Here is a 59,260-nt window from a genome sequence, read left to right on the forward strand (position 1 = left end):
CAGTTCCTCCTCAGAGGCAATACCTTATGGAGAAGGGTTTACCTCTTCTATCTTTGTGACTTTCTGCCAAGGTTATCTTGCCTTAGATCACAAGTTAATCTATGTAATAAGGAGGTTCACAGGCCCTCGGGGGTTAGTTATAAATACAAATTGCTCTCATGGAGTTCCAAATAGGTTTAGTGAACTGAACATTCATTTATCTCAACATGGCCAAAGGCACTTCCTGCCTTTTTCAAGACATATAAAGCCCTCCATGCCACCATTTGTTTCCTATTACATGAAAACTTTGGTCTTCCACTCCAAATGGAAGAAGTACCAGCAGCACCAAATGAGGGGATTAGCCTCTCTGCTCTTAGAAGCCAGTTCTCTGTGAATGGGGAAGAAGGACCCAAGTATGGCTTTGATGGCAGCAGATATCACTACGGCGATGGGACCAGCGTGGCTTCTCAGAACTCCTCACAGATCCTCACAGGTTACGACACTCTGGATGTTGGCCCAAATTATGACTTCTATGCGAACACAAATGCACTAGGGAGGGTGCGTCGATCAAGACCATCCCTCTTTCAGCTTCACTCCAACATTGAAGTAAGTTTGACACATTTGGCCTCTGGGCAACACACCTGCAATATGTCAGGCCTTCTATAGTGTTTTTTATACTGCAAATTGTACAGACTGATAGACAGTATGGTTACATCCCTATTTCCCCACCACCACCCCTAAGGAGGATTCCTGTCCCCCTCCTCTGTATGAGGAGACCAACACAGACAGAGCACCTGGGGACAGCTCAGAAGATGATGTTGAGGAGCCTCAGTCAGAACCCACCAGGTTTGGATGGGTGAAGGGAGTCATGGTAAGACACAACAGACACAAAACAACTGAGATTCCATACAACACTATACATACTACATTATACTGGTAGTCATGACAACATGCTAAGGAGAAGTGAATTCCCCCTAGATCCGCTGCATGCTCAACATCTGGGGGGTGATCCTGTACCTGCGGCTGCCCTGGATCACTGCGCAAGCAGGGATTGGTGGGTCAAGTGATAGGTGTCAACGCTTTTATTTCATTAAAGTGTCCATTTTTGCATTGATGGTGATTGTGTATTTCTGGGACTGTATTTGTATGGTTTACTGGATTGTATGTGATATTCCTCCTCTAAGGTTTGACCTGGGTCATCATTCTGCTGTCCTCCTGCATCACTGGCATCACGGGCCTGTCCACCTCCGCCATCGCCACCAACGGAAGGGTCAAAGGAGGTGCATTATCCCTGAAATAATACAATAATAACACAGGTTCAAGCTGGCCCTGGCCTTTTGGGGGGCCCTAAGTGATTTGGTTGGTGGGCCTCCCACCTCATGGCAAAACATTTTAGTTGCCCCCCTCTTGATGGCGGAGAGAAACTTCCTAAGTAATTCTACCGATTTTGCCATGAGGCGGAGAGAAATGTTTGGCATTTTAAAGCTATTTTCCAGTAATTCTTCACATATTGCCATGTTATTAAACCTCTTAAGGATTGGAGATTTTTTTTAACTGAGTGAGAATGACTAACAAACCACCCCTGGAGGTCAGGGCCCCTGGGCACGTGCCCTGCATGCCCGGTTGGTATTCAGCCATGATTACTATGTTTAGATAACTGGCTAGATTAACTACCAATCTAAAAAATTGTTAGCTGACATGGCTAATTGAGTGACTGTCAGTGACTGACATAACAAGAGAAAAGTTCCTAAACTGCTTATGTTGCTTATGCTTGGGGCCGGCTCTGTACAGGCTTCTTATATTCAAATATTTACAACACTGATCCTCTTTTGTCCCTCTTGCAGGTGGAACCTACTTCCTAATCTCTCGTAGCCTGGGGCCAGAGCTGGGAGGATCCATTGGACTCATCTTTGCCTTTGCAAATGCTGTGGCGGTTGCCATGCACACTGTGGGCTTCGCTGAGACTGTGCAAGCATTGATGCAAGTCAGTGTGTTATCTCATAGGCCTATACCCACATCACTTATAGCCAACCTCTGAGTTGGCATTCCCTTTTTAACTGTACCCTTGTTTTAATTTGTCTCCCAAACCTCCCACCTCAGGAGAGTGGTGCTAGCATAGTGGACCCCATTAATGATATTCGCATCATTGGAGTGATCACTGTCACATGTCTGCTGGCCATCTCATTGGCTGGGATGGAATGGGAGGCCAAGGTCTGTTCAAATTGCCACTAGGAGGCACTATTTCTAAATAACTACAGTACATGCCTTGTCACAATAGACCAGGTCTGATGTTAGAACTCAATACAGTTGTTTGATCCTGGCCATTTTTTATGAATTTGTAAAATACATGTTTTACTATAAGATGTATTTAATTTGTTTGGGAATGATTGTTTATTGTAAGCCTCTGCCTATGGTGTCTCTGGATAGATGGCATGTTATCATGTGGTGCATTGTGTTCTTTGCCAACTATACAGGCCCAGGTTCTCTTTTTCATCGTCATCTTGGTGTCCTTTGCTAATTACATAGTGGGGACCATTATTCCCGCTACACCTCAGAAGCAAGCAAAGGGATTTTTCAGTTACCAAGGTCAGAGCTCCATGGCATTTCGACAGTGTTGTGAATTTCATATCTCATATTAGATTCCAGTTATTTTTGTTTTCCTCTATCATTAAAATAGACACACTAACTATTCTTTCCCCTCAGCGGATATATTTGCTGAAAACTTTGTACCCAGCTGGCGTGGGCCTGAAGGCAACTTCTTTGGCATGTTCTCCATCTTCTTCCCCTCAGCCACAGGGATCCTGGCAGGAGCCAACATCTCTGGGGACCTAAAGGCAGGTTCCTTACTCTGATTTCTCTATAAATGTCTACTCTATATTCTCCTCACTCTAGGAGAGAAGGGCTCTTTGGATGAAAGGGAGATGTTTAATTCAGATGCTTATTATAGCAAATGTTTGACTGTTGACTAGTCATTATATATTTCCCCCACTTATTTCTACACAATACAGGACCCTACAGTAGCTATTCCAAGAGGAACATTGATGGCTATATTCTGGACCACTTTATCTTATCTCATCATAGCAGCAACTATTGGTGAGTTGTACACATGCACAAAGTATCTCCTCATGATTTCATTGCTGCTTCCTTTCTGTCAATATGTGCTGTGTATGGGTCTCTCTCTATCCTGGTTTAGGAGCCTGTCTGGTACGAGATGCATCTGGAATTATGAATGACACCTTGGCCATGTCTAGTGCTGATAGCTGCCAGGGTCTGGCCTGTCAATACGGCTGGGACTTCACTGACTGTATTACTAACAAAACCTGCACTTATGGCCTCAGCAACCAGTACCAGGTGACCAAATACAAATGATTGATTACCATGTTTCAATGTTCAATGCACAAGTATGGCCTTGGTGCATTGTATCTGTTTCACTTCCCCTTCTTTCTGTGGTCAGAGTATGAGTTTGGTGTCAGGGTTCGCCCCTCTGATCACTGCTGGGATATTTGGGGCCACTCTCTCCTCAGCCCTGGCCTGCCTAGTCTCTGCACCCAAAGTCTTCCAGGTAGGTTATCTTAGGGAAACGTTTACTACAAATAAAGAGGCATTAGTGTGTTATTCTATTAGCATTATCTTGTTCTATTCTCACTTACAGTGCCTCTGCAAAGACAACCTGTATCCAGTCATTGGTTTCTTTGGGAAGGGTAATGGAAAGAACGACGAACCAATCAGAGGCTACGTCCTGGCGTATATCATTGCTGTCTGCTTCGTTCTCATTGGTAAAGACATGTCAAGATAGATGCAGAGTGAAAAGGAGATGTTGTTACAGTAACACAGCCCTGCACTGTCTTCTCACCCTTCAGCTGAGCTCAACACCATCGCTCCCATCATCTCTAACTTCTTCCTGTGCTCCTACGCTCTCATCAACTTCAGCTGCTTCCATGCCTCCATCACCAACTCCCCAGGTCAGGAGCTCAACCAGGACATGGTGTCATGACCAGGACATGGTATTTCAACCAGGACATGGTATCATAACCAGGACATGGTATCTCAACCAGGACATGGTGTCATATGACCAGGACATGGTATCATGACCAGGACATGGTGTTATGACCAGGACATGGTGTCATGACCAGGACATGGTGTTATGACCAGGACATGGTGTCATGACCAGGACATGGTGTTATGACCAGGACATGGTGTTATGACCAGGACATGGTGTTATGACCAGGACATGGTGTCATGACCAGGACATGGTGTTATGACCAGGACATGGTGTTATGACCAGGACATGGTATCATAACCAGGACATGGTATCTCAACCAGGACATGGTGTCATATGACCAGGACATGGTGTTATGACCAGGACATGGTGTCATGACCAGGACATGGTGTCATGACCAGGACATGGTGTCATGACCAGGACATGGTGTCATGACCAGGACATGGTGTTATGACCAGGACATGGTATCATAACCAGGACATGGTATCTCAACCAGGACATGGTGTCATGACCAGGACATGGTGTCATATGACCAGGACATGGTATCATGACCAGGACATGGTGTTATGACCAGGACATGGTGTCATGACCAGGACATGGTGTTATGACCAGGACATGGTGTCATGACCAGGACATGGTGTCATGACCAGGACATGGTATCTCAACCAGGACATGGTATCTCAACCAGGACATGGTATCATGACCAGGACATGGTATCTCAACCCGGACATGGTATCATGACCAGGACATAGTATCTCAACCAGGACATGGTATCATGACCAGGACATGGTATCATGACCAGGACATGGTATCATGACCAGGACATGGTATCTCAACCAGGACATGGTATCATGACCAGGTCATGGTATCTCAACCAGGACATGGTATCATGACCAGGACATGGTATCATGACCAGGACATGGTATCATGATCATTAAAAGTCCTGCTCTGATGTTCTAACCTAACACCTGTTGCAAAGTAAACAAATTCAGTGTCTTATTGCCTAATTATATTTGCGTCATATTCAATGTGTGTGATTGACTGTGTTGCAGGCTGGCGTCCCTCCTTCAGGTTCTACAGTAAGTGGATGTCCCTGCTGGGTGCCGTGGTGTCTGTGATCATCATGTTCCTGCTCACCTGGTGGGCGGCGCTCATCGCTATTGGAATCGTCATCTTTCTGTTGGGATATGTGCTCTACAAGAGACCCTGTGAGAAAACACACACATACAAAGTTTCAAATTCATTCCCCCCATAAAATATGTAGCAGTTTTTTGACAAGCATTGTTTTTCATTGAATATTCAGCAACTCAATTGGTTATTGATTTATTTTTAGCTGTAAACTGGGGATCATCAGTACAAGCTGGGTCATACAACATGGCATTGTCCTACTGTGTGAGCCTGAACCAGGTGGACGATCATATCAAGAATTACAGGTCAGACCTGAACTCTCTCTGAGGACCTAATGAGAACAATGTCAGCCTTTTGTTGCTGTTCCAACTGAATAACCATTTCTCACTTTGTATTTGATTTTCTTATTCCCTTTATTCTTACCTTTCTCAGACCTCAGTGTCTGGTCCTCACTGGTCCGCCCAGTTGTCGTCCTGCATTGGTCGACTTTGTCGGAACCTTCACCAAAAATCTAAGCCTGATGATATGTGGGAATGTTGTCACTGTGAGTTATCATCTTGAATCACTGTACAGGGCTCATTAAGGGTTGCCTTATTACCCAGGGAAAGTGACCTGAGCAGTCATGCAAGTTGAACCTGCTCTGAGGTTGCCCCAGTAGTCAAGTATTTTTTTTACTGATAACAACCAAAATGCTAAGAATTTCAGTAGTCTGGTCTTTCTGGTTCCTCCATTGTGTGTGGGTGAAAATAGCTACTTTACATTTTCAGGCAAGTGATCACAATCTTCTGGCAACCAAAAAATACTCCTGACTCGACCTTCATGAATATGTTAATAATATATCAGATGCTTTTATCCAAGTTATTTACAGTCATGCGTGGATACATTTTTAAGTAAGGGTGGCCGCAGCAGGAATCAAACTCACGACTGTTGGCGTTGCCACCACCATGCTCTACCAACAGAACCACACAGAACACAATGTCAATTGTTGATTTTACATGGCCTATTTTTATATTCTATGTCATTAACCTCTAACTCCCTCTGTCACCCTGCTGCTGTGTCAACAGGGAGGTCCTTCTCCCGCAACCTTGGACACTGCCAGTAGCAACAGTCATGTTACCTGGCTGAACAAACGGCAGATCAAATCCTTCTATCACGGTGTGGTGGCTAATGACCTGCGCACTGGGGTTAAGATGCTGCTCCAGGTGGGCCGACTGCCAAGCCTTATCTATCAGGTCCATTTCATCGTGTGGTTCCGTAGGATTTACTGAATGTGTTATACTGTGTCTAACTCCAGGGTGCAGGTTTGGGTCGGATCAGGCCGAATGTCCTCTTGACGGGCTTCAAAAGGGACTGGCGTAAGGACAAACCATCCTGCATTGACAACTACATTGGAATTCTACAGTGAGTGAATCACTCAGTCAAATCAGCAAGATGAGTTCATAATGGATGTGACAGAGTAAGGATGCAGTTTAATATGTCTTTGTGCATTTGTTTCAGTGATGCGTTTGACCTGCAGTATGGAGTGTGTGTGCTGCGGATGAGGGAGGGTCTGGATGTGTTTCGGCAGGCACAAACACATGGTGAGGAACCCAACAACCAGGAAGATTTCATGTTCTTTTACAATATACCTTTATTTATCATTGCTTCCTTTTATTGCAGTTAACCCTGGGTTTGAGGCAAGCCCAGAGAGGGGTGTCAACACCTGTGTCCCCCCTGCACCCCCTGCAAATTTTTCATGTATGTATGATCATATTTAGAGTATACAGTTTGTAGTCTATGACATTCCTATTTTTCTACAGTATTGACAGAGATATTTTGTATTGGTTATAGTGGACCCTGATGCCATGGTGACTGAGCCTCAGCCTCAGCCTTCTACTGTGTTCCAGTCCCAGCAGGGGAAAAATACCATTGATGTGTACTGGCTGTTCGATGATGGAGGTGAGATTGTTGTTCTGGATTTCATTGTGCCCTTCCACAAATCAAATAGGTTTTATAACATAGTCAGATTGATAATGTGGGGTCATAAATCATACAATGTTGTTACATGTCAAGTACCCCAGGTCAGAGAGATAACATAGGATAGAATTGTGTCATGGTCACATCAGGCAGAGGGGTCTATGTTATGTGTGAAAGGTAAATGTTAAGTCTGTTGTGCTCTTAAAGGTCTGACGTTGCTACTTCCCTACCTGCTCACACGGAAGAAGCGCTGGGCAAGGTGCAAGGTACGCGTCTTTGTGGGCGGAGACATCCAGCGAAAGGAGGAGCAAAGAAAAGAGTGAGTGTAGTATGTTTAAGGCCATAGTGTGTGGTAGAGACATGATGTTCCTCTTGGCCTTTCATCCTCCTTTGAGTATAAGAATTTCGCTGCACCTGCAATAACATCAGCAAATCTGTGTACGCGACCAATAAACTTTGATTTTGATTTGAATAGTTCTAGTGACCATGTCCTTGTGTCCAATTTTAGAGTCATGGACCTCATCAGCAAGTTTCGCCTTGGTTTCCATGATGTTGAGGTTCTCCCTGATATCAATGCGAGACCACAACCTGAACAGTATGGTTCCCTGTCACTCACTATATACTGTATAATTGTGTACTATTCAGAATTGTACTTTCTTATCCCTGCGTACGAGTTCAGTTGCACAGTGATTCAACACTCACAATTATTAATTTAATCTACGTCCATTCACAATGTGTGCAGGGCAATGCTCTGTTGAGACCCTTTCCTCTACCTCTTTCTCTGACAGTGTGAGGAGGTTTGAGGATCTGATAGGGCCCTACAGGATTAACACAGCCCAGAAGGATGGACATGTAACAGCTGAGCAGCTGAATCAGGACTGTCCCTGGATGGTGTCTGATGAGGAGATAGAGACAAATAAACCCAAGGTGACCATTATCTGGGTTTCATTGTTCAGGACCACTCTATTGCCAAACATTTAAATGTAGCATAGCTAGATGTGGAACATTTGGTTATGACAGTTTTACTGTTCTCAGACAGACTGGTTACATTCCCTTCTAAATGTGTGTTTGTGCACCAGACCCTTCGACAGATTCGTCTGAATGAAGTTCTTCAAGATTACTCAAGGGACGCCGCCATTATATTTGTGTACGTACTCTGTTTTTGCAAACCAGATTTTTTTATTACATTCATTGACTTGAACCCACCCCATCCAATGACAAAGCTAACACAGGTGAGAGTGATAACGGATCTATGTTCTCTCATTGACAGGACCATGCCTGTGGGAAGGAGAGGGCAATGTCCCAGTGCTCTGTACATGGCATGGCTGGAGACTTTGTCTCGTGACCTGCGCCCACCAGTCTTACTGGTGCGGGGAAACCAAGAGAATGTGCTCACCTTCTATTGTCAGTGATATCTGTTTTAACCAGGTTCAATGAAATCACCCAATGGTCAAGGAAAATAACATTGTTATTGTTATAAATGATAATGCATTAGATGTGCTCTGGTAGAAGTCCTCTGGTTATGGCATTTCACGTGTTTCATTATCATCACTACTAGACACTTTAGCCATCTGTGAAAAATGTGATTAGATTTAACGTCATCATCATTATCATCAGTACCAGAAGCATTGTTGTTATTATCATCATTAAGCAGTAGTAAAAAAACACATTCTTGACTGTTAAACGTGTGCTTGATGATAGAAGTTTTGAAGTGTAACACCAGTGTGTATTTTTAATTGTCTATACATTTTTATTGTGCCTATTTAATTTGGAACGTAAGCAACAAAGGTAAATGGGATAACTAGGCTTCTTGTATTGTGTACCCCCTTGAAAACATCCCAATGTCACAATCATCATTCCAGATCATTCCAGTTTGAAATTTAAATGTCCATTTGAGTGCCCTGAGAAAAACAGTAATCTTATCAAACAAAGTACAAACTGTTTTTTTCTTCAAATGGGTATAGAATACACAGAGGTGCAAAGTACTTAAGTAAAAATACTTTAAAGTACTACTTAAGTAGTTTTTTGGGTTATCTGCACTTTACTTTACTATTTATATTTTTGACAACTTTGACTTTTACTCTGCTATATTCCTAAAGAAAATAATGCACTTTTTACTCCATACATTTTCCCTGACACCCAAAAGCACTCGTTACATTTTTAAAGCTTAACAGGACAGGAAAATCATCAAATTCACATACTTATCAAGAGAACATCCCTGGTCATCCCTACTGCATCTGATCTGGCAGACTAACTGAACACAAATACTTTGTAAATTATGTCTGAGTGTTGGAGTGTGCCACTGGCTATCAGTAAATAAAAAATAAAACAATAATTGTGAAGTCTGGTTTGCTTAATTTAAGGAATTTTAAATGATTTATACTTTTACTTTTGATACTTACGTATATTTTAGCAATCACATTTACTTTTGATATTTAAGTATATTTAAAACCAAATACTTTTTGACTTTTCCTCAAGCAATATTTTACTGGGTGACTTTTACTTTTACTTGTATCATTTTCTATTAAGGTATCCTTACTTTTACTCAAGTATGACAATTGGGTACTTTTTCCACCACTTTTTTTCACAACTAAGGGCATTTTAGGGTAATATAATGCGCTTTAACGTCATGTGTTGGGTCAGCCTGCGAGACCTAAAACTGAGAGAATGTGAACACACGGCGTTAACCAGGGAATATACTTATTTTCAAGTGGGGTCCTCTTTATTTTCTACTGTCAATTTGGGGTCGTGTGCAGAAAAAGTTTGCGAATAGCTTCTGAACTGCAACTTCATAGCCAGTATGATAATCTTTGCAAAGCGCGTGCAATACAGACTGCTCCCGGAGCAGGAGCCTCCACGTCTGATCACGAGCCTTGGTTATCCAATCACAGCAAGCCACCGGGTGTTTCCAAACAACATCCCCTTTCCCAGAACTACAGGCTGTGTAGCTAGCTACTTACTTCCTCATCATCTCAACTAAAAAGTTGTCGACTGAATAAATTAATTCCTACTTTGTTTATCTGACATTTTAGCTAGATGATTAGATGCTGTAGTTACTTACTACATTTATATCACAACTAAGAGGTCGCGTTGGAGAGGTCACAAGAAAACAAAAATGGACAACAGTGGTTTTCCTAACGTTAGACAAAAGACAATCACTCTTGTGATAAAAACACCGAATCAAGCCCACGGAGATCAGACGATTGAAGGAGTTGACACGGACTGGACAGTGAAAGAGTTGAAGACTCATTTATCGAGGGTGTACCCAAACAACCCGGTGAGTGATTGTGATAGCTAGCTAGCTAACTTGGCTAGCTATCTACCCAGCTACCCCATAACTAGCAAGCTAGCCAGTCTTTGCCAAGTTAGACTGGTCCAGTAAGTTAGCCAGCTATAATGTAATACTAGTAACGTTAGCTACTGTCAATAACAATTATGCAATCCAAACATCTAGCTAGGCTATAAATAGTTGTGTATGTATAAATCGTGGTTGCTGTTAGTGTCTGTTGTGTTGACATCTGTCCCCCTTTCCCCCCACAGACTGAAAGTGATCAGAGACTTATTTACTCTGGCAAGCTGCTCCCAGACCAACTGCATGTCAGAGATATTTTCAGAAAGGTATGTGTGTGTGCCTATTCACCTAAATATTAACTAGACATATTCTCAGAACTCTAGCAAATACTGAATTATGTGCCATCTGGTCAGATTGCTGATATCATCAGTAAAAAAAGTAATTGATTCAACATTATGTGCCTAGGGATTCAGTCTACCTACAGGGATACACAAATATCTGAAATTAGGCAGAGAATAGCTAAACCTAGGTCCTAGTTATTTTTAGTATTACTGGGTTACCTATACTACTGTGCTGAACAGTGTGTATATTATGTCAATGAATTACAATGCTAGAAGCTCAGATTAATGCAGAGAGCCAAACCGTAAACTGAACTGGGCTGGGCTTTGACATCCCTGGAGTTCAAGCCCATAGAAGCCCCTCAGAACTATTGTTCTGTGTCAGGACTGTTATGAATGCAGTCCCCTTTTCTGAACTACAGACCAGTCCCCTTTTCTGAACTACAGACCAGTCCCCTTTTCTGAACTACAGACCAGTCCCCTTTTCTGAACTACAGACCAGTCCCCTTTTCTGAACTACAGACCAGTCCCCTTTTCTGAACTACAGACCAGTCCCCTTTTCTGAACTACAGACCTGTCAGATTTTCTGAACTACAGATCAGGCCCCTTTTCTGAACTACAGATCAGGCCCCTTTTCTGAACTACAGATCAGGCCCCTTTTCTGAACTACAGATCAGGCCCATTTTCTGAACTACAGGTCAGTCAGATTTTGATCACTCAGTTCATGTTTAATGTTGCATTCACTACCTTTCTCAAGATTTTTCAATAGCCATTCTTTGTTATACATTTTTTTACTTCAAAAGGTTGAATGAGTGTCCCTCTATGAATGTGATGTTACTGTGTCTTATGCCGCATGTGTAACGGATGTAAAACGGCTAGCTTAGTTAGCGGTGTGCGCTAAATAGCGTTTCAATCGGTTACGTCACTTGCTCTGAGACCTTGAAGTAGTAGTTCCCCTTGCTCTGCAAGGGCCGCGGCTTTTGTGGAGCGATGGGTAACGATGCTTCGAGGGTGACTGTTGTCGTTGTGTGCAGAAGGTCCCTGGTTCGCGCCCGGGTATGGGCGAGGGGACGGTTTAAAATTATACTGTTACACATGGGATATTGCATCATGTATATCTTCACAGACGGACCTAACACCCACTGTGCACCTGGTGTGTGCAGTCAGAACTCAGCCCAGAGGTCCACTAGGAGCAAGACCAAAGGTAATGTACCCCATATGGAACCCCATCTCAAACTGTGACATGTACTCTATGTGAAGGTTATGATGTAGACCTATGTGAAGCTATTTTAAATATACTCATTAAATAGCATCAGTCAACAATTCTTCAGTTGTTGCTCCCCTAGATTTTGTGCCAAACCAGGAAACTTTTTTGTTTTTAGTTCTGCCGTGCCTGTGATTCCCTTGTGTTCTCCTTTAGAAACCCTACACACCTCATGAATATTATCTAGTAGCTATAATTGGGAACTCCTGGAGCTGACAACGGACAGTCAAAGCCAGACATTCAGATTAGGAAAAAGACACCTCACACGGTTGATAAGGGATAATTCGATAAGCCAAAACGCCCTATCAGCTAAATCGTCTAAATTATTCTCCTAGTCAGTGGTTGAGGAGGTGTCAGAGCTGAGGCTGTTCTGTCCTCTGGAGAGAGGAGTCCCAGCTCAGTGGATAGCAGGAGACAGGTGTACAACTACTCTCATTAGGAATCTCTGGAGATCATAATGCTTCTCTGAAAATTCACTGCAGCCACTTTGTACAGTATGTATGTCCGCACATGTGATGTTAACACCATGTCTCACGTTTTATTCAGGTCAGAGAGCCAGAACCACAACCGTCTGCCATGCCAACCAGACAGAACCCAGAGGGTCCCACCCCAGCTCCATCTGTGCCCACTGAACCAGAGCTGAGACAACGCAGGTACACTTCCACCTCTCCCGCCCCACCCGCATGGCCTGGCACTACAACGTGAGTTAACAAGACAAGTGAATTCTTTGCATAATGCTGGTGATATTAGTACCATATAAATTATAAACTAATAAACAACAACACTTCGGCTTATATGTAATATATACATTTTACGGACAATCTATTTTACAATACTTTTGTTTGTTTTTAGTCCTGGCCTTTTTAGTCCTGGCCTTCCATCTATTTCTGATGGCCATCCAGTTTGATTTCTATTTGCCATATATTTTTAACTGTGCTGTTTCTCAAAAGTTCTGGACCTATATACATTTTACAGACACAGTATATTTTACATTTGTTATCTTGTTGTCATTAGTCCCACCCTTCAGCTCCATTCAACCCCTCCCATCTATAGTTGAAGTCTGAGGTTTACATACACCTTAGCCAAATGCATTTAAACTCAAGTTTTTCACAATTCCTGACATTTAATCCTAGTGAACATTCCCTGTCTTAGGTCAGTTAGGATCACCACTATTTTAAGAATGTGAAATGTCAGAATAATAGTAGAGATAATTATTTATTTCAGCTTTTATTTCTTTCGTCATATTCCCAGCGGGTCAGAAATGTATATACACTCAATTAGTATTTGGTAGCATTGCCTTTAAATTGTTTAACTTGGGTCAAACGTTTCGGGTAGTCTTCCACAAGCTTCCCACAATAAATTGGGTGAATGTTGGCCCATTCCTCCTCACAGAGCTGGTGTAACTGAGTCAGGTTTGTAGGCCTCCTTCTCGCACATGCTTTTTCAGTTCTGCCCACACATTTTCTATCGGATTGAGGTCAGGGCTTTGTGATGGCCACTCCAATACCTTGACTTTGTTGTCCTTAAGCCATTTTGCCACAACTTTGGAAGTACGCTTGGGGTCATTGTCCATTTGGAAGACCCATTTGCGACCAAGCTTTAACTTCCTGACTGATGTCTTGCGATGTTGCTTCAATATATCCATATAATTTTTGTCCCTCATGATGCCATCTAAGTTCACCAGTTCCTCCTGCAGCAAAGCACCTCCACAACATGATGCTGCCACCCCAGTGCTTCACAGTTGGGATGGTGTTCTTCGGCTTGCAAGCCTCCACCTTTTTCCTCCAAACATAACGATGGTCATTAAGGCCAAACAGTTCTATTTTTGTTTCATCAGACCAGGGGACATTTCTCCAAAAAGTACAATCTTTGTCCCCATGTGTAGTTGCAAACCTTAGTCTGGCTTTTTTATGGTGATTTCAGAGCAGTGGCTTCTTCCTTGCTGAGCAGCCTTTCAGGTTATGTCGATATAGGACTCGTTTTACTGTGGATATAGATACTTTTGCACCTGTTTCCTCCAGCATCTTCACAAGGTCCTTTGCTGTTGTTCTGGGATTGTTTTGCACTCTTCGCACCAAAGTACGTTCATCTCTAGAAGACAGAACGCGTCTCCTTCCTGAGTGGTATGACGGCTGCGTGGTCCAATGGTGTTTATACTTGCGTACTATTGTTTGTATAGATGAATGTGGCACCTTCAGGCGTTAGGAAATCGCACCCAAGGATAGGATGAACCAGACCTGTGGAGGTCTACAATTTTGTTTCTGAAGTCTTGGCTGATTTCTTTTGATTTTCCCATGATGTCAAGCAAAGTGGCACTGAGTTTGAAGGTAGGTCTTGAAATACATCCACAAGTACACCTCCAATTGACTCAAATTATGTCAATTAGCCTAGAAGCTTCTAAAGCCATGACATCATTTTCTGGTATTTTCCAAGCACTTTAAAGGCACAGTCAACTTAGTGTATGTAAACTTCTGACCCATTGGAATTGTGATACAGTGAATTATAAGTGAAATAATCCATCTTTAAACATTTGTTGGAAAAATTACTTGTGTCATGCACAAAGTAGATGTCTTAACTGACTTGCCAAAACTATAGTTTGTTAACAAGACATTTGTGGAGTGGTTGAGTTTTAATGACTCCAACCTAAGTGTATGTAAACTTCCGACTTCAACTGCATCTCTTAACACCATCCAAATTGGATTTCTGTTTGCCATATATTTTTCAACTGAGCTGTGATGCTTCACCAAAGTTCTAAACTTTCTATTCTTATAGTTTCTACAGATTGTAAATTAAAGATACATTTTTTTGCTTAAAGTATTATTATATTATTGATCGATTTGACTATGACTTTTCAAATCACCCAGTAGTGCTATCTGCAGGGTTAGCTCCAGGTAATTGTTGCAATTCTTCAGCCATTCCTGGACCTGTGACCAAAAACAAGCTACATATGGACAGTACCAAGATAAATGATCTAATGACTCTGCCTCCTCGCAGCAAAATCTGCAGAGATGGGAAGGTTGTATCCCCCAATAACTTTCTATTGGTTGCAAGAATTTTGTATACATATAAATTGAAAAATTCTATGTTTTGAATCCGGCGTCATTTTGCGTGTCAATTCATAAACCATGTGCCATGGAATTGGTACATCAATAAATCGATTTTGCAATCTATATGGCACAGCTGTCAATTTTTTTGGTACTTAAATGAAACTGGTATATATTTTTATTTATCACAATTTTCTTTAACCAATTTTGGTCTTTAATGCAGAGCCGACAGACAAGTTCCTTACTTTTCTCCCCTCCATTTACATTACATTTACATTTAAGTCATTTAGCAGACGCTCTTATCCAGAGCGACTTACAAATTGGTGCATTCACCTTATGACATCCAGTGGAACAGTCACTTTACAATAGTGCATCTAAATCTTAAAGGGGGGGGGGTGAGAGGGATTACTTATCCTATCCTAGGTATTCCTTAAAGAGGTGGGGTTTCAGGTGTCTCCGGAAGGTGGTGATTGACTCCGCTGTCCTGGCGTCGTGAGGGAGTTTGTTCCACCATTGGGGGGGCCAGAGCAGCGAACAGTTTTGACTGGGCTGAGCGGGAGCTGTACTTCCTCAGTGGTAGGGATGCGAGCAGGCCAGAGGTGGATGAACGCAGTGCCCTTGTTTGGGTGTAGGGCCTGATCAGAGCCTGGAGGTACTGAGGTGCCGTTCCCCTCACAGCTCCGTAGGCAAGCACCATGGTCTTGTAGCGGATGCGAGCTTCAACTGGAAGCCAGTGGAGAGAGCGGAGGAGCGGGGTGACGTGAGAGAACTTGGGAAGGTTGAACACCAGACGGGCTGCGGCGTTCTGGATGAGTTGTAGGGGTTTAATGGCACAGGCAGGGAGCCCAGCCAACAGCGAGTTGCAGTAATCCAGACGGGGATGACAAGTGCCTGGATTAGGACCTGCGCCACTTCCTGTGTGAGGCAGGGTAGAGCATGAACCTACAGGAACGGGCCACCGCCTTGATGTTAGTTGAGAACGACAGGGTGTTGTCCAGGATCACGCCAAGGTTCTTAGCGCTCTGGGAGGAGGACACAATAGAGTCGTCAACCGTGATGGCGAGATCATGGAACGGGCAGTCCTTCCCTGGGAGGAAGAGCAGCTCCGTCTTGCCGAGGTTCAGCTTGAGGTGGTGATCCGTCATCCACACTGATATGTCTGCCAGACATGCAGAGATGCGATTCGCCACCTGGTCATCAGAAGGGGGAAAGGAGAAGATTAATTGTGTGTCGTCTGCATAGCAATGATAGGAGAGACCATGTGAGGTTATGACAGAGCCAAGTGACTTGGTGTATAGCGAGAATAGGAGAGGGCCTAGAACAGAGCCCTGGGGGACACCAGTGGTGAGAGCGCGTGGTGAGGAGACAGATTCTCGCCACGCCACCTGGTAGGAGCGACCTGTCAGGTAGGACGCAATCCAAGCGTGGGCCGCGCCGGAGATGCCCAACTCGGAGAGGGTGGAGAGGAGGATCTGATGGTTCACAGTATCGAAGGCAGCCGATAGGTCTAGAAGGATGAGAGCAGAGGAGAGAGAGTTAGCTTTAGCAGTGCGGAGCGTCTCCGTGATACAGAGGAGAGCAGTCTCAGTTGAATGACTAGTCTTGAAACCTGACTGATTTGGGTCAAGAAGGTCATTCAGAGAGAGATAGCGGGAGAGCTGGCCAAGGACGGCACGTTCAAGAGTTTTGGAGAGAAAAGAAAGAAGGGATACTGGTCTGTAGTTGTTGACATCGGAGGGATCGAGTGTAGGTTTTTTCAGAAGGGGTGCAACTCTCGCTCTCTTGAAGACGGAAGGGACGTAGCCAGCGGTCAGGAATGAGTTGATGAGCGAGGTGAGGTAAGGGAGAAGGTCTCCGGAAATGGTCTGGAGAAGAGAGGAGGGGATAGGGTCAAGCGGGCAGGTTGTTGGGCGGCCGGCCGTCACAAGACGCGAGATTTCATCTGGAGAGAGAGGGGAGAAAGAGGTCAGAGCACAGGGTAGGGCAGTGTGAGCAGAACCAGCGGTGTCGTTTGACTTAGCAAACGAGGATCGGATGTCGTCGACCTTCTTTTCAAAATGGTTGACAAAGTCATCTGCGGAGAGGGAGGAGGGGGGGGGGATTCAGGAGGGAGGAGAAGGTGGCGAAGAGCTTCCTAGGGTTAGAGGCAGATGCTTGGAATTTAGAGTGGTAGAAAGTGGCTTTAGCAGCAGAGACAGAGGAGGAAAATGTAGAGAGGAGGGAGTGAAAGGATGCCAGGTCCGCAGGGAGGCGAGTTTTCCTCCATTTCCGCTCGGCTGCCCGGAGCCCTGTTCTGTGAGCTCGCAATGAGTCATCGAGCCACGGAGCGGGAGGGGAGGACCGAGCCGGCCTGGAGGATAGGGGACATAGAGAGTCAAAGGATGCAGAGAGGGAGGAGAGGAGGGTTGAGGAGGCAGAATCAGGAGATAGGTTGGAGAAGGTTTGAGCAGAAGGAAGAGATGATAGGATGGAAGAGGAGAGAGTAGCGGGGAGAGAGAGCGAAGGTTGGGACGGCGCGATACCATCCGAGTAGGGGCAGTGTGGGAGGTGTTGGATGAGAGCGAGAGGGAAAAGGATACAAGGTAGTGGTCGGAGACTTGGAGGGGAGTTGCAATGAGGTTAGTGGAAGAACAGCATCTAGTAAAGATGAGGTCGAGCGTATTGCCTGCCTTGTGAGTAGGGGGGGAAGGTGAGAGGGTGAGGTCAAAAGAGGAGAGGAGTGGAAAGAAGGAGGCAGAGAGGAATGAGTCAAAGGTAGACGTGGGGAGGTTAAAGTCGCCCAGAACTGTGAGAGGTGAGCCGTCCTCAGGAAAGGAGCTTATCAAGGCATCAAGCTCATTGATGAACTCTCCGAGGGAACCTGGAGGGCGATAAATGATAAGGATGTTAAGCTTGAAAGGGCTGGTAACTGTGACAGCATGGAATTCAAAGGAGGCAATAGACAGATGCGTAAGGGGAGAAAGAGAGAATGACCACTTGGGAGAGATGAGGATCCCGGTGCCACCACCCCGCTGACCAGAAGCTCTCGGGGTGTGCGAGAACACGTGGGCGGACGAAGAGAGAGCAGTAGGAGTAGCAGTGTTGTCTGTGGTGATCCATGTTTCCGTCAGTGCCAAGAAGTCGAGGGACTGGAGGGAGGCATAGACTGAGATGAACTCTGCCTTGTTGGCCGCAGATCGGCAGTTCCAGAGGCTACCGGAGACCTGGTACTCCACGTGGGTCGTGCGCGCTGGGACCACCAGATTAGGGTGGCCGCGGCCACGCGGTGTGGAGCGTTTGTATGGTCTGTGCAGAGAGGAGAGAACAGGGATAGACAGACACATAGTTGACAGGCTACAGAAGAGGCTACGCTAATGCAAAGGAGATTGGAATGACAAGTGGACTACACGTCTCGAATGTTCAGAAAGTTAAGCTTACGTAGCAAGAATCTTATTGACTAAAATTATTAAAATGATACAGTACTGCTGAAGTAGGCTAGCAGGCAGTGGCTGCGTTGTTGACACTACACTAATCAAGTCAGTGCTGCTATTCGGGGGCTAGCTGGCTAGCTAGCAGTGTTGATTACGTTACGTTGCGTTAAAAGAACGACAATAGCTGGCTAGCTAACCTAGAAAATCGCTCTAGACTACACAATTATCTTTGATACAAAGACGGCTATGTAGCTAGCTATGTAGCTACGATCAAACAAATCAAACCGTTGTACTGTAATGAAATGAAATGAAAATGTGATACTACCTGTGAATGCGACCGGGTTGTTGAGTTTCTATTCAGAAGACGTTGGCTAGCTGTTGGGTAGCTAGCAGAGTCTCCTACGTAAGGTCGACAAATAGCTGGCTAGCTAACCTCGGTAAATTAAGATAATCACTCTAAGACTACACACTCTAAACTACACAATTATCTTGGATACGAAGACAGCAAAGACGGCTATGTAGCTAGCTAACACTACACTAATCAAGTCGTTCAGTTGAGTGTAATAGTTTCTACAGTGCAGCTAATCGGTGGACGTTAGCTAGCTGGCTAGCTGCTGGGCAGAGCAGTGAAGACTACGTTAGGACGGCGAAATACGATAATTACGCAATTATCTTTGATACAAAGACGGCTATGTAGCTAGCTAAGAAGAAATTGCTAAGATTAGACAAATCAAACAGTTGTGCTATAATGAAATGTAATGAAAAAGTTATACTACCCTCCCCTTTGCCTCTTCCATTTTTGCGGTAGTGCTGCAATTAGTTGGTTGTAATTTTGGATAGAGCAGCTATTTCCATATATTTGTGTTAGCTGCATGTGTGACATACATTTTATCGAAAAAAATGATCATTTAAAAAAAAAATCTATTAGTATATTTGAGTTTAACCACAATATGTGTTGTATTATTTGTTATGTCGTTTCTGGTGGAGTAAACTGAAATTGCAACCAACTTTCTATGGCTTGTTTAAAAAATAACTATATTTTGGAGATTGTTTTCAAATAACCAAAAGTGAGCGTTTGTAATCTGAATAAAGGGGAAAAGGCCATTCTTGTACATGGGGTGAGACATTCTTACTAATCTGCTAGAGAGCCAGTTTGGATCTAAGTATAGCTCTATTACTTGTGTTGCTTTATGAAAAGTTATATTGCTGGGAGAGATGTAATACATTGGTCTATCCTTCAATCTGACATGACATGCAATTCACACTGCTATTATCCTGTGTGTCTCTAGGCCAGGGACAGCAGAGATAACCAACCCAACCTTCCCCACCTACTCCCTCTACAGCCCTCAACAGCTGCTCTGGCTGCAGCACATGTATGCTCGCCAATATTACATGCAGTAGTAAGTATTCAATGCCAAGCATTTTATCACATTTAGTTATGACTTCCTACTGTCTTGCCATAGCATAATATTAAGCAGGGAAAATACTTTATAAAGTATGTTTGGCTTAGACCAGGGGTGTAAGCCCGCAGGGCCAGATGCTATAGGGAGAGATATATATCTCAATTAACATTGAAATGACTAAAACCAACTGTGGAGAAATGATAATGGACCTACATTTAGCAGTCCCTCTACGATCGCAATTTTTAAAAATTAACAATTCCCTGCATATTATGCAGTTGTTGTGAATTTGAACAATTACTGCACTATTTGCTCATTAAACAGTCAAATCGTAGCAATATTATTGCATAAAACTGAACCATAACTGCAGTACAAAAAGAGGGCTCGCAATTTCAACCAATCACTGCACATTTACTGCATAATATGGTTCAATCAAGCCACACATCGAGCAAATTTTTTTCCTCGTCAGGACAATTTTGCGACAAATCGGGCAAAATCACTGCATATTGCCAAGCAAAATGTTAGATTTACAGCTGCAAGATCAAGCATTTTTGCCCACAAATTTTAAAAAATCCTAGCGAAATCCTGGATCAAATCATTCATAGTCTCTTCACTCTGTCCAACTTGCTAAGTGATCAAAAACAAATGCGGTGCAAAATTAGTTTGACACTCCTGGCTTACTGTGGGTGTTTCTCAAAATACTTAGTACAGGGCTCCGAGCATGCAAATTGGAGCACGGGAGGCTCGGAGTATGAGTTCAAATCAAAGTATTCGAATCGGAGAACGGAGGGCACTTCTTGAATGCGTATTCCATTTATACATATTTTGAAGCATGCATCGATGCAAGCTTCTATGGAAAGTAAGGAAAGAAATATGATGTAACCACGTAAAAGATTATGCTTAAAAAAATAAAAGTCAATGCCGGACATTTTTTGAGCTGAAGCGAGATAAAATACTAATGCTGCCTATTAACATGTAATATGTTGCCCGAGTACAATATTTTATCATGATACGTTAATAAATACATGCTGTGTTAATTTTGGAATGTTTACATGCCGAAGTACCGTAGATCGCACGCCCATGATAAGTAAATTGGGCTAACTGGCTAGCTACGACTGTTAGCTAGTTAGCCAGATAACCACAAATAATTTTTGTTTGCTACCCCGAAGAATTGACCTTGTATAATATTCGTTTTAGGTCATTTTTGCTTGTTAAACTATCTGGTTAGCTACATTATTACGATTCACACAGCTAGCAGATAGTTATGATGTAAAAAGTGTGCTTTGTGTATATCTTGTTTAGTCTCTATTGCCATTGTCCTGGCAGGAAACGGTTCACTAAATGTGTAGCTAACTGGCTAGCTAGCCATGAATAATTGGTAGCTACCCACTAAAAATGCACATCTACCCTGCATAACATTAGTTTTAAGTAATTCTTGCCTGTTTAACTAGCAGGCTAGCTAGATTATTATGATTCACATATCTAACGTTAGCTGATAATTATGAAGTAAAACATTTGCTTTGTGTTTATCTTGTTTAGTCTATTGTTGTCATTGACCTGGCTGGAAGAAGGTTCAGTGAATTAAAACCTTTTTAAAATTTAATATGACCTTAACTAGGCAAGTCAGTTAAGAACTAATTCTTATTTTCAATGACAGCCTAGGAACAGTGGGTTAACTGCCTGTTCAGGGGCAGAACGACAGATTTGTACCTTGTCAGCTCGGGGATTTGAACTTGCAACCTTTCGGTTACTAGTCCAACTCTCTAACCACTAGGCTACCCTGCGTAGTGTGAGGTCATACAGTAGGGGGGAGTGTGAGTGCTTCTCTAATGTTTTATGCATTCACCACACTCTCGTCCTCACAAGAACGTACTCAGGGAGAATGTAGTCTGAGAATGAGAGTGTGGAGCACGGTAGTATGCATATTGAGAAACCCTGTCTGTCTTTTGTCCCATAGCCATGCAGCCTATGCAGCAGCAGCTTCTGCCCCCTTTGCCCCAGCCGCAGGCCCATCCCTGCCTGCTGCTCCCCACCAAGCCGCTGTCCCAGCACCCCTGCCCAATCAGGCCCCCATTGACAACCTGCCAGCCAATCAGAATGCGCAGGACGGCGCCTTTATCAACCCGGGAGCAGCCAATCAGAACCTGCGGATGAATGCCCAAGGCGGGCCTGTGATGGAGGATGAGGAGGAAATGGATCGTGATTGGCTAGACTGGGTGTACACAGCTGCCCGTCTGGGAGTGTTTCTCAGTATTGTCTACTTCTACTCCAGCCTGAGCCGTTTCGCCCTTGTCATGAGCAGCCTGCTCCTTATGTACCTGTGAGTTGACTGTGTTTGTTTGTTGTAAAACAGGGTATGTTGCTGTGTACTATGTCCACCATTAATAGAGGATATTATTAACACTTAAAAAAAGGTCTGTGTTTTGTGTTGGCTTACGATGGCGTGACATTTTTATAACCATGTAAATATCTCTTGGACAGACCATCCTGGCTTTGTCTTTTTTTTAAATGATAGCCATATTAGCAGCTAATTAGCGTGAATTTTTTTGTGTGTAAATACAGCCAAATATATTGATAAAAGTCACCTTGTCCTACAGAGATTTACATGGTTATCAAAACGTCACACCAGGGTAAGCCTAGACAAAAAATAACACTTATTTGAAGTGTTTCTAAAATGCCCAATGGAAAATTAATGGTGGAAAAACAATTGGAACCATTTCCCAGTTTGACCTCTAGGTTTTATGGGTATTTTGTAGCCAGAGCCATGTATTTAGAGAGTTTGGCCAACTTTTAGAAATTTGAATATTGTTCATATTCTCCATGTTATGTTAATCGGCACTAACATGGCTGACAATAATGTTTTCAAGTGTCGTAATGCTCATTCTAGACATTATTCCCAATGTAATGTTAATGGGGAGCTAACATGGCTGCCATAGTATGCTATAGAGTCATCTAAATGCATCATAATGCAGAAACCTCAATGGCCCAACTCTCTGAATACATGGCTCTGTGTATAGCCTGTCTGCTAATGGTGAGGCTGGCATTAGCCGTGGGTGATGGGCAGATGAAGGCACCCGTGCAGTAGTCCTGAGAGAATGAGGGCCATATGTTGTGCTTATCAGCAAAGAAGAGATGTCTTTAGCTCAATGTGTTGCAGTCACACACTCTGTCCATTGTGCAACTCCCTCAGGCTCTGGAATCAGCTCTCTCATCCAAACCACACATTCCAAAAGTATGAGTGGAGACAAAGCTGTGTGTGTTTGAGAGTGGTTGAGAGATGTTGAGGGAGAGTGAGAAAGGCATGGCCTCGACATACACGAACACAGTCGGTGAAGTCGTTGTGACCGCAGTGTCCTGAATGTCCTCCCATATTCCAGTCGAATGTGAGGATATGTAGTGCTGGTTGAGTGTTTCTCTATGTGCTGCTGAGAGCTGCCTGGTACAGCAGGCCTCATCTCTGCTACAGTTACTATACAGTGCCTTGCGAAAGTATTCGGCCCCCTTGAACTTTGCGTCCTTTTGCCACATTTCAGGCTTCAAACATAGAGATATAAAACTGTATTTTTTTGTGAAGAATCAACAACAAGTGGGACACAGTCATGAAGTGGAACGACATTTATTGGATATTTCAAACTTTTTTAACAAATAAAAAACTGAAAAATTGGGCGTGCAAAATTATTCAGCCCCTTTACTTTCAGTGCAGCAAATTCTCTCCAGAAGTTCAGTGAGGATCTCTGAATGATCCAATGTTGACCTAAATGACTAATGATGACAAATACAATCCACCTGTGTGTAATCAAGTCTCCGTATAAATGCACCTGCACTGTGATAGACTCAGAGGTCCGTTAAAAGGGCAGAGAGCATCATGAAGAACAAGGAACACACCAGGCAGGTCCGAGATACTGTTGTGAAGAAGTTTAATGCCAGATTTGGATACAAAAAGATTTCCCAAGCTTTAAACATCCCAAGGAGCACTGTGCAAGCGATAATATTGAAATGGAAGGAGTATCAGACCACTGCAAATCTACCATGACCTGGCCGTCCCTCTAAACTTTCAGCTCATACAAGGAGAAGACTGATCAGAGATGAAGCCAAGAGGCCCATGATCACTCTGGATGAACTGCAGAGATCTACAGCTGAGGTGGGAGACTCTGTCCATAGGACAACAATCAGTCGTATATTGCACAAATCTGGCTTTTATGGAAGAGTGGCAAGAAGAAAGCCATTTCTTAAAGATATCCATAAAAAGTGTAGTTTAAAGTTTGCCACAAGCCACCTGGGAGACACACCAAACATGTGGAAGAAGGTGCTCTGGTCAGATGAAACCAAAATTGAACTTTTTGGCAACAATGCAAAACGTTATGTTTGGCGTAAAAGCAACACAGCTCATCACCCTGAACACACCATCCCCACTGTCAAACATGGTGGTGGCAGCATCATGGTTTGGGCCTGCTTTTCTTCAGCAGGGACAGGGAAGATGGTTAAAATTGATGGGAAGATGGATGGAGCCAAATACAGGACCATTCTGGAAGAAAACCTGATGGAATCTGTAAAAGACCTGAGACTGGGATGGAGATTTGTCTTCCAACAAGACAATGATCCAAAACATAAAGCAAAATCTACAATGGAATGGTTCAAAAATAAACATATCCAGGTGTTAGAATGGCCAAGTCAAAGTCCAGGCCTGAATCCAATCGAGAATCTGTGGAAAGAACTGAAAACTGCTGTTCACAAATGCTCTCCATCCAACCTCACTGAGCTCGAGCTGTTTTGCAAGGAGGAATGGGAAAACATTTCAGTCTCTCGATGTGCAAAACTGATAGAGACATACCCCAAGCGACTTACAGCTGTAATCGCAGCAAAAGGTGGCGCTACAAAGTATTAACTTAAGGGGGCTGAATAATTTTGCACGCCCAATTTTTCAGTTTTTGATTTGTTAAAAAAGTTTGAAATATCCAATAAATGTCGTTCCACTTCATGATTGTGTCCCACTTGTTGTTGATTCTTCACAAAAAAATAGTTTTATATCTTTATGTTTGAAGCCTGAAATGTGTCAAAAGGTCGCAAAGTTCAAGGGGGCCGAATACTTTCGCAAGGCACTGTAGATATGGGCGTCGGATCAAGGGCACTACTCCCTCCCTGATCAACTAATCTGGACAGACATGGCAGAATGGGACCTAAGCCTTATCTTTACGTGTAACAAGGTTTAGCCGCTATTACTCCACCGCCTACGCTAATGATTGGACTAGTCTCAGTGTGTTGGAAGGGGAGTTGGCCTGGTTGTAGGATTGTAAATAGAGTGACCATTATTAACATGTCAGTCAGTCTGTACTTCCTCTTTGTTTGCACCACCTGGTCTTAACTGGAAATGCAAATTAATCTACTTTATTAATCCCAGTTTGTCTTCCTCTCAGGCACACAGCAGGCTGGTTCCCCTTCAGACAAAGGCCCCTGGTCAGAGGTCCAAACAACCAGGTCCCTGAGGTCATCCAGAACCAGGACAGGAACCCAGTGCCACCGGTAAGACACATTTCCTCAGGGGCTGGATCTCTAGGGGTGGAAAACAGATATGACTTCATTACAAGGCATGTACTGCCTTATGTAGTAACATTCATCATACTGCATGTAGACAGGGCTGTCAAACTAATTTTGTCCCAGGGGTCGTATTCGTTCTTCAACGTGGTCCAGAGGGGTGCACTGAAAATTGGTTATACTTCCTAGCTGTCAGAATTAGCAAAAGATAGTCCTATATCCGTTGTTTTTTTAATTTTCAAAACTCCCTGACTGTCTAGCTTTAATCTTGTGGATTATTAGCAAGCTGGACACAGTCAAGAACTGTATAAATGTTGGTCCATTGTAATTTGTACACAGTTTAGATTTGGTTTTAGTCATTTTGAAGTATATTTAGTTTGTGTCCCAGGAAACAATCGGATTTAACTTCTTTAGAAAAACAGCCCTAATTTTGGAAACAAACATTATTATGTTGTCATCCAGTCACATTTATTGGTTTTCCAAGCTATAGCACACAATATGTTACATACAGTGCATTCGGAAAGTATTCAGACCCCTTCAATTTTTCCACATTTTGTTACATTACATCCTTATTCTAAAATGTATTTAAAAAATGTTATCGATCTACACACAATACCACATAATGACGAAGTGAAAACAGGTTTTTAAAAACAGAAATACCTTACTTACATAAGTATTCAGACCCTTTGCTATGAGACTCGAAATTAAGTTCAGGTGCATCCTGTTTCCATTGATCTTAAAAAATAAAAAAAATATTTCACCTTTATTTAACCTGGTAGGCAAGTTGAGAACAAGTTCTCAATTACAATTGCGACCTGGCCAAGATAAAGCAAAGCAGTTTGACACATACAACGACACAGAGTTACACATGGAGTAAAACAAACATACAGTCAATAATACAGTATAAACACGTCTATATACGATGTGAGCAAATGAGGTGAGATAAGGGAGGTAAAGACAAAAGGCCATGGTGGCAAAGTAAATACAATATAGCAAGTAAAACACTGGAATGGTAGATTTGCAGTGGAAGAATGTGCAAAGTAGAAATAAAAATAATGGGGTGCAAAGGAGCAAAATAAATAAATAAATACAGTAGGGAAAGAGGTAGTTGTTTGGGCTAAATTATAGGTGGGCTATGTACAGGTGCAGTAATCTGTGAGCTGCTCTGACAATTGGTGCTTAAAGCTAGTGAGGGAGATAAGTGTTTCCAGTTTCAGAGATTTTTGTAGTTAGTTCCAGTCAATGGCAGCAGAGAACTGGAAGGAGAGGCGGCCAAAGAAAGAATTGGTTTTGGGGGTGACCAGTGAGATATACCTGCTGGAGCGCGTGCTACAGATGGGTGCTGCTAAGGTGACCAGCGAGCCGAGATAAGGAGGGACTTTACCTAGCAGGGTCTTGTAGATGACATGGAGCCAGTGGGTTTGGCGACGAGTATGAAGCGAGGGCCAGCCAATGAAAGCGTACAGGTCGCAATGGTGGGTAGTATATGGGGCTTTGGTGACAAAACGGATTGCACTGTGATAGACTGCATCCAATTTGTTGAGAAAGAATCATAAAACCCGGGACGAGATGTTAAAAACTGTCCATTGTGCCAATAGATGGAATGCACTCACATGAGATTTGCCGTGATGTTGACAGAGTGGCATGGGAGGTTTATTTCTTAAACTGGGGTAAGATGTCAATTTTGGGACACATCCTCAGTAGTGTGCCTTTGAATCAGTGGGTGTTTCGGCCTTTAATCACTAAACACCCTCATCAAAGGTGGCCAGCAAAAGGGTGATCAAGCCTTAGCTTGTGTCCCATGCCCAATTAAGATGTCCCACGGGACTATGCAAGGCAGGGGCGTCCTCTTCCCTGAGCCAGCCATACTGCTGACCGCATACCTCATATGCCCTCCTCAAGTTGGAGGCTGGGCATCTGAATTAGTTAAATGTTCTCAGGTGGGCGTGGGGGGTCATGAAGTTATAGCCCAGCAAGGGTCCTTCCGTTTGATCCAGATCCACTGGCTGCCTCTTTCAGCTGCTTGAGAAACTGCTTTGACGGTCTGCCGCAGAGCCTGTCCATGGATTCCAAGTTCTTTCAGCAACCTGATGATGGAAGAAGCCACGAATCCTCTGCATCCCACTTCAACTGGCCAGACCTTTGCATTCCAGCCACGCTGAGTTGCGTCTGCTGCCAACTCTGTGTAACGCAGTTTCTTACGCTTGTAGGCCTCTTCAACAGAGTTTTCCCACGGGACTGTGAGCTCTATGATGTACACAGCCTTTCGTGAAGGGGACCAGACTCCCATGTCTGGCCTAAGGTTGGTAGAAGCAATCTCAGGTGGAAAAATGAGTTGCTTTGCAATATCGACAAGCATCTTCCAGTCCCGGGCCATGGCTAGGTGTCCAGTTTCTGGCTTTGTAGGAGGATACTTGGGCCTTTTCTGTCCCTCCCGGATGAATGTTGTTGTTTTGATGGGATTGCTTGTTTTTGGAGGTAATGAATTGGTTGCACTCCTCTTGGTCTCAAGTGCTGCAGCCAGGCTCTTGAGGACCTGATTGTGCCTCCAGGTGTAGCGGCCTTGTGAGAGGCTGGTCTTGCAACCTGTCATTATATGCCTGAGAGTCGCTGGAGCTGGGCAGAGGGGGCAGGTCGAGTCCTCGCCATACCATTGATGTAGATTTTTTGGTGTTGGAAGCACATCATAAACAGCTCTTATGATGAAGCTGATGTTGCTTGCCTCCATTTGCCAAAGCTCACTCCAGTTGATCTTTCTCCTCTCCAGGCCTTCCCACCGCGTCCATTGCCCTTGTTTAGCAAGAGAGACAGCCTTTGCACTTCTTGCAGTCTCCTCCTGTCTGCGCACCTCCTCGACCACCAGCTTCCTGCGTTCAGATGTTGTTTCCTTATGGAACGTTGGTTTGCTTGCTGCCAGGCCAAAGCCTCCTCTTCCATGCTGGATATTCCCCACAACGTCTTGGTGTCTCAGGGCTGATGTTGCTTGCTGCACAGCCTTGGATGATGTCCATTTCCATCCAGTTTGTAGGAGAGGTGCAAGCCTTGCTAATGGTCTGGTCTTTGGAGTCCTTCAATGTCATCTGAAGTCTCAAGGACCCCTTTGCCATAGAGGCCGATGTTACTCAGGCATCGTGGGACACCCAGCCATTTCTTCACGTATGAGGTAATGGTTCGCTCCATCTTCTCCACTGTTGTTATTGGGACCTCCTAGACGGTGAGTGGCTGTGATAGACTGCATCCAATTTGTTGAGTAGGGTATTGGAGGCTATTTTGTAAATGACATCGCCAAAGTCGAGGATTGGTAGGATGGTCAGTTTTACAAGGGTATGTTTGGCAGCATGAGTGAAGGATGCTTTGTAGCGAAATAGGAAGCCAATTCTAGATTTACTTTGGATTGGAGATGTTTGATATTGGTCTGGAAGGAGAGTTTACAGTTTGTAGTTGTCCACGTATTCTAAGTCAGAGCCGTCCAGAGTAGTGATGTTGGACAGGCGGGTAGGTGCAGGTAGCGATCGGTTGAAGAGCATGCATTTAGTTTTACTTGTATTTAAGAGCAATTGGAGGCCACGGAAGTAGAGTTGTATGGCATTGAAGCTTGCCTGGAGGCTTGTTAACACAGTGTCCAAAGAAGGGCCAGAAGTATACAGAATGGTGTCGTCTACGTAGAGGTGGATCAGAGACTCACCAGCAGCAAGAGCGACCTCATTGATGTATACAGAAGAAGAAGAGAGTCGGTCCAAGAATTGAACCCTGTGGCACCCCCATAGAGACTACCAGAGGTCCGGACAGCAGACCTTCCGATTTGACACACTGAACTCTATCGGAGAAGTAGTTGGTGAACCAGGCGAGGCAATCATTTGAGAAACCAAGGCTGTCGAGTCTGCCGATGAGGATGTGGTGATTGACAGAGTCGAAAGCCTTGGCCAGATCAATGAATAAGACTGCACAGTAATGTTTCTTATCAATGGCGGTTAAGACATCGTTTAGGACCTTGAGCGTGGCTGAGGTGCACCCATGACCAGCTCTGAACCCAGATTGCATACCAGAGAAGGTATGGTGAGATTCTAAATGGTCGGTAATCTGTTTGTTGACTTGGCTTTCGAAGACCTTAGAAAGGCATGGGAGGATAGATATAGGTCTGTAGCAGTTTGGGTCAAGAGTGTCCCCCCCTTTGAAGAGGGGGATGACCGCAGCTGCTTTCCAATCTTTGGGAATCTCAGACGACACGAAAGAGAGGTTGAACAGGCTAGTAATAGGGGTGGCAACAATTTCGGCAGATAATTTTAGAAAGAAAGGGTCCAGATTGTCTAGCCTGGCTGATTTGTAGGGGTCCAGATTTTGCAGCTCTTACAGAACATCAGCTGAACGGATTTGGGAGAAGGAGAAATGGGGAAGGCTTGGGCGAGTTGCTGTGGGGGCTGCAGTGCTGTTGCCCGGGGTAGGAGTAGCCAGGTGGAAAGCATGGCCAGCCGTAGAAAAATGCTTATTGAAATGGTCAATTATGGTGGACTTATCAGTGGTGACAGTGTTTCCTATCTTCAGTGCAGTGGGCAGCTGGGAGGAGGTGTTCTTATTCTCCATGGACTTCAAATTTCTGCTTGAAAAAGCTAGCCTTGGCTTTTCTAACTGCCTGTGTATAATGGTTTCTAGTTTCCCTGAACAGCTGCATATCACTGGGGCTGTTCGATGCTAATGTAGAACACCATAGGATGTTTTTGTGTTGGTGAAGGGCAGTCAGGTCTGGGGAGTACCAAGGGCTATATCGGTTCCTGGTTCTAAATTTCTTAAATGGGGCATGTTTATTTAAGATGGTTAGGAAGGCATTTAAAAAAAATATCCAGGCATCCTCTACTGACGGGATGAGATTAATATCCTTCCAGGATACCCCGGCCAGGTCAATTAGAAAGGCCTGCTCGCTGAAGTGTTTCAGGGAGCGTTTTACAGTGATGAGTGGAGGTCGTTTGACCACTGACCCATTACGGATGCAGGCAATGAGGCAGTGATCGCTGAGATCTTGGTTGAAGACAGCAGAGGTGTATTTAGAGGGCAAGTTGGTTAGGATGATATCTATGAGGGTGCCCGTGTTTAAGGCTTTGGGGAAGTACCTGGTAGGTTCATTGATAATTTGTGTGAGATTGAGGGCATCAAGTTTAGATTGTAGGATGGCTGGGGTGTTAAGCATGTTCCAGTTTAGGTCGCCTAGCAGCACGAGCTCTGGAGATAGATGGGGGCAATCAGTTCGCATATGGTGTCCAGAGCACAGCTGGGGGCAGAGGGTGGTCTATAGCAGGTGGCAACGGTGAGAGACTTGTTTTTAGAGAGGTGAATTATTAAAAGTAGAAGTTCAAATTGTTTGGGTACAGACCTGGATAGTAGGACAGAACTCTGCAGGCTATCTTTGCAGTAGATTGCAACACCGCCCCCTTTGGCAGTTCTATCTTGTCTGACTGAAAATGTTGTAGTTTGGAATTAAAATGTCAGAATTTTTGGTGGTCTTCCTAAGCCAGGATTCAGACACAGCTAGAACATCCGGGTTGGCAGAGTGTGCTAAAGCAGTGAATAGAACAAACTTAGGGAGGAGGCTTCTAATGTTAACATGCATGAAACCAAGGCTATTACGGTTACAGAAGTCGCCAAAAGAGAGCACCTGGGGAATAGGAGTGGAGCTAGGCACTGCAGGGCCTGGATTCACCTCTACATCGCCAGAGGAACAGAGGAGGAGTAGAATAAGGGTGCGGCTAAAAGCAATATGAATTTGGTCGTCTAGAATGTCTGGAACAGAGAGTAAAAGGAGGTTTCTGGCGGCGATAAAATAGCATCAAGGTATAATGTACAGACAAAGGTATGGTAGAATGTGAATACAGTGGAGGTAAACCTAGGTATTGAGTGATGAAGAGAGAGAGATTCTCTCTAGAACCAGAAGATGTCATTGCATGTGTGGGTGGTGGAACTAGTAGGTTGGATAATGTATAGTGAGCAGGACTAGAGGCTCTACAGTGAAATAAGCCAATAAACACTAACCAGAACAACAATGGACAAGGCATATTGACATTAAGGAGAGGCATGCTTAGTCGAATGATCAAAAGGGTCCGGTGAGTGGAGAGGTTGGTTGGGGGTCACGGCGATTTAGACAGCTAGCCAGGCCATCGGTAGCAAGCTAGCATAGGATGGAGGTTTATTATTAGCCACCTCTTGCGTTCCATAGCCACCTCTTGCGTTCCGTCAGTAGATCATCATCTTTGAGATGTTTCCACAACTTGATTATGAGTCCACCTGTGGTAAATTCAATTGATTGGAAACGATTTTGAAATGCACACACCTGTCTATATAAGGTCCCACAGTTGACAGTGCATGTCAGAGCAAAAACCAAGCCATGAGGTCGAAGGAATTGTCTGTAGAGCTCCGAGACGGCATAGTGTCGAGCCACAGATCTGGAGAAGGGTACCAAAAAATGTCTACAGCATTGAAGGTTTTAAGAACACAGTGGCCTCCAACATTCTGAAATGGAACAAGTTTGGAACCACCAAGACTCTTCCTAGAGCTGACTGCCTAGCCAAACTGAGCAATTGTGGGAGAAGTGCCTTGGTCAGGGAGGTGACCAAGAACCTGATGGTCACTCTGACAGAGCTCCAGAGTTCCTCTGTGGAGATGGAAGAACCTTCCAGAAGGACAACCATCTCCGTAGTACTCCACCAACCATGTATTTATGGTAGAGTGGCCAGATGGAAGCAGTAAAAGGCACTGAAAGGACTCATGAAGACAAGATTGAACTCTTTGGCCTGAATGCCAAGTGTCACATCTGGATGAAACTATCTGTACAGTGAAGCATTTTTTTTTTTTTTTACCTTTAACTCGGCAAGTCGGTTAAGAACAAATTCTTATTTTCAATGACAACCTTGGAACGGTGGGTTAACTGCCTTGTCCGGTTACTAGTCCAACGCTCTAACCACTAGGCTACCTGCCACATGGTGTTGACAGCATCATATTGTGGGGATGTTTTTTAGCGACAGGGACTGGGAGACTAATCAGGATCGAGGGAAAGATGAATGAGATCCTTGATGAAAACTTGCTCCAGAGCGGAGCAGAGAAGAATGGGGAAAAACTGCCCAAATACACGTGCCAAACTTATAGCGTCATACCCAAGAAGACTTGAGGCTGCAATCGCTGCCAAGTACCGACTAAAGGGTCTGAATACTTTATGTAAATGTGATATTTAAAAATAATTTTAAAAATTGCTTTGTCATTATGGGGTATTGTGTGTAGATTGATAAGAGGGGTGAAAACAATTTAATCCATTTTAGAATATGGTTGTAACTTAACAAAATGTGGAGGGGTCTGAATACTTCCCGACTGCACCGTATAGTAGGTTTTCAAAGGACCAAAGAGTGTGGTCTAATTTTTCATTTTCGCCATGGAAAAATAGTAGTTGTACGTATCATCCTGGCCCTCTTTGACTCCCCTGATATAGTTTAATTTAACTGTGTTGAAAAACATAGTTTAAGTGTGTTTTTTATATCTGAACTCTGGTGGTCCCGCTAACAGAGTTTTTTTCTCTTCCCTCAGGTGGAGGTCCCTGCAGGAGAAGAGGGGGCCGAGGCGGAGGTTGGACCTGATGAACCACACCCCCTGGCTGCAGTACCTGTGCCTCAACACAGGGTGTCCATCGTTTGGAGTGCCTGGATCTTCTTCAAAGCCTTCTTTGCCTCCCTCATCCCAGAGGCCCCTGGAGTGGCTAACTGAATAATCGACTTTTCCAGCAGGGGGCACACTGGAACTGAAGTTACCCTCAGTATCAGACCTGCCTCTCTGTCACGGGAAGTCCTCTCTCTGGCCTTCTGGATGGATGCCTGGACATTTTGTGAGAAATCATGAATGATTAAAAGCGTCAATGCATACAAAGCCCTGGCTGTAGTCTGTTAAGGGTGTGTTGTGTTTAGGGATATGATGATTCATTCGGCGCTTCCTGCCTTATGATAGTGACCAAATGGTTGTATATACAGTACAGTACATACACCTCTCTCTGCCAAATGGTTGTAAATGCTGTAAATGTTTATTGGAACAAAACATTTAAATATTATTGTATTGTCAGTACACAGCACTTTACAAAACTTATCTTATTATTAGGGCTGGGACAATACTAATATCGCAATATTGTTTCCATTGCAAAAATGTAAACATGAAGCAGATCAAACTCTTTGCCCCTTTAAAAACCTTATGTATGTAAAATATTGTCTGCTATATCTTGTAAAATAAATAAATGTGATACTGGATGAGTAGTAATGTACACTCAATGGCCAGTTTATTAGGGAACACCCTTCACCCACTGGGTCTGAACCCTTTTACCTCCAGAACAGCCTGAATTCTCAGGGTCATGGATTCTACAGGGTGTGGCATTCAAACATTACTCAATTGGTATCAATGGACCTGATGTGTGCTAGGGAAACCAATCCCCACACCATTACACCACCGCCACCAGCCTGTACCGTTGACACGAGGCAGAATATCAACGTAGTCAGATTCATGTTGCTAAATGCCAGATCTTGACTTTGCCATCTGCATGATTCAAAAGGAACCAAGATTTGTCGGACCAGGCAATGTTTTTCCACTCCTCAATTGTTCAATGTTGGTGATCGCGTGCCCACTGGAGCTGCTTCTTGTTTTTAGCTGATAGGAGTGGAAACCGGATGGGCTGCAAAATCCCACCCGTGACAAGGACCGATGAGTTGTGCGTTCCGAAATGCCTTTCTGTACACTACTTGTACAGTGCCATTATTTTCCAGTTTGTGGCCTGTCTCGTAGCTTGCACGATTCTTGCCATTCTCCTACGACCTCTCATCAACGAGCTGTTTTCGCCCACAGACCTGCCCCTGACTGGATGTTTCTTTTCCCGCACTGTTCTCAGTTAACCGAAGATGACTCCGACGATCCTACCATGCTTAAAGTCTCTAAGGTTACTTGTTATGCCCATTCTAACGTTCAATCGAACACTAACTGAATGCCTCGAAGCCTGTCTGCCTGATTTATATAGCAAGCCACGGCCACGCGACTCGCTGTCTGTAGGAGCAAACCATTTGTGAACGGGTTGGTGTACCTAATAAACTGGCCACTGATTGTATGTTTCCAACATACATGGGGCTGTTTTCCGAAATAGTTAAATCCACTTTGTGTTTTGTTTCCTTGCCACGATACTAACGAGTATCGTAATACTGGTATTGTGCCGGCCATACTTATTATGCAAATTTGCTTTAATCTGGGTTAAATTATGAAATGCTTATAGTGCTGTATAATAAAATAGTTTGTATTGCTCTTGCTCAGAGATGGAAGTGCTATACAGGGTTGTGCATGAGTATTGAATGTTTCTCTGGTTGTCTCAGATGTGAAATGGAAGGCAGTGTTAACATAGTGTGGCTTTAATTCATTAGACTGGTTAAAGATCTTCTGAAAGTTGAATTATGTTAAACATGGGAATATGCAGTTGTGTGGGGCTTAGGTCAGACTGTTTTTGCAATTAGAATGGAATCATGCATAGTGACCTCGCTCCCTTGTTACACAATGAGAAAAATATATATTGTGATTCCTTTTGGAATGCCTTTAACTGTACACATACACTAAGTGTAATTCCCCCCTAGTACGTTCTAATGTGATTTATCTTTTTGTTTTTATTTTGGTAAAACAGCTTTTTAATGGATGCTACTGTATCAAGAATATTTTGTGGAGACTTGCAATAAATTTACTTATTTAAAAGGATTGCCTCTTTAGATTGTAGTCTAGTAAATAACTAACTGTCACCTAACAGAACAATAATACTTTAACACTTCTAAAGTACTCACAAACACAAGCTTGTTTTAGACAACATGTTTGAGGACAATCAACAAAAATAGATTTAACATGTTCATAACATCTCTTGCAAAACAAAAAATAGTTCAAAGGGTCTACACAGTATACGCAAACGGAGCCGACAGAGGTCGGTTTGGGTCACTACGTAGTTCTACGTCTATTTGTGGGGCTGAATTTTTGGACTGCTGTGTAGATCCCTTAAGCCTCCGCTCCAACTCTACAGCTTTTGCTATCCAGAGTTCATTGACCTGTTGGAGAAACACAGCACAGCATTCTGTGTTTACAATGTGGGGTTTACTGTAGTACATTCCATGGTATTGTCCCCATCACTTCCTCTGAGCTATCCAGGCAGGCTAGGGAGTTCAGCTAGTACATTTGGTCCATAGAGACTCCCTCTAACCCAGCCCACTCTGCAACTGATCATATATGTCCTGGAACTACATATTTACTGGAAAGTACATATTTTCTTAGGAAGTTGTATTGACCAACATGGTCATGATTGATGAATATTTGCAGAAATAGTACCACAATTCCAATTTTCTTTACATAAAGCTGAAAGATTTTAGTGAAGGTTTAGCTGTATGGTTCCATCATTCTGGGTCAATATTGGCATTTCTGTGACTGTAAGGTATGGGAGTTTCAGAGAATGTGCCCTAGAAAAAGTGTCTCTATATCTGTTATTTACTGCTCTATAATAACCCTACCTCGCATGTATAGAAGTAGCCCCCTGGGCCCAGATAGATCACATAATGACACCCACGCCCAAATATCCCGCTCTGGCCTGTTTGAGGCCCAATCACAGACTACAGGGGTAGTGTTGTGAAGTTTAGTTCAGCCAAGTTTAGCCTCAGTCCGAACCACATCTCCCTAGAGGTTTCTTCTGTTCCCTCCCTCTTCCTCCCCTTGTCTCTTGTGCATGCTCAACACAGCCTGGATCAGTTAGTTCAGAGATTCTGAGGAGGCACTACACAGCTCTGGGATCCAGTTTGAAGTCAGTGTTCATTTAGCTACTGGTGAGATGGATAAGTGTGTGATGACACTCCCAGTCCTGCTGCTGTTCCTGGGCCTGGTTGTGATGTCCCGATCCTGTCTGGAGCCAGCCTCTGCATACAGGTTCACTGGGGCTGTCTGTAGGCTGACCTACCCTGCAGCGGTGGTATGTGAGTATCTATCTTATTGATTCCAGTCTCCCTACAGTGTTTTCTCAAATGTTTTTCACCAGAACTGTTACTGTCAGGGTAGTTAACTGTTTTTTAAAGTATTGTCTTTAGTCTACAGTGAGGGAAAAACTGCCCACTGACAAAGAAATGATCAGTCTATAATTTTAATGGTACGTTTATTTGAACAGTGAGCGACAGAATAACAACAACAAAATCCAGAAAAACGGGTGTCAAAAATGTTATAAATTGATTTGCATTTTAATGAGGGAAAAAAGTATTTGACCCTTCTGCAAAACATGACTTAGTACTTGGTGCCAAAACCCTTGTTGGCAATCACAGAGGTCAGACGTTTCTTGTAGTTGGCCACCGGGTTTGCACACATCTCAGGAGGGATTTTGTCCCAGTCCTCTTTGCAGATCTTCTCCAAGTCATTAAGGTTTCGAGGCTGACGTTTGGCAACTGGAACCTTCAGCTCCCTCCACAGATTTTCCATGGGATTAAGGTCTGGAGATTGCCTACGCCACTCCAGGACCTTAATGTGCTTCTTGAGCCACTCCTTTGTTGCCTTGGCCGTGTGTTTTGGGTCAATGTCATGCTGGAATACCCATCCACGACCCATTTTCAACGCCCTGGCTGAGGGAAGGAGGTTCTCACCCAAGATTTGACGGTACATGGCCCCGTCCATCGTCCCTTTGATGCGGTGAAGTTGTCCTGTCCCTTTAGCAGAAAAACACCCCAAAAGCATAATGTTTCCACCTCCATGTTTGACGGTGTGGATGGTGTTCTTGGGGGTCATAGGCAGCATTCCTCCTCCTCCAAACACAGTAATTTGAGTTGATGCCAAAGAGCTCCATTTTGGTCTCATCTGACCACAACACTTTCACCCAGTTGTCCTCTGAATCAATCAGATGTTCATTGGCAAACTTCAGATGGGCATGTAAATGTACTTTCTTGAGCAGGGGGACCTTGCGGGCGCTGCAGGATTTCAGTCCTTCACGGCGTAGTGTGTTACCAATTGTTTTCTTGGTGACTATGGTCCCAGCTGACTGTGGTCCCAGATCATTGACAAGATCCTCCCGTGCAGTTCTGGGCTGATTCCTCACAGTTCTCATGATCATTGCAAATCCACAAGGTGAGATCTTGCATGGAGCCCCAGGCCGAGGGAGATTGACAGTTCATTTGTGTTTCTTCCATTTGCAAATAATCGCACCAACTGTTGTCACCTTCTCACCAAGCTGCTTGGCGATGGTTTTGTAGCCCATTCCAGCCTTGTGTAGGTCTACAATCTTGTCCCTGACATCCTTGGAGAGCTCTTTGGTCTTGATCATGGTGGAGAGTTTGGAATCTGATTGAGTGATTGCTTCTGTGGACAGGTATTCTTTTATACAGGTAACAAACTGAGATTAGGAGCACTCCCTTTAAGAGTGTGCTCCTAATCTCAGCTCGTTACCTGTATAAAAGACACCTGGGAGCCAGAAATCTTTCTGATTGAGAGGGTCAAATACTTATTTCCCTCATTAAAATGCAAATCAATTTCTAACATTTTTGACATGTGTTTTTCTGGATTTTGTTGTTGTTATTCTGTCTCTCACTGTTCAAATAAACCTACCATTAATATTATAGATGGATCATTTATTTGTCAGTGGGCAAATGTACAAAATCAGCAGGGGATCAAATACTTTTTTCCCTCACTGTATATATAGACAAATTGTGTATTTTCTCTTCAGTAAATGAAAAGACGACCAAGGTCATCCAGGCTGCGTTCCAGCATGCCAAATATCCAAGCATTAGCAATGAGAAGTCTATTCTCTTCGTTGGAAAGGTGAAATATGGACTTGCCAAGTGAGTGGACCTGACCACATGCACGCTCTTATGCTGTTCCTTTCATCCTCCTCCATTAACTCACATGCCATCCTTTTATCCTGTATTCACTTACCATAGATGATGTATCTGACACATGATTGGATGAATGCATAAGCACTCATTTTTCAATCAATAACAGATTGAATGTCATCACGGTCGCCATTGCTTTGTTGTTTTGATCCTTTTTCTTTCTAAAATGAACAACCAATAATAATGTCCTCTCCTGACCTTTGCCCTCTCAGTCTGGAGATCCATAACCTGTCGATTGGGCGGAGTGAGTTTGAGCTCATAGCAGGTGAAGGCATTGAGATTGCCATCTCCAACGTGTCTGCTGTTTTCAAAGGAACCATCCAGTATGGATATGGAAGCTGGCTGTGAGTCCTTCCATCAGTCATTTTTTATTTATTTTAATTTTATTTCACCTTCATTTAACCAGGTAGGCAAGTTGAAAACAAGTTCTCATTTATAATTGCGACCTGGCCAAGATAAAGCAAAGCAGTTTGACACATACAACGACACAGAGTTACACATGGAGTAAAACAAACATACAGTCAATAGTACAGTATAAACAAGTCTATATACGATGTGAGCAAATGAGGTGAGATAAGGGAGGTAAAGGCAAAAAAAGGCCATGGTGGCAAAGTAAATACAATATAGCAAGTATAACACTGGAATGGTAGATTTGCAGTGGAAGAATGTGCAAAGTAGAAATAAAAATAATGGGGTGCAAAGGAGCAAAATAAATAAATAAATACAGTAGGGCAAGAGGTAGTTGTTTGGGCTAAATTATAGGTGGGCTATGTACAGGTGCAGTAATCTGTGAGCTGCTCTGACAGTTGGTGCTTAAAGCTAGTGAGGGAGATAAGTGTTTCCAGTTTCAGAGATTTTTGTAGTTCGTTCCAGTCATTGGCAGCAGAGAACTGGAAGGAGAGGTGGCCAAAGAAAGAATTGGTTTTTGGGGGTGACCAGTGAGATATACCTGCTGGAGCGCGTGCTACAGGTGGGTGCTGCTATGGTGACCAGCGAACTGAGATAAGGGGGGACTTTACCTAGCAGGGTCTTGTAGATGACCTGGAGCCAGTGGGTTTGGCGACGAGTATGAAGCGAGGGCCAGCCAACGAGAGTGTACAGGTCGCAATGGTGGGTAGTATATGGGGCTTTGGTGGCAAAACGGATTGCACTGTGATAGACTGCATCCAGTTTGTTGAGTAGGGTATTGGAGGCTATTTTGTAAATGACATTGTTGAGGATTGGTAGGATGGTCAGTTTTACAAGGGTATGTTTGGCAACATGAGTGAAGGATGCTTTGTTGCGAAATAGGAAGCCAATTCTAGATTTAACTTTGGATTGGAGATGTTTGATGTGGGTCAGGAAGGAGAGTTTACAGTCTAACCAGACACCTAGGTATTTGTAGTTGTCCACGTATTCTAAGTCAGAGCCGTCCAGAGTAGGGATGTTGGACAGGCGGGCAGGTGCAGGCAGCGATCGGTTGAAGAGCATGCATTTAGTTTTACTTGTATTTAAGAGCAATTGGAGGCCACGGAAGGAGAGTTGTATGGCATTGAAGCTTGCCTGGAGGGTTGTTAACACAGTGTCCAAAGAAGGGCCAGAAGTATACAGAATGGTGTCATCTGCGTAGAGGTGAATCAGAGACTCACCAGCAGCAAGAGCGACCTCATTGATGTATACAGAGAAGAGAGTCGGTCCAAGAATTTAACCCTGTGGTATCCCCATAGAGACTGCCAGAGGTCCAGACAGCAGACCCTCTGATTTGACACACTGAACTCTATCAGAGAAGTAGTTGGTGAACCAGGCGAGGCAATCATTTGAGAAACCAAGGCTGTCGAGTCTGCCGATGAGGATGTGGTGATTGACATAGTCGAAAGCCTTGGCCAGATCAATGAATACGGCTGCACAGTAATGTTTCTTATCGTTGCCGGTTAAGATATTGTTTAGGACCTTGAGCGTGGCTGAGGTGCACCCATGACCAGCTCTGAAACCAGATTGCATAGCAGTCTTTTCATTGTGAAAAGGGAGGATGAGAGAGATGGAAATAGTTTGTGATATGATTAGATATAACTTTCTAGATCTTACAGTTACGTATGTTGTGATTTATCCAAATGTCATGTTGGCTACTACTGAAGTTTTGTATGTTAACCTTGAATAGCTGTGTGGTCATGACACTGCCATGTGTAATCTGTTTTGCAGTGTCAATGTGGGACATTCAGTAGATTTTGAAATTGATTCGCACATTGATCTTGGCATTAACCCCAAACTCTGTAAGTACCTTTTTCTGCCCATTGTTTGTGTGGTGTTCAATGTTCACTCTTCCTTCTCATTCTTCCAAAGAGTTTACAGGAATCTTATCTTACCTTTTGTAATGTATTTCCTGCCAGTGATCATGTGCTTTCTCTGTCTCAGATTGTGGAAAGGGGAAAGTTGCTGCAGACACATCAGACTGCTACCTCACGTTCCACAAGCTGGATCTCCTGCTGCAGGGAGACAGGGAGTAAGTGGCACATTCTGGAACTCAGATAGTTTTATACACATAGTGTAAAATGGTTTATCTGTAATGTCCTCTTCCTTCAAGGGAAGTAACATGAAGGACAAACCCTGTGTTTTACATTCTGGCTTTAGGCCTGGCTGGCTCAAGAGGCTGTTCACAAACTTCATCACCTTCACTGTGAAGTTGGTTATTAAAAGCCAGGTGAGTGATGATTAGAGGGAAATGCAGGAGAATAATGTACTGTTGGACTTAGGGTAGGCCGTCCTTTTAAATAAGAATTTGTTCTTAACTGACTTGCCTAGTTAAATAAACCTACAGTGTATCAAAGTATTGGACAGAGGCCTCGCTGATGGCTCAACTCTGCCCCCTACTGTCTTGTTAATGCAACCCAGCAAAAACATTGTCACATCAGCTGCAACATAGAATTAAACAATATCCCTGTTTTCGTCATCTTAGATCTGTAAGGAGATCAATAATGTGGCAAACATATTGGCTGACTTTATACAGGAACGAGCAGGTATGGACACATTTGGGGAGCCTGGGTAGATAGCACACGAAGCCTATAGAGGTATCAAGACTTTCTCTTATTTAGAATATCTGTCAGTGACTATGTTAACATCTCCGCGTTGATTCCCACAGAGCAATTCCTTAGTGATGGTGACATCAGCATGGATATTGGAGTAACTTCTGCCCCTGTCATCACATCCAATTACATTGAATCATACCACAAGGTACTGTATATCCCTTTATTATCTAACATCCATATTCATTGTACATGATGATGCACAATACCAATTGTTATTATATGTATTACAGTATCTTTCTTCTGTCTTCCCATGATGTCCAGGGTCTGGCCAAATACAACAACATGACAGCTGTCATCAATGCCTCTGTATTCGACCCCAGCCAGCTGACAGAGGACCGCATGCTTTACTTCTGGATCTCTGATGAGGTCTTCAACCCCCTGATTACAGCTGCCCACCAAGATAGACGTTTTGTCCTCAACATCTCTGGCCTGGAGCTCACAGTAGGTGTCTACCAGACTAGTGGAAGTCATGTGGTCTAGTGTCCAAGGCAGCATTTATCAGGAAAACAGTAATCAGGACTTGTTGTTGGGGTTTGGTCCACGGTGTGTTACAATATGGTAGAGGCAGGGAAACAGTAATCAGGACTTGTTGTTGGGGTTTGGTCCACGGTGTGTTACAATATGGTAGAGGCAGGGAAACAGTAATCAGGACTTGTTGTTGGGGTTTGGTCCACGGTGTGTTACAATATGGTAGAGGCAGGGAAACAGTAATCAGGACTTGTTGTTGGGGTTTGGTCCACGGTGTGTTACAATATGGTAGAGGCAGGGAAACAGTAATCAGGACTTGTTGTTGGGGTTTGGTCCACGGTGTGTTACAATATGGTAGAGGCAGGGAAACTGTAATCAGGACTTGGGGTTTAGTCCACAGTGTTGTTACAATATGGTAGAGGCAGGAAAACAGTAATCAGGACTTGTTGTTGGGGTTTGGTCCACGGTGTGTTACAATATGGTAGAGGCAGGGAAACAGTAATCAGGACTTGTTGTTGGGGTTTGGTCCACGGTGTGTTACAATATGGTAGAGGCAGGGAAACAGTAATCAGGACTTGTTGTTGGGGTTTGGTCCACGGTGTGTTACAATATGGTAGAGGCAGGGAAACAGTAATCAGGACTTGTTGTTGGGGTTTGGTCCACGGTGTGTTACAATATGGTAGAGGCAGGGAAACAGTAATCAGGACTTGTTGTTGGGGTTTGGTCCACGGTGTGTTACAATATGGTAGAGGCAGGGAAACAGTAATCAGGACTTGTTGTTGGGGTTTGGTCCACGGTGTGTTACAATATGGTAGAGGCAGGGAAACAGTAATCAGGACTTGTTGTTGGGGTTTGGTCCACGGTGTGTTACAATATGGTAGAGGCAGGGAAACAGTAATCAGGACTTGGGGTTTGGTCCACGGTGTGTTACAATATGGTAGAGGCAGGAAAACAGTAATCAGGACTTGTTGTTGGGGTTTGGTCCACGGTGTGTTACAATATGGTAGAGGCAGGGAAACTGTAATCAGGACTTGGGGTTTGGTCCACAGTGTTGTTACAATATGGTAGAGGCAGGAAAACAGTAATCAGGACTTGTTGTTGGGGTTTGGTCCACGGTGTGTTACAATATGGTAGAGGCAGGGAAACAGTAATCAGGACTTGTTGTTGGGGTTTGGTCCACGGTGTGTTACAATATGGTAGAGGCAGGGAAACAGTAATCAGGACTTGTTGTTGGGGTTTGGTCCACGGTGTGTTACAATATGGTAGAGGCAGGGAAACAGTAATCAGGACTTGTTGTTGGGGTTTGGTCCACGGTGTGTTACAATATGGTAGAGGCAGGGAAACAGTAATCAGGACTTGGGGTTTGGTCCACGGTGTGTTACAATATGGTAGAGGCAGGAAAACAGTAATCAGGACTTGTTGTTGGGGTTTGGTCCACGGTGTGTTACAATATGGTAGAGGCAGGGAAACTGTAATCAGGACTTGGGGTTTGGTCCACAGTGTTGTTACAATATGGTAGAGGCAGGAAAACAGTAATCAGGACTTGTTGTTGGGGTTTGGTCCACGGTGTGTTACAATATGGTAGAGGCAGGGAAACAGTAATCAGGACTTGTTGTTGGGGTTTGGTCCACGGTGTGTTACAATATGGTAGAGGCAGGGAAACAGTAATCAGGACTTGTTGTTGGGGTTTGGTCCACGGTGTGTTACAATATGGTAGAGGCAGGAAAACAGTAATCAGGACTTGTTGTTGGGGTTTGGTCCACGGTGTGTTACAATATGGTAGAGGCAGGGAAACAGTAATCAGGACTTGGGGTTTGGTCCACGGTGTGTTACAATATGGTAGAGGCAGGGAAACAGTAATCAGGACTTGGGGTTTGGTCCACGGTGTGTTACAATATGGTAGAGGCAGGGAAACAGTAATCAGGACTTGTTGTTGGGGTTTGGTCCACGGTGTGTTACAATATGGTAGAGGCAGGGAAACGGTCATCAGGACTTGGGGTTTGGTCCACGGTGTGTTACAATATGGTAGAGGCAGGGAAACAGTCATCAGGACTTGGGGTTTGGTCCACGGTGTGTTACAATATGGTAGAGGCAGGGAAACAGTCATCAGGACTTGGGGTTTGGTCCACGGTGTGTTACAATATGGTAGAGGCAGGGAAACAGTAATCAGGACTTGTTGTTTGGTCCACGGTGTGTTACAATATGGTAGAGGCAGGGAAACAGTAATCAGGACTTGGGGTTTGGTCCACGGTGTGTTACAATATGGTAGAGGCAGGGAAACAGTCATCAGGACTTGGGGTTTGGTCCACGGTGTGTTACAATATGGTAGAGGCAGGGAAACAGTAATCAGGACTTGGGGTTGGGGTTTGGTCCACGGTGTGTTACAATATGGTAGAGGCAGGGAAACTGACTGTAGCACTGTGACGGGGAATGACATTCTTGTTCATTACAAGCTGAATTACTGTGTTTGTTTTAATGTATGCCAGTTATTTAACATGGTCAATTTCATTTCAGGAACTGTTTAAGACAAATTTGTCTACCCCCATTCCAGAGTTCCTTAGCCAGGTATGTGACAAACCCACTCAGGACTGTCCTCAGACAGACACAACATGCTTTTATCAAACCTCATATATTATGTACACAGGTAAGTCAGTGTGATAAATCTGTCTGTGCCTGTATGAAACCTGTCTCTCTGTATCCTTTTGGCAGTTTATGTCCTCTGAGGAGCCAGTGCTGGGGGTGTGGAGTGTGTCAGTGCCTCACCTGTGGACGACCCCAATGGGCACCTATGTCAGAGCTGTGGCTGCAGCAGAACTGACTAGCGGAGCTGAGGACATCCCAGGACTTTACTTTGAGATGGTCAGCCAAAGAAACACCTGTTTTAATATTTTAAATGATAGCCTGGCATCAGACAGTAATGTGTCCAAGAAGAGTAACTGAATGGGGTTTGTCGTTGTCTAGGAGGTGGAGGTTGTAGTGACTGCTTCCTACGCCAAGAAGAAACTGATCCTAATCGCTACAACATCACAGTGAGTCCATTTACGCACCTATACTGTAGTGAACATGTACATACACATGTATAGGAACTGCATATGTGAGTAAAGGCATTACATGAAGGCCATGCTTTTAATTGGTCTTGTGATACTGACTCCACTGTGCCTCTATAAGGGATACAGACTGTAATGGTTTAGTAAAACACTTTCTGATTGCATGACAGTTTACTAACAAGTATACGGAACAAAAATATAAACGCAACATGTAAAGTGTTAGTCCCATGTTTCCTGAGCTGAAATAAAAGATCTCAGAAATGTTCATAAAGCACAAAAAGCTTATTTCTCTCAAATTTTAGGGACAAATTTGATCACATTCCTGTTAGTGAGCATTTCTCATTTGCCAAGATAATTCATCCACCTGACAGGTGTGCCACATCAAGAAGCTGATTAAACAGCATGATCATTACACAGGTGCACCTTGTGCTGGGGATAATAAATGGCCACTCTAAAATGTCAAGTTTTGTCACAATGCCTCAAGTTTTGAGCAAGCATGCAATTGGCATGCTGACTGCAGGAATGTCCACCAGAGTTGTTGCCAGAGAATTTAATGTCCATTTCTCTGCCATAAGCCGCCTTCAATGCCGGCCTCACAAATGCTGACCACGTGTAACCACGCCAGCCCAGGACCTCCACATCTGAATTCTTCATCTGCGGAATAGTCTGAAACCAGCCACCCGAACAGCTGATGAAACTGTGGGTTTGCACAACTGAAGAATTTCTGCACCAACTGTCAGAAACCGTCTCAGGGAAGCTCATCTGTGTGCTCAAATCAAAACTCGAATAAAATGTTATTGCGGGTATAGCGAAATGCTTGTGTTCCTAGCTCCAACAGTGCAGTAATATCTAACAAATCATAACAATACACCCAAATCTAAAAGTAAAATAATGGAATTAAGAAATATAACTTTACCAGTCTAAAGTTTGGCCACACCTACTCATTCAAGGGTTTGTCTTTATTTGTACTTTTTTCTACGTAATAGAATAATAGTGATGACATCAAAACTATGAAATAATACATGGAATCATGTAATAACCAAAAATGTGATGCTTCAAAGTAGCCACCTTTGCCTTGATGACAGCTTTGCACACTCTTGGCATTCTCTCAACCGGATTCATGAGGTAGGCACCTGGAATGCATTTCAATTAACAGTTAAACAGTTCCTTCTTAATGTGTTTGAGCCAATCAGCTGTGTTGTGACAAGGTAGGGGTGGTATACAGAAGATAGCCCTATTTGGTAAAAGACCAAATCCATATTATGGCAAAAGCAGCTCAAATAAGCAAAGAGAAATGACAGTCCATCATTTAAGACAATGAGGTCAGTCAATCCGGAAAATGTATTTTATATATATTTTTTACCCCTTTTTTGTGGTGTCCAATTAGTAGTGACAGTCTTGTCCCATCGCTGCAACTCCCATACGGACTCGGGAGAGGCGAAGGTCGAGAGCCGCGTATCCTCCGAAACACGACCCCGCCAAGCCGCACTGCTTCTTGACACACTGCCCATTTAACCGAAAGCCAGCCGCAGCAATGTGCCGGAGGAAACACCATACACCTGGCAATCGTGTTAGCGTGCATGTGCCCGGCACGCCACAGGAGTCGCTAGAGCGAGATGGGACAAGGACATCCTGGCCAGCCAAACCCTCCCCTAACCAGGACGACGCTGTGCCAATTCTGTGCGCCTCATGGGTCTCCCGGTCGGCTGCGACACAGCCTGGAATCAAACCAGCATCTGTAGTGACACAGCTAGCGATGCAGTGCCTTAGACTGCCATGCTGCTCAGGAGGCCATGTGTCTGAACTTTTGACTGGTTCTGTATAAATATTAGGACGAGCAATGTCTGAGTGGCATTGGCTAAGATACAGTAGAATAGAATACAGTATATACATATGAGATGAGTAAAGCAGTATGTAAACATTATTAAAGTGACTAGTGTTCCATTATTAAAGTGACCAGTGATTCCATGTCTATGTAAAAGGGTAGCAGCATATTAGGTGCAGGGTTGAATAACCGGGTGGTAGCCATCTAGTGATGGCTATTTAAAAGTCTGATGGCCTTGAGATAGAAGCTGTGCTAGCAACACTGGCTGCAGTAACCCATGGGGAGGGGGTCACACGGACAATCAGAGAGGGGGCATGTTATTGTGGCCCTGGTGGCATAAAATAACCAAAGGTCTGACTGCACAGAGATGCTTGGGAAAATGGTCACAACAGGGGACCAGTGTGTGTGTGTGTTGGCATTGGTTAAGTCTGGCATGCTTTCTCAAACAGCTGTACCTGTATATGCATTCGTAAATCAGGTCCTTTCTTGAGTTGGGCTCTGAAATGTAACAACCATTGAGCATCTGAGCTTATGGTTGATTGTGGGGGAAAGGGGTTGAGTGTGTGTGTATATACCACATATGTTGCAAGGGGTTACGGATGTTAGGGACAATATAGGAGGAACCACAATAATTGTTTGCTAAAATAATAATTGCTTGACAAAAATGTAATGCATTGGCAATCCTGGTTATAGGTAACAATCCTGGTTATAGGTAACAATCCTGGTTACAGGTAACAATCCTGGTTACAGGTAACAATCCTGGTTACAGGTAACAATCCTGGTTACAGGTAACAATCCTGGTTATAGGTAACAATCCTGGTTACAGGTAACAATCCTGGTTACAGGTAACAATCCTGGTTACAGGTAACAATCCTGGTTATAGGTAACAATCCTGGTTATAGGTAACAATCCTGGTTATAGGTAACAATCCTGGTTACAGGTAACAATCCTTTGCATGAACTGTCAACATTATTACACATATTAATTGTTAATGGTGGAAATTAAGATACGCAAGATATTTGAGTATATAAATATTTTTAATAGCTATATATGAAGCAAATTGTGAGAGCATTGGAAATACTTTTAGCGGTTGATCTGCTTCTGTTCTGTGGGTGGCATTCTGTGCTCTTTTCAAAGGATGGGTCCTGGCCTCTCAGGGGGCCTAGGGATCCGGAGGGACTGGGGTGGCCTGTCGGTCACTGGGATGACAACCCAACTTGGGATGGGGAGGGGTTTTAGCAATTGGAGGGTTATTTAGCACAATACAAATATCATGGTACAGCTATATGGACACTCAATCACTATGGTACTTTTTAATGCTACATTTACAAACATATATTATGATAAATAGATTTGAAACGTGTATCTCATGGTAAATCCTGAAATAAGTATAGCCAATTATAATTGTAATAGCTTAGCAAATAATAAGAAAAGAAGAACAATATTTATCTGGCTCAAAGAGAAGGAATATAATATATATATATTGTTCACAGTGGTGGTGTTTAAATATACCCATTGGCAAAGTAACTCAAAAGGGGTGATGATATTAATTAACAGTAATTTTGATCCGAATGTGCAATTTGTCTAAACAGATCCGCAAGGTAGATGGATGATTTTAAATACATTATTGGACCATAAACAGATATGGCTCATTAACCTTTACGGACCAATAATGATGATTCGCGCTTCTTTGAAAATATATATAATAAATGATCAACTCTGCAAGCAATACAAGACTATTATCATGGTGGGAGATTATTATACTATTTTAAATACCTTAATGGACCGTAATCAAAATCACATTACAAACTATCACCCTCGTGCTCTTAAGGAAATCATGAATGTCATGGATATATTGGAACTGGTGGATATAAGGAGGCATAAATATCCTGACCTAGTGAGATATACAGGGGCTCCCGAGTGGTGCAGCAGTCTGAGGCACTGTTTCGCAGTGCTAGATGCGTCACTACAGACCCTGGTTCGATTCCAGGCTGTATCACAACCGGCCATGATTGAGAGTCCTATAGGGCGGCGCACAATTGGCCCAGTGCCGTTAGGGTTTGGCCGGGGTAGGCCGTCATTTTAAATAAGAATTTGTTCTTAACTGACTTGCCTAGTTAAAAAAAATATAAACATGGCGGAGGCTCAATCAAGCTAGTTGACTAGTTGACTTCTTTCTTATGTCATTCTCATTGGCACCAAAAATAAAAACGGTGTTGATAGGGGATAGAATGCTGTCGGACCATCAGATAATTGACATATACATTACTCTTACTGAATTTCCACGTGGGCGAGAATATTGGACATTTAATCATAGCCTATTGGATGATAACTTGTTTTTAACTAGGACAGAGTTATTTATAACTGAATTTGTCTGACATAACATAGGTACAGCAAATCCCCTTATTGTATGGGACACTTTAAATGTGCCTTTAGAGGCCATGCAACAAAAGCAATTTAGGTCAAAGGAGTCCAACTAATAAAGGAAAGAGAAAGTCTAACAGAAAAGATAGGTAGCAATAAAAACTGCACCATAGAGGCTCAGAATAAGTGAGAGGAAAAACAAAAAGAAACGGAACTAATTCAACAAAGATCACAAGTAATATATTATAATAATAAAGCAAAGTGGGTGGAATATGGGGAGAAATGCACCAAATTCGTTTTAAATCTTCAACATAGAAACCAAAAATAATTTACTGAATCTTGTTACAAGTGAGATTCACCAAATTATATTTTGAAAGTGGAAGCGGAGTAGGCCTACATTAAGGCTATGTTTTAGTTTCAGTCTCCTCCATCTTCTCTAACTGAAGCTAATTGTATGGATTTCAAAAAATATATATGTAAAATTAACAGCCATACAGAAAGACTCATGTGAAGGTGAAACAGAAGAACTTATTGATGCAATTAAAGCCTTTGAGTCCGGGGAAACTCCAGGGCTGGATGGGATACCAGTAGAGGTATACTAAAACTGTTTTGATATACTCAAAGGATATTTATTAGCATGTTTTAATCACTCCTATGTAAATGGTAGATTATCAGACACTCAACAAGGTCTGATTTCATTATTACTGAAACAGGATACAACATGTGGGAAATATAAAGATCCAGTCCATTGAAAACATTTAGAGGCCCCTTACAATTTAGTGTTGTGATGCAACAATTCTAGCAGAAATGTACAGCGTATAGAATTTAAAAGGTATTGTCGGACATTATTCATTCTAATCAGACAGGCTTTTTACATGGATGAAACATGGATGAGATAATATAAGGCAAGTACTGGAAACAATAGAACACTATGGAAAATCTGGGAAACCAGACCTGCTTTCATAGCGGACTTTGAAAAGGCTTTTGATAAAGTATGACTGGAGTTTATACATTAATACCTGGAACATTACAATTTTGGAGAATCTCTTATAAAATGGGTTAAAATGATGTATAGTAACCCTAGGTGTAAAATAGTAAATAATGGCTACTTCTCAGAAAGTTTTAAACTGTCAAGAGGAGTAAAACAAGGTTGTCCACTATTGGTATTATGGCCATCAAAATGTTAGCTCTTAAAATCAGATCCAACCATAATATTAAGGGACTAAAATACAGGGCTTAAAAACAAAAGGTGTCATTGTACGCTGATGATTCATGTTTTCTTTTAAATCCACAACTTGGATCCCTCCACAGCCTCATAGCGGATCTAGATAATTGTTCCAATCTCTGTGGATTACTATATTATGTATTGGATCACGCAAAAAAAACTTTTACATTACTGTGTAGTTTACCAATAAAATGGTCTGATGGTGATGTAGATAAACTTGGTATACATATCTCGAAATAAATACATGATCTCACTCCAATACATTTTTAAATAAATTTACAAAAAATAGATAATATATTGCAACCATGGAAAGGTAAATACCTTTCTATTTGTGGAAAAATCACCCTGATTAACTCTTTAGTAATATCTCAGTTTACCTATTTGCTTATAGTCTTGCTTACACATAGAGAACAGTTTTTTAAATTACAGTGCCTTGCGAAAGTATTCGGTCCCCTTGAACTTTCCGACCATTTGCCACATTTCAGGGTTCAAACATAAAGATATAAAACTGTATTTTTTTGTGAAGAATCAACAACAAGTGGGACACAATCATGAAGTGGAACGACATTTATTGGATATTTCAAACTTTTTTAACAAATCAAAAACTGAAAAATTGGGCGTGCAAAATTATTCAGCCCCCTTAAGTTAATACTTTGTAGCGCCACCTTTTGCTGCGATTACAGCTGTAAGTCGCTTGGAGTATGTCTCTATCAGTTTTGCACATCGAGAGACTGAAATTTTTTCCCATTCCTCCTTGCAAAACAGCTCGAGCTCAGTGAGGTTGGATGGAGAGCATTTGTGAACAGCAGTTTTCAGTTCTTTCCACAGATTCTCGATTGGATTCAGGTCTGGACTTTGACTTGGCCATTCTAACACCTGGATATGTTTATTTTTGAACCATTCCATTGTAGATTTTGCTTTATGTTTTGGATCATTGTCTTGTTGGAAGACAAATCTCCGTCCCAGTCTCAGATCTTTTGCAGACTCCATCAGGTTTTCTTCCAGAATGGTCCTGTATTTGGCTCCATCCATCTTCCCATCAATTTTAACCATCTTCCCTGTCCCTGCTGAAGAAAAGCAGGCCCAAACCATGATGCTGCTACCACCATGTTTGACAGTGGGGATGGTGTGTTCAGGGTGATGAGCTGTGTTGCTTTTACGCCAAACATAACGTTTTGCATTGTTGCCAAAAAGTTCAATTTTGGATTCATCTGACCAGAGCACCTTCTTCCACATGTTTGGTGTGTCTCCCAAGTGGCTTGTGGCAAACTTTAAACTACACTTTTTATGGATATCTTTAAGAAATGGCTTTCTTCTTGCCACTCTTCCATAAAGGCCAGATTTGTGCAATATATGACTGATTGTTGTCCTATGGACAGAGTCTCCCACCTCAGCTGTAGATCTCTGCAGTTCATCCAGAGTGATCATGGGCCTCTTGGCTTCATCTCTGATCAGTCTTCTCCTTGTATGAGCTGAAAGTTTAGAGGGACGGCCAGGTCTTGGTAGATTTGCAGTGGTCTGATACTCCTTCCATTTCAATATTATCGCTTGCACAGTGCTCCTTGGGATTTTTAAAGCTTGGGAAATCTTTTTGTACCCAAATCCGGCTTTAAACTTCTTCACAACAGTATCTCGGACCTGCCTGGTGTGTTCCTCGTTCTTCATGATGCTCTCTGCGCTTTTAACGGACCTCTGAGACTATCACAGTGCAGGTGCATTTATACGGAGACTTGATTACACACAGGTGGATTGTATTTATCATCATTAGTCATTTAGGTCAACATTGGACCATTCAGAGATCCTCACTGAACTTCTGGAGAGAGTTTGCTGCACTGAAAGTAAAGGGGGCTGAATAATTTTGCACGCCCAATTTTTCAGTTTTTGATTTGTAAAAAAGTTTGAAATATCCAATAAATGTCGTTCCACTTCATGATTGTGTCCCACTTGTTGTTGATTCTTCACAACAAAATACAGTTGTATATTTTAAAAAATCAAAATCCAGAAAAATGCATGTCAAAAATGTTATAAATTGATTTGCATTTTAATGAGGGAAATAAGTATTTGACCCCTCTTCAAAACATGACTTAGTACTTGGGGGCAAAACCCTTGTTGGCAATCACAGAGGTCAGACGTTTCTTGTAATTGCACACATCTCAGGAGGGATTTTGTCCCACTCTTTGCAGATCTTCTCCAAGTCATTAAGGTTTCGAGGCTGACGTTTGGCATCTCTAACCTTCAGCTTCCTCCACAGATTTTACCCTATGTTCAAGAAAGGCCTTTTTCCCCTTAATTCAAATTACAACCTCTCACTTTCAGTTATTTGAAAAGGAAATCCTCTCCCAAATATCGCTGTTTTCAAAACAAACCACAGAAAGTTTGTTGCAATTTCAATTTAATCCACCAGAAAAGACAACAAATAATACAACAAATATTATGGTTAAACTCAACTATACTAATTGATTAAAAAAACAGTATGTTTTGAATAAAATAAAAAAAGGGATAATCTTCGTAAAATATATTATAAATAGGACTGGTGGAGTTATGTCACACATGCAGCTAACAAAAACAAATGGAAATGTCTGCTCTATCCAAAATTACAACCAACTAATTGCAGCATTAACACAAAAATGGAAGAGGAAAGGGGAAAAGGAAGGAACTTGTCTGTCGGCACTGCATTGAAGACCAAAATTGGTTAAAGAAAATTGTGATAAATCAAAAAGTATATCAGTTTAATTTAAGGACCAAAAAATGTACAGCCGTGCCACATAGATTGCAAAATAGTTAGGAAGAGATTTTCGACGTACCGATTCCATGGCACATGGTTTATGAACTGATACGCAAAACGACTTCGGATTGAACCCACAAATGCTAATGCTCCAAATACTTATTTTCCACCATAATTTGCAAATAAATACATTTAAAATCATACAATGTGATTTTCTGGATTTTTGTTCCTCATTTTGTCTGTCATAGTTGAAGTGTAACTATGATGAAAATTACAGGCCTCTCTCATATTTTTAAGTGGGAGAACTTGCACAATTAGTGGCTGACTAAATACTTTTTTGCCCCACTGTATACCTCACACTGCTGCCTATGTTTGTGCAAGTAAAGAAACAACACTTATGTGACTTTGCTTCTTCCCACTAAAGAATTTCCATAATGAAGGATTCACTGTCCACAGACACACTGCAGGTGAGAATTAAATAGGCATACTGAATCCCAATTTAAGTGACCAGTAGCGGTGGTAGATTGCTTTATTTCTCATTTCCTTATGCTCTCCAGATGGTTGAAGCCCACATTGAATATTTGAAAGAGGCAGTGGAGAAAATAGGTGTCCCAAAAGTCCTATCCAGTGAGTACTGTTTCATCCTCTCATGCTTAGTGAATTGTGATATACAGTGCATATGGAAAGTATTCAGACCTACATTTTGTTACATTACAGCCTTATTCTAAAATGAATTTAATCGTTTTTTTTTCTCATCAAACTAAAGTTGAAGTTTATATACAGTTTAGCCAAATCCATTTAAGTACATTTAGTTTTTCACAATTCCTGACATTTAATCCTAGTAAAACTTCCCTGTCTTAGGTCAGTTCGGATCAGCACTTTTATTTTAAGAATGTGAAATGTCAGAATAATAGTAGAGAGAATGATTTATTTCAGCTTTTATTTCTTTCATCACATTCCCAGTGGGTCAGAATTAATATAGGATTGAGGTCAGGCTTTGTGATGGCCCCTCCAATACCTTGACTTTGTTGTCCTTAAGCCATTTTGCCACAACTTTGGAAGAATGCTTGGGGTCATTGTCCATTTGGAAGATCCATTTGCGACCAAGCTTTAACTTCCTGACTGATGTCTTGAGATGTTGCTTCAATATATCCACATAATTTTCCTCCTCCATGATGCCATCTATTTTATGAAGTGCAGTCTCTCCTGCAGCAAAGCACCGCCACAACATGATGCTGCCACCCCAGTGCTTCACGGTTGGGATGGTGTTCTTTGGCTTGCAAGCCTCCACCTTTTTCCTCAGTTCCTTCTTGGAACTGATGGTCATTATGGCCAAACAGTTCTATTTTTTTTTCATCAGACCAGAGGACATTTCTCCAAAAAGTATGATCCTCGTCCCCATGTGCAGTTGCAAACCGTAGTCTGGCTTTTTCATGACGGTTTTAGAGCAGTGGCTTCTTCCTTGCTGAGCAGACTTTCAGGTTATGTCGATATAGGACTTGTTTTACTGTGGATTTACATACTTTTGTACCCGTTTCCTCTAGCATCTTCACACGGTCCTTTGCTGTTGTTCTGGGATTGATTTGCACTTTTCGCACAAGTACGTTCATCTCTAGGAGACAGAACGTGTCTCCTTCCTGAGCGGTATGACGGCTGCGTGGTCCCATGGTGTTTATACTGGTGTACTATTGTTTGTACAGATGAATGTGTTACATTCAGGTTTTTGGAAATTGCTCCCAAGGATGAACCAGACTTGTGGTGGTCTACAATCTTGTTTCTGAGGTCCTGGCTGATTTATTTAGATTTTCCCATGATGTCAAGCACAGAGTCACTGACTTTGAAGGGAGGCCTTGAAATACATCCACAGGTACACCTCCAATTGACTCAAATTATGTCAATTAGCCTATCAGAAGCTTCTAAAGCCATGACATCATTTTCTGGAATTTTCCAAGCTGTTTAAAGACACAGTCAACTTGGTGTATGTAAACTTCTGACCCACTGGATTTGTGATACAGTGAATTATAAGTGAAATAATCTGTCTGTAAACTTTTGTTGTAAAAATGACTTTTGTCATGTACAAAGTAGATGTCCTAACTGACTTGCCAAAACTATAGTTTGTTAACAAGACATTTATGGAGTGGTTAAAAAATGAGTTTTAATGACTCCAACCTAAGTGTATGTAAACTTCTGACTTCAACTGTACATACAATACCCATAAAGACAAAGCAAAAGCAGCTTTTTTGAAATATCACATTTACATAAGTACTTAGATCCTTTACTCAGTACTTTGTAGAAGCACCTTTGGCAGTGATTACAGCCTCGAATCTTCTTGGGTATGACGCTACAAGCTTGGCACACCTGTATTTGGGGACTTTCTCCCATTCTTCTCTGCAGATCATCAAGCTCTGTCCGGTTGGATGGAGAGCGATGCTGCAAAGCTTTTTTCAGGTCTCTCCAGAGATATTCGATCGGGTTCAAGTCCGGGGTCTGGCTGGGCTACTCAAGGACATTCAGAGACTTTTCCTGATGCCACTCCTGTGTTGTCTTGGCTGTGTGCTTAGGGTCATTGTCCTGTTGGAAGGTGAGCCTTCACCCCAGTCTGAGGTCCTGAGTGCTCCGGAGCAGGTTTTCATCAAGGATCTGTCTGTACTTTGTGCCGTTCATCTTTCCCTCAATCCTGACTAGTTTCCCAGTCCCTGCCGCTGAAAAAATCCCCAAGGCATGATGCTGCCATGCTTCACCATGAGGATGGTGCCAGTATTCCTCCAAACATGACAATTGGAGTTCAATCTTGGTTTCATCAGACCAGAGAATGTTGTTTCTTGTGATCTGAGAGTCCTTTTGGTAAACTCCAAGCGGGCTGTCATGTGCCTTTTACTGAGGAGTGGTTTCCACCTGGCCACTCTACCATAAAGGCCTGATTGGTGGAGTGCTGCAGAGATGGTTGTCCTTCTGGATGGTTCTCCCATCTCCACAGAGGAACTCTGCCGCTCTGTCAGAGTAAACATTGGGTTCTTGGTCAGGGAGGCCCTTCTCCCCCGATTGCTCAGTTTGGCCGGGCGGCCAACTCTAGGAAGAGTCTTGGTGGTTCCAAACTTCTTCCATTTACGAATGATGGAGGCCACTGTGTTCTTGGGGACCTTCAATACTGTTTGGAACCCTTCCCCAGAGCTGTGTCTCGACACAATCCTGTCTCAGAGCTCTACGGATAATTCCTTCGACCTCATGGCTTGGTTTTTTCTCTGACATGCAATGTCAACTGTAGGACCTTATATAAACAGGTGTGCCACAGGTGGACTCAAATCAAGTTGTAGAATCATCTCAAGGATGATCAATGGAAACGGGATGCACCTGAGCTCAATTTCGAGTCTCATAGCAAAGGGTCCGAATACTTATGTAAATAAGGTATTTCTGTTTTTTACTTTTTATACATTTGCAAACATTTTTAAAAACCTGTTTTCACTTTGTCATTATGTGGTTTTGTGTGTAGATTGATGAGGATTAAAAATATATATATTTTAGAATAAGGCTGTAACGTAACAAAATGTGGAAAAAGTCAAGGGGTCTGAATACATTCCGAATGCACTGTAAGTGTGTTGTTGTGAACAATATAATATGTTCCTCTTTTGACCGTTGTCTTAGAACTAGAACCAAGTTTAACTGCACTACTGGACAAACAGGGAACAAATCTGTTTGAGCTCATCGAACCCCAGGTTGTTTCTCAAGATGTGAGTACTCATACATACACCTTCACTTCATTCTTACTCATCATAAGCTCAAATTAAAATATATACGCAAACTATAGGACTAAATAAATATTTTACAGAACGGTTACTATTCATTGTCATCTGTCTTTCTGTCTGTAGGGTTTTGTGATTATCCAGACAGACTTTGCCTTTCCTCATCATCTGCTTGTGGAATTCCTCAGAAAGACTCTGAAGTGATTCTTATGTTGAGATGGTGGGAGTGGTCACAGGCGCTCCCTGTCCCTGTGCATCAAATCGCATACTTTAAGCTCCAGTATTCTGAGGTCTAATGTGCAATGTTTTGAATGACTGAATTAGTGGAGGTGTTGATAAACTTACACTTCGGAATACAATTACTAGTTGTATTTGCACATTAAACAGGAACAGGTGCAAACACATAGCAAATTGGGAACTCTGTGTGTGAAAAGGTTTTTGAAAAGGTCATTGTCTTTGTACACTCATTATGAACTTCTGTATTGACATGGTTGATTATGTCTCAACCTTGTCCCTAAAGCTGAATTAGATATACAACTTGGCTCAATAAGAAACATGATTTGTATTTGCACACTGTAAGTAAAGGGTTAAATGTGACCATGGCAGTAGGGTATTTCCGCTTATGTCTTGTGATTAGATTGGATGTACCAGGTGTCCCTCTGCCCTCTGGGAAGATAGCCATTCATCGATAGAAGATGGCTTCAGAATGGCAACAATACCAACTTGCTTGGTCTCTGAAATGTCCCACTGAAATGTGCATCTTTTAAATAAACTAATATACGGTTGATGGTAGTCTCCTTTTAATTCTCACACTTGTTTTATAAAATAAAGTAATAGAGGACATATGTATTGGAAAATAAGTTATATTTCATAATACATATAGGGACAATGTCCTTATAAAAGACATCTTCACAATGAAAGAAAGTCTTCTCATATAATGATATTGCCTGCCCCTTCCACCTCTCCTCCAGCAATATGCTTATGACTGTATAGCTTACATGTAGCCAGGTCATTCCTACAATGTGTCACAACAGCCTTCGCTTTGGCTCCCCCTTCTGTTCAGCTCAGGCATTCGGCGTCGCCGGCCTTCTAGTTGCTGCCGAACCTGATGCTAGCAAACACCCTTCCCTCATCAACCCAGGACTTGTCTCGTCATCATTACACACACCTAGTTCCAATCTGTCATTTGTCTTTGTCGGTCATTGTAAATGTTGCTTGTTTTCCTGAGAGGAATCTCTCCTACTATTTCCTGAGTACTTTATTATTTTGCACTTTGGGTTTCGGTCACGATTTTATAATTATAGTGCTTGTGTCACAAGTGTAGAAAGGAGTAGGCAGGAGCCAGTCATTGTAACAATAATCGACAGGACAATGGTAAACCATGGGCACACTTATACAATTACTAATCACTGGGAATAATGGCCAGGTGTGCGTAATGAAAGTTTTGTAGGGATCTGTGACAGATTTCATGTAATGGACATTGTTAGGTTCTAATTTTTAAGAGTAAATGACTCCACGGACACCAGAGAAGCTTAACCAAGTAGAATTCTTCCCAAAGGGTCAATACAGCTGTAATTCAGACACATATATGGCATCCCCCGTGGTAGTATTCATACCCCACTTTGGGTGGAGTCTACTCTTTATCGCTAAACATGGCATCATTCTTGCTAAGCTGGGAGCTAAGTGATATGAGCCTTCAACGGTTTCACCCTTATTAGTACTGCCACATGCGATCGTGTTCCCTGCACTCAGCCACATGCGATCGTGTTCCCTGCACTCAGCCACATGCGATCGTGTTCCCTGCACTCAGCCACATGCGATCGTGTTCCCTGCACTCAGCCACATGCGATCGTGTTCCCTGCACTCAGCCACATGCGATCGTGTTCCCTGCACGTGTTCCCGGCCCCTCCCAAGCTTCATTACGACCCCTCATGTTCGTTTTGTAACTAATGTTCCTATACTTCTGAGTATAAAATGTTCAAAGTTTCACCCTGAATCCAACAACATACACAAAATAGTCCAAATTGGTGAAGTGAAATGAAAAAAAAAACTTGTTTCAAAAAAATGTAAAACGGAAAAATGGTGCGTGCATATGTATTCACCCCCTTTGCTATGAAGCCCCTAAATAATAATTACCTTCAGAAGTCACATAATTAGTTAGATTGCACACAGGTGGACTTTATTTAAGTGTCACATGATCTGTCACATGATCTCAGTTTATGTTCTGAAAGGCCCCAGAGTCTGCAACACCACTAAGCAAGGGAACCACCAAGCAAGCGGGACCATGAAAAACAAGGAGCTCGCCAAACAGGTCATGGACAAAGTTGTGGAGAAGTACAGATCAGAGTTGGGTTATAAAAAAATATCAGAAACTTTGAACATCCCACGGAGCACCACAACAAACCTGCCAAGAGAGGGCCTCCCACCAAAACTCATGGACCAGGCTGGGCTTTACGGAAGAGTGGCCAGAAAAAAATCCATTGCTTAAAGAAAAAAATAAGCAAACACGTTTGGTGTTCACCAAAAGGCATGTGGGAGACAAACATATGAAAGAAGGTACTCTGGTCAGAT

The 59,260-nt window shown here is 42.9% G+C and overlaps 3 protein-coding genes across 4 annotated transcripts; all 3 read left to right on the forward strand.

The window, feature by feature from the left end:
* The first annotated feature begins 284 nt into the window (after positions 1-284).
* slc12a3 (solute carrier family 12 member 3) lies at positions 285-9,385 on the forward strand. Its single transcript, XM_046352103.1, has 26 exons — positions 285-585; positions 722-850; positions 958-1,033; positions 1,164-1,259; positions 1,824-1,963; positions 2,080-2,190; positions 2,454-2,565; positions 2,683-2,813; positions 2,988-3,072; positions 3,173-3,330; positions 3,434-3,541; positions 3,632-3,755; positions 3,840-3,941; positions 5,032-5,187; positions 5,313-5,412; positions 5,540-5,651; positions 6,172-6,309; positions 6,402-6,508; positions 6,605-6,687; positions 6,767-6,844; positions 6,938-7,045; positions 7,271-7,382; positions 7,572-7,658; positions 7,852-7,990; positions 8,143-8,210; positions 8,334-9,385. Exons 1-26 carry the CDS (start codon positions 304-306, stop codon positions 8,473-8,475), a joined length of 3,084 nt encoding a protein of 1,027 aa, XP_046208059.1. The 5' UTR covers positions 285-303; the 3' UTR covers positions 8,476-9,385.
* A 506-nt stretch (positions 9,386-9,891) lies between these two features.
* herpud1 (homocysteine-inducible, endoplasmic reticulum stress-inducible, ubiquitin-like domain member 1) lies at positions 9,892-35,090 on the forward strand. Of its 2 annotated transcripts, none has more exons than XM_046352125.1 (8): positions 9,892-10,340; positions 10,604-10,681; positions 11,820-11,897; positions 12,504-12,610; positions 19,701-19,811; positions 21,769-22,131; positions 25,226-25,331; positions 32,907-35,090. In XM_046352125.1, exons 1-8 carry the CDS (start codon positions 10,179-10,181, stop codon positions 33,081-33,083), a joined length of 1,182 nt encoding a protein of 393 aa, XP_046208081.1. In that variant the 5' UTR covers positions 9,892-10,178; the 3' UTR covers positions 33,084-35,090. The 2 variants fall into 2 exon arrangements, with proteins under 2 accessions (XP_046208081.1, XP_046208072.1); XM_046352116.1 differs by having other exon boundaries at positions 9,893-10,340; positions 12,504-12,658.
* Positions 35,091-36,061: 971 nt separating this feature from the next.
* Positions 36,062-57,474, forward strand: LOC124037412 (cholesteryl ester transfer protein, plasma). The gene is made up of 16 exons (XM_046352107.1): positions 36,062-36,340; positions 38,068-38,182; positions 38,446-38,577; positions 40,412-40,482; positions 40,625-40,712; positions 40,841-40,910; positions 41,166-41,226; positions 41,349-41,440; positions 41,557-41,736; positions 44,278-44,328; positions 44,473-44,622; positions 44,725-44,792; positions 53,374-53,416; positions 53,507-53,576; positions 56,592-56,677; positions 56,816-57,474. Exons 1-16 carry the CDS (start codon positions 36,199-36,201, stop codon positions 56,891-56,893), a joined length of 1,497 nt encoding a protein of 498 aa, XP_046208063.1. The 5' UTR covers positions 36,062-36,198; the 3' UTR covers positions 56,894-57,474.
* Positions 57,475-59,260: the final 1,786 nt, after the last annotated feature.

This window comes from Oncorhynchus gorbuscha, linkage group LG01 (assembly GCF_021184085.1).
Source record: "Oncorhynchus gorbuscha isolate QuinsamMale2020 ecotype Even-year linkage group LG01, OgorEven_v1.0, whole genome shotgun sequence".
NCBI classification, from domain to species: domain Eukaryota; kingdom Metazoa; phylum Chordata; class Actinopteri; order Salmoniformes; family Salmonidae; genus Oncorhynchus; species Oncorhynchus gorbuscha.

Bases quoted from the DNA above. Each gene is read 5' to 3' on its own strand.
- herpud1 (XM_046352116.1), top strand. From the start codon at position 10,179: ATGGACAACAGTGGTTTTCCTAACGTTAGACAAAAGACAATCACTCTT. The intron at 10,341-10,603 runs GTGAGTGATTGT...TTCCCCCCACAG, and splicing joins GGGTGTACCCAAACAACCCG to ACTGAAAGTGATCAGAGACT. The intron at 12,659-19,700 runs GTGAGTTAACAA...GTGTGTCTCTAG, and splicing joins GCATGGCCTGGCACTACAAC to GCCAGGGACAGCAGAGATAA.
- slc12a3 (XM_046352103.1), top strand. From the start codon at position 304: ATGGAAGAAGTACCAGCAGCACCAAATGAGGGGATTAGCCTCTCTGCT. The intron at 3,331-3,433 runs GTGACCAAATAC...TTCTGTGGTCAG, and splicing joins GCCTCAGCAACCAGTACCAG to AGTATGAGTTTGGTGTCAGG. The intron at 6,509-6,604 runs GTGAGTGAATCA...CATTTGTTTCAG, and splicing joins AACTACATTGGAATTCTACA to TGATGCGTTTGACCTGCAGT.
- LOC124037412 (XM_046352107.1), top strand. From the start codon at position 36,199: ATGGATAAGTGTGTGATGACACTCCCAGTCCTGCTGCTGTTCCTGGGC. The intron at 41,227-41,348 runs GTATGGACACAT...TGATTCCCACAG, and splicing joins CTTTATACAGGAACGAGCAG to AGCAATTCCTTAGTGATGGT. The intron at 56,678-56,815 runs GTGAGTACTCAT...TTCTGTCTGTAG, and splicing joins CCCAGGTTGTTTCTCAAGAT to GGTTTTGTGATTATCCAGAC.